The sequence below is a fragment of the Miscanthus floridulus genome, chromosome 3 (assembly GCF_019320115.1).
Source record: "Miscanthus floridulus cultivar M001 chromosome 3, ASM1932011v1, whole genome shotgun sequence".
NCBI lineage: Eukaryota > Viridiplantae > Streptophyta > Magnoliopsida > Poales > Poaceae > Miscanthus > Miscanthus floridulus.
The window spans coordinates 74859697-74931785 of record NC_089582.1 but is presented as its reverse complement, the minus strand read 5'-3'; the positions used below and the strand labels follow the sequence as shown (position 1 = coordinate 74931785).

The 72089-nt window shown below is 46.5% G+C and overlaps 1 protein-coding gene across 2 annotated transcripts; it reads right to left on the bottom strand.

Annotated features, from left to right (window-relative positions):
* Positions 1-39275: 39275 nt before the first annotated feature.
* On the bottom strand, positions 39276-68423 carry LOC136545958 (CASP-like protein 5B3). Of its 2 annotated transcripts, none has more exons than XM_066537923.1 (3): positions 68099-68423; positions 40099-40231; positions 39276-39609 (listed from the first exon to the last, which is right to left on the bottom strand). In XM_066537923.1, the coding sequence occupies exons 1-3, from the start codon at positions 68227-68229 to the stop codon at positions 39409-39411; spliced, it is 465 nt and encodes a 154-aa protein (XP_066394020.1). In that variant the 5' UTR covers positions 68230-68423; the 3' UTR covers positions 39276-39408. The 2 variants fall into 2 exon arrangements, with proteins under 2 accessions (XP_066394020.1, XP_066394022.1); XM_066537925.1 differs by having other exon boundaries at positions 40126-40231.
* Positions 68424-72089: the final 3666 nt, after the last annotated feature.

Sequence of the window (72089 nt, the reverse complement as noted above, 5' to 3'; positions counted from 1 at the left end):
CGGCACACTTGGAACTGTCTAGGCAAGACCGGCATGTTCCTACCTTAAAATTACTGATAAACTTTCTCGTCTTGTCAATTGCAGGTCAAATTGAATGGCACACCTTCAGGAATTTGTAAGGTCGACTGGTCCTACGTTGAAGCCAAGCAGATCTATAGCCTTGCTCCATCAAGCAGATCCTTCTGGCTTGTTGTGTGCTAGACGCATTGACATGTTTTTTGCACCGACAACTTTCCTCAGATCAGATCTGCTCCTTGCAGGACTCGGGGGAGATCCACCTACCCCTGGACCCACCAGCTATCATCGACGCCTCGGATCCACATGCACCAAGTGTCCGTGGCTCCTCCTCCACTAGATCTGCTCCACGTGGCCCCAACATCCCATCTCCCTAGATGAGACAAGACTGGTGCGAGGGCGTATGTGCCCATCATAACTCCTCCACTAGGCATGGCGGCCCAGATGCCATCAACCTAATGCGTAAGGCGTCAGTAGATAGGACGCGCCCAGAAGCTACCCCCTTCACTGGCAAGGAGGCCCCACAATGGCCTCAGGGGCTTGCATCGGCTCCCCAAATGGAGCAGCTCGACCCCTCAACCAACGGGTGCTCGGATGGTGCACCCCCTGAAAACCAACCAACTCCCCAGAGTTGGGTTGGGAGCCACTGAGTGGTGGGCTCAATGAGGGCCTCCGTCCGAGCCTCAGCGCGCTCCCACTTCCCCAATCTATGGCTATAGAGTGTCAGCCCTAGAAGGCCGGCTTGAGAGGATCAGGACCAATTATCATAGCCCTTAGAAGGGTGTGGAGCTCTAGATGATCAAATGGCCCTAAGCCAGGACCAAGCGCTCTTGATCACCCGGCCCACAACAGGCTCCGATCAGAAAGGACGGCACCCCTGGGCCTGTAGTCGGCGACTCCTAGACAAGTTCGCTAAGCCCTCGCTCAAGTCAGAGACCCATGCAACACGGACTCACGAAGAGATCTGCACCATTTTTGCTCAGCTTCAACAACCAAGCACCATCCACCACACTGGAGAAGAAGGCCCCAAGTAGGGCACAACACTCTCACTAGCAGAAGCTATCCCCATCAAGGAGGGTTCAGTCACTAGAAGATCGAATTTAGCCCTTCATCGCCACCATGCCAGGTGAGGCCACGAAGGGCTCGGGAGTTTCTAATGAGATCCTAACATATAGGTATGTTAAGCCTTGGGTCCAATGGTTCTTGAATGCAGAAGACCCCCGACCAACCCCTTCGAGATAACCCAGGGGCTCGAGGGCTATGCCCATCAGGCACGCTCATGCGTGCCCTCTAGCAAAGAGACCTGGCCGAGCCTAGCTTGACCATAGCTTTCGCCTTGGGCTCAAGGGGCTCCCCTGAGCCTTGGGCTCCTGATCTATGACTTGTTCGGTCCCGACCCTTGGCTCCTGCCTGGCTAATGATGCCAGCCAAGTCCCTAGCGTCGCTCCCAAGGTGTGCCCCTACCAACTGCTCCTCCGATGGGGTCACGTCTGAGGCGTGACACAAGAAGACAAAGCTTCCCATGGCCTCCTAGGGCTTGGGGGCTTCTAGGCCCATGCATCAACTCCTAGAGCTGACCTTCTTTGCCACCAAGAAGACTCCAGAAGGTCACACCCGGGTGAGGTCAGTCCAAGCTGACACTTGCCTGACACATAGAGTGTCAGAATAGAGCAGTTGGACAACGCCCTAGCTTCTTTGGCTCCAAGACACCTCGGTAGTCCATGCCACACCGCTGCAAGACCCTCCTGTACTTCATCGCACGTAGACCAGTAGACTAGAACCTTCCGAACCGCCTTGTACCCAACCTATCTCATTATATAAGGGATAAGGTTGGACCTAGAGGGGGGAGGATCCCAATTCAATCACCAAACACTCCATTCCATTCCATTGGCCTTTGCTCTACATGAGGAGCAAGGCAACCCGAAGAGGGGCACTAAGAGCCTCTCCTCCACCGCATCATGCTGTCTCCTTCCTCTCCGACAATGGGGAGACTCCAATGGCAACGAGGCAAACCTTAGGATTAGCACTGAGCTAACCCCCTACCAAACTTGTCTTCCTTTACACTCTATTGTAACCCCTAGATTTTTGGTGCTCTTGAGTATATGGATCATCTGCTGCTAGATGTAGGGACCGAATTGGTTCAAACTAGGATAAACCGTTGCATCCTCTCTACGTGATTCTTGTGTTCCTGAGTCCACCCAAGCCACCAAAGACCTCATGCTCTAACACTAACTCAAACAACATGCTTGTCGTGGTTTTGACCCCACGACAATTGTCACTACTGATCTATGATGAAACGGAAATATTCGCCATAAAAAGCGCTCTTCTATGATAGTTTTAGGATTCAGTCATTAAGATTTTCATTATAGACGTGGATATTTCTAGTAGTGTCTTGTGTATAGCATTTTTTAACCCAAGCACATGTTCACTACACTCATGCCAAGACATATAAATCCTAGGTTTCTTCCCATTGAAAACAACATAGCAAGGGCCAATTTGCCTATGAGTGGAATTGAAGAAAATAGCCATTAATCAGGAGTAGTAGTGGCAGCAGTAGTATTAGTAGTAGGATAGCAATAGTAATAGTAGTAGTAGTACTAGTTAGTAGTAGTAGAAGTAGTACTAGTTAGTAGTAGTAGAAGTATAGGGATGAGTAGTAGGGAAGAGGAGGAGGAGTAGAAGGATAGGAAAGGATAGTTGGACAACAAGCAGTAGTAGTAGAAGGATAGGAGAGGAGTAGTAGAAGTAGTAGAGGAGTAGTTGAATGGTGAATTGGGCACGTCAAGATTCAAGAATTAGGTGAGATCACAAATTCAAATTAAAATTTCAATAGATCACAAAATGAGTAAAAGTAGAGGCCTCAGAAACATGTCAATCATCATTTGATCATGAACTTGGAGCATAAAGGCATCATAAACAGTGAGCATATATAAAAACAGTGAGCATATAGAAAATGACAATAGGGGTGGCTGGTAATGATGTCAAATTCCTCACAAGTTTATGATCATCAGCTCATATTCTAGACAATTTCTAGAGTTGGACAATTTCATCATTGGCAAAACAAAGGAGAGGAGATGAGAGTTTGCCAAAAAAAAAGCAGCTGCTTGTTCCCAAAAAGAAATAGCAGCTGCTACCAAACATAGAGGAGTAGGAGAAGTAGAAGTAGTAGTAGAGGAGAGGAGAGGAGGCCAAATAAAAACAGTGAACATATATAAACACAATAGTATTAGTAGGAGGAGTAGTAGTAGGAGTAGGAGTAGTAGTAGGAGTAGTAGGAGAGGAGAGGAGAGGAGAGTAGTAGTAGAAGTAGGAGTAGTAGGAGAGGATAGGAGAGTAGTAGTAGAAGTAGGAGTAGTAGGAGAGGAGAGTAGTAGAAGTAGTACAAGTAGGAGTAGTAGGAGTAGAAGTAGGAGTAGCAGGCCTAAAATCATGAAATTCTAGGACAAGCAATACATGGAAGTTAGCTACAACTTTTGTATACAACATATTCATAGAAAACATGATTAGCATGATGAAAAAGCCACTTAACATGAACTGCTCATGCAAGCCATTTCAGCATTCAAGTGCAATCAAGTGCTTCACTTATTCTACTAACAAGACATTGCATGAGTAGCTAATTACAAGGATGATAAACCACTATTACTTAGCTACTTATGATTAGAGTAAGCAATGGAACATTACATGACTTAAGTACATTCATCTATTACTGTTATATAAAAGTAGCATTGCAAACTAATTGAAGGACAACACTAGACACATTAGAACTATATATAAAGTTAGCCATTCCTGTTATATAAATTCCATGTGTGCAACCACAATTAGTGAGCATCACTAAGCTTAATTCCACATTCACATCAGCAAGCACCAGTGGAGCAAGAATGGAGGAGAAGGGGTGGGGGGATATCTGCAGAAGACCTAGCCAAAGAAAGGGGTGGCGAGCACTGGGGTGGTGGAGCACGTGCACGCCAGACGCACGGCCACCGGGGAAGGCCCGCTAGTGGGAGGGGGCACCGATGCTAGAGCACACCGGCGCAGGCAGCTAGGGGAGGGGGCGTGGACACCGAAGGTCACTGACCACCAGTGCAGGCCTACCGGGGTAGCACTCGCGGACACTAGAGCAGCCAAGGGAGGGAGTGCTGGACGTTAGTCGAGGTCGAAGACGGGTGGGGAGGCACGGCATTGGTCATCGAGGCCATCGTCGAAAACCCTAGCCCCATGTTGGCATGGGGAATGGTGACGCGCAGGGCATGAAGGTGGACCGAGGGAGGTAGGGCATGGCATGGTGGAGGTAGGGCATAGAGGCGGCGATAGGTTAGCCAGCTGGGGGCTTGATCTAAAACCCTAGTCACCGTGGAGATGTGTCTGTGTCGTGGTGGCCTGGGGGTGTTGAGGTGCGGCTCGAGGGTGAGGAGAGGGGGAGATGGTCAGGGAGGCGGAGGGTCGGCCGGCCAGGGGCTCTATCTAAAACCCTAGCTGCCATGGAGATGTGGCGGTGTCATGGCGGCCTAGGGGTGTCGAGGTGCGGCTCGAGGGTGTAGAGAGGGGGGTACGGCCGGGAGGTGGCGGCGGGGGTAGCGGGGCGCGGGGGTAAAATCGAGCAGCTTGACGGCGTTGGGAGGAAGAAGAGAGCGCCCAAGACTTAGTCAATTTCGGCCCCCGAGCGCCCGTGCTTATATATCCAGGACCATTTTAGGGGCAGCTTAAAACATCAGCCGCCCCTAAAAATCCATTTCTAGGGGCGGTTCCTAATTAAGCTGCCCCTACAAATATATTTCCACATATATATATTATTAAATTATTTGGATTACTCTATACATGTATATATATATATTAAAATGAATTGCTGATATGTATATATATAATTATATTTTTCTTCTTAAAAAACATATTTAAATTTTTGAAAAGTTGAAGTTCAAAATACAATTTTAGGACACTAAATGACCTCAACTAAAAATGTTGTAAGCATCAAAGTTGTATAACTCATCAAGATCTACAACTTTTATTTTGGTCATTTCTTCATCTGACAAAGTGATAGTAAACATTGTTCACTAATTCATAAATCTCTCATGTAGTCTCACACATACATAAATGTTTTCTCATAGATACACACTTACACAAACACTCCATGCTGAACAACTAGTCCGTAACAACTTTCCCCTTGAAACATTTTCGTTCCCATGGCAATATGTCTTTGGGTAGGTTCTTTTCCATAGAACTAATCTTCTTAGGAAGTCTATGAATAGTTGCATTTCAGCATAGTTATTGTACTCATCAACATCGTCCACGCCATCAACTCCGATAATGTGTTATTTCCCTGGAGGCAACCACGTGCTTTGTCTTCTTTTTTGGGAGAAGGTTAGTTTGCGGCTCAGGTAAATAGAAAACTTGTGTGACACATGAATCGAAACATGGCCACCTGTATATCCATTCCATAGTCAAGTAACCATATATCTTCAATGATGCCAAAGAATTGGATCTTTCGCCCCATTCCGTCGAGAGCTTCTATTCGAACGTCGCTGTTTTGGTTCACACATGTACTATCCTCTGCGTGGGTATAGTATGTGTCCCCATTGATCTCATAAGCCTTCCAAGACGTCACTTGTCTTGATGGCCCTACCACTAACCTACTAATGGTAATATCATCTATGGTTCTCCAAGTCTATATGTTTTGGTCCTTCAACCATGTAGTTAATCGTTGCTTGTGTTGTTTCATAACCCACTCATCTGTACCTGCCATTTCTCTCCTCACTAATGATAGCCAAGTGTTCATCATTGTATGGTTGCATCAGTTCTGGACTCTACAAGACATTGTAATGCACTCGACTCACTTCTTTGTAATCATGGTCAATGAACACTTTTCTCCGATTGGTGCCCTTCCCAGCCTAGCCTACCGTTGTGACGAGAATTGGGTTTACCAATCCCTCTCTGTACTTTGATGTACTCTTGATAGCACTCGATGACTTCTTCAATACTGTAACCCTCTATCAAGGAGCCCTATGGGTATGCTCGATTATGCACGTATCGGCTTAGAACCGACATGAACCTCTCGTAGGACCACATTTCATGCAAGTAGCAAGCGCCAAGGGCCTCTATCTGATGAACCATGTGAATCATGAGATGTGGCATTATATAAAAAAAGCAGGAGGTAAACACATCTCTAGTTGGTTTTGGGTCTCCACCACGAAAGTATATAGGCCACTTAGCTCTTTCTTGCCCATCGTCTTCTATGAGATCTTCATAAAGAAGTAGCACATGTGGGTGATGGCCATTTTCAAGAACTCTGGCTTTATAGCCCTAATTGCAATGGGTAGGAACACTGTCAGCATCACATGACAATCGTGAGCCTTGAAGTTTTTTATTAACATGTCCTTCATCGACACTAGTCTCTTCACATTCAATGAAAACCAAGTCAGAACTTTGATCCCTAGTACATGGAAAAGGAAAGTGCATATCGACCTCCTCTCTAGTGGGGTTAGGTTGAAGCTAGCCTGTGGGCAGAGTGTATTTTCCATTACCCCTAGGTACTGGGTGAAGCTCTGCCTTCATATTTAGCTTGCACCATGTCTTTTCGTGATTTCAGACCATCCTTTGTCTTGCTTTGTGTCCATCAAGGTAGCGATGAGACTCTCAAAGACATTCTTCTGCATGTACATAGCATTAATGGCATGGGGGACCTCCAAGTCTGACCAATAAGGCAGATACTGAAAGAAGATCGATTGTTTCTTGAAAGGTACGCCGGTGACATGAGGTGTGCTTCTATCTTTCTTTGTCCCATCTGGATTCTTCTTTCTGAGGACCACACGTATGTTTTTCACCATTTCGACATGCGTTGCCCGTTTTTATGTCTCTTCAGAGGGGGTTCATTCTCTGGCTTGTTGTCATAATATCTAAAGTATATCTTGATGTCGTATTTATGATTTGTCTTTAAGAAGCGTCGATACCTTAGGTAAACTATCTTCTTAGATGCATCTAGGTACACCCATATAGTACCATCCTAAGTAGCTAAGTATCCTGTCTTCCCTTTGATCTATCCAGACAAAGGAAAAGCGCGCAGGGGTAATTATTGGTAGTAACAAAGATCATGGCTCTACATATGAAGTCCTCCTTTGAAAATGCATCATACATTCGGCTCCCCATACCTCCATAGCCTCTCCATTTCTTATATCAAAGGCTCGAGGAACACATCTATATCAATGCTTGCTTGTTTCGGACCTAAAATAAGAATAGTGAGGAGAATGTACTTTCTCTTCTGATATAGCCATGTTGGGATGTTGTACATGGTTAAGATCACTGGCCATGTGCTGTGGTCATTGGTCCTGTCATTGAAGGGATTCATTCCATCGGTGCTTCAAGCCAAATCGTACATTCCTTGGGTCAGCGCTTGAATTCTTTGAGCTTGTCATCGAAGCATTGCCACTGACTACCATCGGCGGGGTGTGCAATCACATCATCAACCACCTTGCGCTCATCATCCCACCATGTCATGAGTGTGGCTTCCTTAGGGTTTAGGAAGATACACCTCAAGAGGTCGAACACTGGCAGGTACCACATTACCAAGGTAGAAATTCTTCTCTGCTTTGCATCATTGCCTAATGGAGTGTCCTCTACGGGTTGAGAATCTTGTACCACCTTTTTTCCACCCTTCTTCCACTTGTTCCCTATGGAGGCTTCATCCCCATCATAAAGGTCGTTGTTCTTGTACCGACTGGCCCCACACCTGGGACATTTATCTAATGACTTGAACAGTGTTGCCACAAAAAAGGATATAGTGGTTGGGGCATGCATAGATTTTTTTCAACCCCCATTATCAAAGGACTTATAACCTTCTTCACTTGGTATGTGTTGGTGGGAACTGAGTTTGGCTGTGGCAGGCAACTGTGACAGGAGACGCAATAGATCAATGAAACTACAGTCTGACCAGCCGTACTTAGCCTTCAGGATGACTAGCTCAAGCACAAAACGTACTACTAGTCCAGTGTGTCGGACAACCCTTGTCAACACCATACACATACTTCGATGTTTTTTCACCCTTTCTAAATTTTCTAGACCTTTCGGGCTTTTTAGTAAAATCTCTGGTACAAGGGCTCCGAATCATGTCATCTAAATCATCTTCATCCCCGACACGTGCTCCGCCATCATTATTGGCACCACCTTCATCGTTACCATCCCAACCACCAGCATCACCACCTTGTTCATTACCAAATTCGGGATCCATTCGTGCATCAATCTCTGCTGAATATTGGGATAGGGTTTCGTTGTCGTCTTCTACATCATCTTCGTCGTTAACAACAACCTGTTTCACCATGATGAATCTACACTGTGTAGTCCTTAACAATTCCTTGCATAATCAAATGTAATATGATGATATCCTGCATCTCTCCACGTTATATGGTTCTTACAATCGTGATACTGACAAATAATAGAATCCTTATTCTGTGTCAACGTCATTGAATGGTTCTTTGTGGCTTCAATAAATTTATCCACCTTCTCACGGAAACCTGGCTTCCACCTTAACGATCCATACATCCAAGACTTCCTGTACTCCATCTTTTACGACAACAATCAAAGAAAATACATTAAAGGACTAATTATTCGGATATATATAAATGTATATACATGAATCAAATTAATAATTCATTGAAATAAATAATTATTATTGTTCCTATAAGCAAATATAATGATATGATGCATATCAAACATCATGCTAGAGAATAGTTAATTAATGACCTATTTATCCATAACTAATTAAAAATATACATTTTTTTATTACAATAAACAATTTCAAAGACAACAATTAGCAACAATTAATATTTTAACTACTAACCTTCGTGCAAACTTAGTCCCATTTTGATAAACAAAAATGTACATAAATGAAAAAAATAAAAAAATAAAACCCTAGATCTAGATCTAGATGTACATGACACATCCATAAAACTTTACTAATAGTCTACTAAAATCAAATAAAGATCGACTAATCAAGGTTGTAATCTTATTCCTCTAACTAATTTACCCGAGTACCATCAAAATTAGGGTCTAATTTGCTTCATACATGGCTCAAGCACCATAGAAGAGAGAAAAGCAAAACTCTAATTACTCACTAATCAACCATTAAAACTTAAAAAAATGTTTGGAATCACATTTTCTAATCTTCTACGACCTCTCCACCAAAGGAAATAAGACCAAAATCTCTCCTCTTAGTAGAGCAATTTTTGAAAGGTGCCCAGACCTCTCTACCTTTTTTCACGGGTTGGAGTAAGTGACCCGAGGAGAAAGAAGGGGCTACAGCTATTTATACGTGGAGTATTTATAGGGGCGGCTGGTGATTGAGTCGTCTCTACAAATCAAAGTAGGGGCTGCTCGTGAGTGAGTCGCCCCAACAAATCGACCCATTTATAGGAGCGACTCGTATCACCAGTCATCCCTACTATGCTATTTATAGAGGCGGCTGGGCTCGTGGGACCCTAACGGGGGGCACTGTCGCCCCTACTAAAAAAGGTATCGTTGCTACAAACTAGCTGTAGCAGTGCTTGCATGGCTCATATATATATATATATATATATATATATATATATATATATATATATATATATATATATATATATATATATATATATATATATATACACACTACTCTGTAGCTGGCTATAAAATAACTTATTCTATAGCCACTTTGAGTTACGATAATTACTATGTTAATTTACGAGATTATAATAATTCCTTAGTAAGTAGTTTACTATAATGTTATGGTAAATATTCTCATGTGTTATAGTAACCCAACTATCGTAAATATGTATTAACATTATCATAAATTGGTATATAAAATTATCGTAAATAGAGGTGGCTACAGAATAACTTATTTTGTAGCTGGCTACTGAATATACTATATATATATATATATATATATATATATATATATATATATATATATATATATATATATATATATATATATATATATATATATATATATATAAACTGCTACCCTGTAGCTGGCTATAAAATAACTTATTATGTAGACATTTTGAATTAAGATAATTACTATATTAATTTACGAGATTATAGTAACTTCTTATTAAGTGGTTTACTATAACGTTATAGTAACTATCGTAAATATGTATTGATATTATCGTAAATTAGTATATAAAATTATTATAAATGGAGGTGACTATAGAATAACTTATTTTGTAGTTGACTACTGAATATACTATTCCTAGATGTATATATATATACGTGTGTGGGCGCGCGCGCTCTTCGTTTACTTGCCGGCGTTCGTGACTGTGATCACGAGGACTCCAGCACGCGTTTTTGGCTCCTGTTGCTGAAGTCATCGAAGCCGAACTTCTCTGCCTGCTCCGCTCCATGCTAGCTGGTCCCGAGCGACGATGATGAGGGCCGTCACGGCACGACGATGTGTCGACGCAGATGACGCGAGCCGCTACGCCGACTGGCAGCCGCCACCGGACGATGATGAAGATCCCAGACGAGGGCCGTCGTGGACGACGATGAGAGCTGCGGCGTGCTGACGATATATCGACGGCACGGTCGGACGATGACGAGAATCGCAACCGATTTCTGCCAACATAGTTATGTAGATATATGCATATATCTAGCGATACACATATTCCGTGAAATATTTAATTGAAATAATAAAAACATGACTTAGCTTTGGATTGGAGCCGTAAGCTTCCGATCATGCAAGCGGCCAGGAAATTATTCCATGCTTGGCTGATGTACGTGTAGGCGTGCATGCACGCAAGCCTTCATATCTTTATTATTTCTATAATTAGCTTCCATGCCTTTTAGATCGTACTCTTTCCTTCTTTTATCGCTGGCTGACCTCGACTCCTTGGGCACGGCGTGACGACCTAGCACTGCTCCAAGTTGGGGTTACCGCACGTACATGACACAGAGAGCTTTGGGAAGATGTCCCGGGATGCCGATGACACGGGATGACGACGAGGGCTGCCGCCGGGCGATGAAAAGGCGACGATGAGGGCCGCCGCCAGACGGCGATGTGACAACGACGTGGGTCGTGGCAGACTGTCGAGCGGTGCCGCGAGATGACGAGAGAACCAGCGAGTTCCTGTCATGATCAATAAACATATCCACAGATATGTGTGTAACGTAAAATGTTGAAACCGAAATAATGAGACTTAGCTTCGATAGGTATGCAACTGGAAGACTTAGCTTCGATAGGTATGCAACTGGAAGCGTCGTCCTGCATAGGTACATGCATATGCATCTTTGATTACTTGTTTGTCGATCACCAACTTGCGTGGCCTTGCGGATGGAACATACGTCCGGACCCATTAATTTGATGGAGGCCTGACTCTGATCCCGCTATGGTGACGCACGTGAAGGCACTGGCCGGTACCGCCGCCGCCGTGGCCTGGCTTCATGAAGGATACTAGATGCATCTGACTATAATTTAATCAATGAACTTTATCACCTGAATGTTGACGCTTGCAGCGGATGGCGTGAACGCATCCAGTCGATAATTGCAGCAGGTCGTTGAATTCCTGCAGCATGCGTCGTCGGGAGATGCAACCTGGAGAAGCCGGCTTGTGACACCGCGTCGCTGCCGATGTGAAGAAAAATCACCATCTGAAACATATTAGATCTGTACGTGAAAGGCAATACATGGAGCCAATTGCCGGATGATTTAGCTCCGGCAATACCTAGCAACTAATCCGCGTAAGATGAATCAGATGATAACACATGAGACAAACCGCGGTGCGCGCTAAACCCTACTCCGGTGGTGTTGCTGCTCTTGTATTCGCATACTCGTTGCAGGGGTTGTTGCTCCTATCTACGTAGTAGATGGGATGGAATGAGGTAGAATGAGATGCGTTCACGCCATCGCAAGGTCCCTACCCTTCTTTAAATAGGCTGAGGGTAAGGTTATAATGAGAGCGATAGGCGAACAAACTGGTTTCCTATTTTGTTACAAGGAAATCTATTAGACAGAATCGGCTTCTAGATGTTTCTTGCTACGCCTTGTCCTCCAAGCTGGTGGATTCGCCTAGGCTTCGTGGGCTTCAACCATCGTGGTCTCTAGCCCGATGGATAGAAGTAGTCGAGTATACGAGCGGTGCAGGTACCCGTGGCCTATATATCCGACAGGTAGGCATTGAATAATGAAAAGGTCGTCATCTGCTCCGCCTGCTCGATAGGCAAGGCGGAAGTCTTTCAGCCATACGGCGGCGTTGGTGTCGCCGGAGTATGGTGATGTTCGGCGGCGCGCGGAACCGCACCGGGAACGGGATTTGCCAGATCTTCTTCGCGAACGCTTGCGAGCCGCAAGTGTTCGGGCTCGGACTGCGCCGTGCGTCTCGGATCTTGGGGTGTCGACCGTGGTTATCCGGGTCGCTAGCGCTGTAGTGTGGTTGATCCCCGTTTGCCAAGTCCGGCTCACGACGTTTGGCACCTTGAGTCGAGCGGGCGTTGTGGTTTCCGACAAAGCGGCTGCGTGCCGGGGAGTGTTACCGTCTGCGCGCCGCTCCGTCCTCATCAGGCCGTAGCATGGTCGGCGCGCATGGAGGAGATGGGTACGACACTGGCCTCGGGGTGTCATCTCTCCATAGAGCTTTGAGCCCGCTGTACCGCTGCAGCTTCCAGCAAGTCTCGTAGCTCCTTGTGAATGTGCTTTCCCTCGTCGCTCGAGGGTTCAGGAGCCGTTCGCAAGATCATGGCCGCCGCAGCGACATTTTGGCTGGCTCAGGGGAAGGCGAGCGTCTCCCCCTTGCCATGTTGGATCTGCTCGTACACGCGGCATGCCCGTGCCCGTGCACCCTCGGCATCGAGGTGCTGTGGACTAGGACATCTGCCGTTGTGACACTCCTGCTCGTACTCCGACTGCTCCCCGGGGGTGCGCAGAATTGGGTACACGTCGTCCTCCTCGCCTCCCGCTGCAGCAGCCCCGTTTTCCGAGAGGTGCAACATGTTGCACACCTGCACCAAGTGATAGCTCCCTTCGGAACCGGACTCGGAGTCCGTGTTGCCTAGGGTAGATAGCAGGAGGTCGTAGACGAACTCTAGGTCCCGTTCCATCATCCCCACAGATCTAGAGAAGCTAGGCACCGACAAGCGATGATTGTGTCTGGCCACCTCTTGTTCGAAGAGCATGACAACGTCCCTCATTCCAAAGGGCAGCATGGTGCGGGGGTCCTAGAATTCTGTCTCTAGTGGCATGAGCCCACCCCTGATAGCTGAGCGAAGGCATTGGCTAGCACGTAGAACATGTGTCGGCTTTCTTCTGGCTCGGGATCTGTCTCGAGGTAGGCGTCGATCCTGCATGCTAGCGCATCAGCGTCGACCATCGCGGGGCCAGCATAGGCCGGCACAAGGTTTCATGATGGGGTGTACGGCGGTGCCGTATCCCCATCATGGAGGTGTAGCTGTCCACCGAGTGAGGCATAGGTCAGCTATGAAGTATAGATCCCCGAAGCGAAGAGCTTGACCGGAAGAAGGCTGAAAGTGAGGCATTGGCCCGTTGGCAGTCGATGAACTCGAGGCTTCCGAAGCGGATGCGGCCACCGAGGGCCACGCCAAGAGCAAGTCCTATGTAGGTGCAGGGAGCCATCTCTTCCTTCTCAATAAGGAGAGTGCGCGACTGTCCCCTACCTAGCGCGCCAACTGTCGGTGTTTTGTCAACCAACGAGTGAATTTATATGTATGTCACGCTGCTCTAGGAAGATGATGGTAGCATCCAAAGACACTAAGAAATTATACTAGTTTAGACCAGAGCCCTACGTCCAGTCTCAGAGAGAGTTCAAGTGTGTGTTCCTTGGTTGAATGCTCTGAAGTTCTTACAATGGGGTGTGTAAGAAGAGGGAAAGAGGTAGGAAGTGAGGTGAGGGACTGCCCGAATGAAGTCTCGAGTGTCCGTCCTGTTGGAAGGGAGCCCTAGCCGCCCTTACATAGAGTCTGGGGGCTAGGTTACATACAGAGAGAGAAGTTTCCCTGACCGAGTGGTCGTGAGCCTAAGGGAGGGGAAACTAGAAAACTTGCCTTGCAAGGAAGGCCGTCTTGTCTTGGTGTCAGCATATGCCCAGGTATGGTTGTCATCGTGGTCTTGTGCCCACATCGTAGCATGGCATGGCGTGGTGCTACAATGCCGATCATGACGGCACTGTTGGCATGGTGGTGGTTCGCTAACTGTCCTGTGCGGCGTGAGCTTGCGATTGCCTTTGTCATTGTCTCCTGTTCTCCCGGTGGTGTCATGGCAATAGTGAGGGAGTAGGTAGCCACCCCTAGGTCATTGATCGCCTTGCTGGTCGTGGAGTCAGTGACCTCGATCCTGATCTACGGGGTCGAGTTCCTCATTGGCTTGGTCGGTCTTGAAAGTCAAGGTCGTGGTCGTGCGCTCCATCCCATAGTGGGTGGGGTCGTACGCCTATCTCGTCGGGCTATATTTGGACGGTGGGTTACCGTACCATAGTGGGTGTTGTCTTATCTGCGCTGCGTGGCGTAGGGGCAGCGTCTGTCCTGACTGAGGGGATAGATGTCCCCTCAGTCCTAATGGAATGAGAGTGGGGCGTGCCTGCCCCTGTTAGGGCTGGCGTACCCAATGGGGCTCGACCCCTCCTCGTCCCTTCTCGGGGGTTAGGACAGAGGAGAGGTCATGCAGTGCTGTGTAGCGTGCAGTGGAAGGAGGAGGAAGAGGTCGTGATGGACCTCATGACTTGGCGTTTAGCCCAGGGCCTTTGTAGCTTAGGCGAGCTACGATTGTTGGGTTCTGCTAGTTGGGCCAGTGTGGACCGCCTGAGCGACTAACTAATATGTGTCCTGAGATACCCTGGGGTATCATAACCCCGACAAGTTCCATCAAAATAAATGCTCCAAGTTCTTGCTAATATCTCTCAAAATTTTGTTGCAAAAAGAGGCATGGGGCTATTATTATAAAAAGAGAGAAGAAGAAAAGAAAAATGGAATAATGAGAAAAAGAAAAGAAAAAGAAAGATGGGAATAAGATAGCCCATGTCCTCGCAAAAATATTCCAATAGAGAGATATGTTTGCAGGAGCATAATAAGTTTTATTTATCCATCATATATGTCCACCATATATCCACACACATGCACATCTTAATCTAAGAGTATGACACTTCTCTCCTTGGATCCGGGATTTGGCTTTACAGTATATGTGTTTGCGGTCCTTAATGACCATAACCGACCACCAATTAATATCCAAAATAGGAGAAATAAACAAACTTTTGACACATATGCTTTTACTTTTGACATAGTTCCACTTGTATTGGAAGGAATATATTTTGTAGGACATACATTTGAATACAAGTGGAAAACAAGATAAAAGGCGCAAAATAGAAAGCGTAAAGCAAAAAATGCGCAAGAGAAATAAATGGAGAAGCCCAGCTTCATGCCAAAGCTAGGCCAAGCACCGACGTAGGAGGGGCCTAGGCCCAGCCACCAGCCCACCTGGCAAAGGCCGTGTCCAAGCGAGCCAGCCAGGGTGCGGTCGCACCCTAGGTGCACCCGCACCCCAGGCGGCGTGGCCCGGGCCTAGCTTCCTACAGCGGTTGCATGACGGCATGCATAGGCGGTTCACGGTGGTTTCCTAATTTATCTACACTAAACCGACCTGGAGCTAGTATAAGAAGGGGGTGGAGCTCTCTCCTCCAATACACCTCATTTGGAGCCTCTACCTCACTACCACATCTTGTACTCTTTTTACACTTTTTAGTAGTATTTTGTGAGCAAGGCAAAGCTATCAAGGAGAGCTTGGCTCCTTGGAAGAAAGGATCTTTGGTATGAATACTATGAAGAGTTCTTCCAAAGTCTTGCTCTCATATTATCAATATAGATGTGCTCTTGAATTAGAGTATAGTTTACTTGTTATAATCATGACATAGGAACTAGAATATAGTTTGAGTGTTATAATCTTAACATGTATAACTTTATGCTTAATCATTCATACAACTTGTATGATTAGAGGTAGAGCTAAGTTGAGGTGGCGGTTCGTCGTTCCTTCGAGTTTGCCCATGTCCTATGCTTGTCGATCCATAGGGTCAGAGTTCCGGGGGGATATGGGTAGTTTCTTTGTACACGGACGTGGTGCCCGGGTGCATGGAAACCTTCGGATATGACGGTACTCCCCGATTGAGGGGTAGGTGGTAGGTGGTGACAGCCCTGTCCGTCCCTTGTAATCCCCCATGTTTGGGTATTGTGTAGGAGTTTTAAAGTCTCTCGCGCTTGCTGGCAGACCAGTGCTCCGAGATCTCCTCGTCCATCTTACACTTGGTTTTAGCTCTAACCATGTAATTTGTATGATCATCAACTGTTCTTTTCATGGCTATATTAGAACATGCCTGCTCCGCTTAGGAATATTCTTTCATTCTTTGTTCCTCATTTATCCTTGAGGTTGGCCCAGATGTGTGTTCACTATCCTTGAAATAATGTTTTACCCCTGTCATAGACTATTGGATCACTATGCAAGTATGTAGTCTTGTTCATATCCTTGCTAGACTCTTACACCTTGCCCTCCTTTGGGAAAATATAAATAACGACACCCTGAATACTTCCGGGTGAAATGCTACAACGATAGATTCGTGCGCTTGCGGATATTTTTCTGTAATCATTAAGAACTATCGTGGTTGTTGTTTCTTCGTGGCATCGCTAAGGTTTACTAAATCTTAGTGATGGTGCTAAGAAATACCAACTGGTGTTTCTGGTGCCACTGCTAGGGATGGATTCTATATCCAAACTTTGTAGTGACGCTAAGAAACGCCAACAAGCATTTCTAGCATCGTTGCCGGGGATAGACTTAAAACTCCATATTCGGTAATGTCGCATAGAAATGCCAACAATATGAAAGATAAGTATGCTACATATTTTATCCCTACCTAAGCTCCATATAAGCCTTATAGAAGTAGGATGAGAAGGCAACTTCAAAAATATGCCTTGGTGAGGAATCATACACCATTTGAGCGACATGAGAGTGCCATTTGAGGAACATTAAGTTTTATTTTAAAAAATATTAGAAAACCTCTGATATGAAACTTGTGCGGAATGAAAAAAATGGTGATGTTCTGTCTTTCAACCACCCAAGACAAAGGGTCATACGCCCTATAAAGGACTAAGGTAATATGGGTGAATTTTCAATATTGCCAATTTTTCTATTTAACAGAGAAGTATGTTTGTTGTACATTTGGTACTCTTGAAATGTGAAACATTGTAGCAACTCCTGATCCACTGTTTAAAGATTAAGCTTTACTTAGGGACGAGCAAAGGTTAAGCTTGGGTGAGCTTGTTGTCGGTCGTTAATGACAATCATAAATTGTTAATATAACCTGCATTTATCCTTAAGTCAATCACCAACATAGGTGTAGTGGTTTGAACTAAGTATTTCCACAAGTTTTGGTGATTCTATAAATGTAGGAGGATTTATCCAAAAAACAGACCAAGTGGGCCATACTATCTCAACAAATCAGGTTTATCCGCAGTGAAACCGGCTCCACTAGGCTCTACTCCACCATCCAAGAGTTACTGATGAAGATCAATGAAGAAGCCAGAGGTGGGGTTGACCGACCCCACATGTAGGTTGGTCGACCCCCCTTGTCCCACTAGTCAGCTTCCGGGATCCTCCACTGCCTCTAAGGATTAACCTCAGCCATGTATTCAAGTTGGTTCGAGGGTGGAGAGTCGAGATGAAGCCATGCCATGGATTGATGGGCTCACAGTGCGCCGGGTGCCCCTATAAAAGGACCCTGAGACCCCCTCCACAAAGGTATCTCATTCCAGAAGAAAAGAGAAGATCTCTAATTACTTAGAATTCTAGTATAGTCTAGTGTTGCACCCAATTTTTGCATAGCAAAATCAAGTACTCATATATGTGCGCCCAGGATGTCCAAACACACACATATATCACAAATTGTAATAATATCAAAGTAAAGTACTTATTACATCGCATATCTCATCATAATGTTAATACATAGTTTTGCTCAATGACAACATTATTACACACACAGCGGAATAACTAGACCCAATCTGCCACAGGGACTCCAACTGGTGAACATCATCCTAGTAGTCCTAGATATCTTCCGAAAACTCTTCATACCCATTATCTATTACCCATCCGGGATTTTCATTGAATGTAAAGAAAATGTAGGCTCACCATGCTTAGCAAGTATATCAAAGGGATCTATGAGGCTCAAAGGCTTAGACATGGTTTGACTACGGTTCGCAATTTTAGTTGATCAAGTTTTAGCATCCTAAATCACTACTTTAGTGAACAATCCCAATTCCCAAGTGATAATAATGTATAATCAAGTTTAGATCAATTCCCAATCCATCCATACTAACCACTAATCATGAAGGATCTAGATCGCTCGTATTCATGAGCACGGCTGTTATAACATGTCACATATTTCTGCAAAAATTATACAACTTTACCCACCGAGCCATCATTCCCAATGCCGGGGTTTGCAAACCCCATAACACCTCTACCCAGGAAGTGTGGTAGGGTTTCACTACGTAACCCTTCGCTAGTCGCACTAACAAGTCGTAGCTACTATGGTTTCAGCCGTCTAACCGTATGTGGCCCTCCTTTAGGAGTGGCACGCGTGGTCGTGGCACGGTACACACACCCTAGCAGGAAAGGAAACATACCAACTAGTGCCCCCCCTCTTGCCCTTACAGAAAGTTACAAACGAGCTAATACAATCTAGTTAACAAATTAAAGTTAGAGCCATATGACACTCAGGGTTGTACGAAACCTCCTGGGTGGCCGCTTCAGGATTAAGTCCTTATAGAGAGGCAATAGAGTACTCAACCCCGTACTCTAGCCCCCTAATTGTTGCTAAAAAGCTCTATTTTATCACATTGCATAATGCCTTTAGTCATGTTTAATAATTATTTTATGTTAAGCGCTGCAGCATCTATCCAAAATGCATACCCAAATCCTAGGTAACAAGGATATGTGGTACAAGTAATAATCTAGGTAAAGTCCTTAAGGTATTTCAATTAGACACATGCATGAATATAAATTGTAAAGTTCATAGGTACAAGGGGCCTTTGCTACACTTGCCTTCCTCAAAGTTATCCTCTGGGTACTACTGATCCTCCTGCTGGTCCTCAGTTACCAGCTAACTGCTCACCCTCTAAACGTGTTCCAATTCACCAATCAAGCATCCAGTCCAATCATTACATGCATACAAAGACTTCTATTAGAATAGTACACCAAATAGTAGAAACATAGATTGAAAAGCTTATAAATCTATTCTACAGTACTACTACGAACACTTGAGTAAAAGAATCACTCAAATCGGACTTAAAACACAAAGTTATGCATGAAATAAGGTTTCAATGGCATTTCTGTAAATAAACCAAACTCATTTTTGAATTAAAAAAATTAATATCTGAATTTACATGGTTTATGGACTACGTGTACTATTTATAAGAACTACAGGGTCCAAAATGAATAAAAATAGGACTGAAATGTATTTCTTTTGAAATAAACTGGACTTCGGGTTGATTTACTAGAAACCGAGGGGCTAATCACAAAACGTGCGAGGCTGACCATGGGTTGACTGCGGCTGCTGACTGGGCGGACACGTGTCAGCGTGCGAGTGGTGTGGTAGCACCATGCGTGTGTGGGCGTACACTTGGCGCGGCACCATGGGCTGAGTCCACAGCACGCAGGTGGACCGGTTACACACCCAATCGGTACTGGGCTAATCATGGCCGTCCACAGCGAATCCGACAGCGCAGGTGTGATCGGGAGATCCCCCGCATGCTGCAAAAGCACCTCCGGTGAGCCTACCATGGCCGGCAGTGAGCCGTGCGCTACGGTGAACGCCGGTATGGCGTTCCGGTCCATCCCGATTGAAACCAAACACACCTACGCGTAGCGCGAGATCTCGCGGACTCAATGAAGTGAAAATCTAGGGCGGGGAACACATCGAGGCAACGATTCCCAAGGCAGCGCCATGGCCGGACTCGTCGGTATGGCGTTCCAAGGGCTCAACTACCAAAACAAGGGCACGGGGAGGTGGAGAAGCTCACCGTGAGTTGGATGGATGGGATCGCGGCGTCCGAGAAGGCTCCGAAGGGGCGGGTTGATGGCGGTGGTGACTAGAGAGAGAAGACAAGGCGTAGGTTAGGGAAATCCGAGCAATTCAAGACCAAATCGAAGAATTGAGGATACCTACGACACCAGTGGGTCACAGCAGAGCTCATGGGAGCGTCGGCGTCGTCGATTGGGCACCAGAGCAGTGGGCTACGGGGCGGTGGTGAGTGAGCTTGAGCGGCGAACGGAAGGGAGAGGGAGGGGCTCAGCTCAGTGCTTTATAGGCCAGACAGGTGCTACGGTAGATGGAAGGGGAGCGCGCGGGGCTGCGGAGTCATGAGATTGCGAGCCTTCCATGCGAGCACGGTGGCCCGGTGGCTTGTCGTGCATGGTGTGCGCCATCACCGGGGCGAAGGAAGGAAGGGAGCGTGGGGAAGGAAAGGAAGGAGCGTTCGATAGGTGGGACCCGCATCACACCAAGAGGAAGGGAGAGAGCGGGCGTGTGGGCATGGGCGCTGAGGTGATGCTGAGGCTAGGCCATGGCGCTGAGCTGGGCTACGTGGTGAGCAACAGGCACGCGCGTGGAGCAGGCCGCAAGCTGGGCTGGTGCAGAGCGGGTTGCATGCGCGAGGATGGGTGTAGAGCGACGCACGAGCTGGGCCACCGAGCAGGCCAGGCCAAGAAGGGGAGGAAGAAGAGGCTGGGCCGCACCTGGGTTGGGCTGAAAAGAGAGAGAGAAAGAGTTTTTCAAAATTAAATCCTTTTCTATTTCTAGTTTCCAAATCCAAGACAAATTCAAATGGAATTTGAATTCAACTTCAACCATTCTAGCCCTACACTCAACCAAAAATAGTATGCTTCAGCATGAATGCAACAAACATATTTTTAAACCTTATAGTTAATTTTATTTAACCAAAATTTATTATTTAGCCTTGGTTAAAAATACATGGAAAGTTAAATAAATGCTCAAAATTAATTACTAATTTGCAAATGATATTTTAGGGTGTTACAAACCTACCCCCCTTAAGATGAATCTTGTCCTCGAGATTCAGATGGTTTGAAAAGATTGGGATAGTTAGATTTCAGATCATCTTCTCTTTCCCAATTTGCCTCATCCATAGAGTGTCTGTTCCACTGAACCTTACATATTCTTATTATCCTGCTTCTTGTGATTCTCTCTGTTGTTTCCAAGATTCTTACTGGATATTCTTTATATGATAGATCCTCTTGGATATCTGGTTCATCCAAGGGTAACTGTTCCTCAAGTACTCTCAAACATTTCTTAAGTTGCGATACATGGAAGACATCATGAACACCTGAGAGCTGTTCTGGTAAATCTAGCTGGTAAGCAACTTCTCCTCTTCTATTGATGATCTTGAAGGGTCCCACATACCTGGGTGACAACTTTCCCTTAGTATGAAATCTCTTAACTCCTCTCATAGGTGAAACTTTGAGATAAACAAAATCACCAATCTCAAACACCAAATCTCTTCTTCTCGTGTCAGCATAGCTTTTCTATCGAGACTATGCAACCTTCAAGTTTTGCCTTATTGTTTGTACTTGTTTCTCCGCCAGTTGTAAAACTTCTGGTCCAAAGACTTGACTTTCCCCCGTCTGATTCCAAAACTAGTGGTGTCCTGCACTTTCTGCCAAACAACGCCTCAAATGGTGCCATCTTAAGACTTTTCTGGTAGCTATTGTTATAAGAGAATTCGGCATAGGGCAAACTTTTATCCCAACTTGTTCCGTACTATAGAGCACAAGCTCTCAGCATATCCTCTAAAATCCGATTTGTCCTCTCTGTCTACCCATCTATCCAAGGATGATAGCTAAGCTAAAGTTCAACTTCGTATCCATGGACTCATGCAATTTCTACCAGAAATGGGATGTGAACTGTGTATCCCTATCTGAGACAATCTTCTTTGGTACTCTATGTAAACATACAATCCTTTCCATGTATAGCTCTGCCAACTTTGCACCAGAATAAGTTGTCTTAACAGGAATAAAATGTGCTACTTTTGTTAGATGGTCTACAATTACCCAGATAGAGTCATATCCTCTCTGTGTATGGGGTAATCCCATTATGAAATCCATTCCAACTTCTTCCCATTTCCACTCGGGTATCTTCATAGGTTGTAATAAACTTGCTGGCCTCTGATGTTCTGCCTTTACTCTTTGGCACGTTTCACATATGGCCACATGTTCCGCTACATCTCTTTTCAGCCCATACCACCAATATCTCTCTTTAAGATCAAGATACATTTTAGTACTCCCCGAGTGTATGGAATAGGCCAAGTCATGAGCTTCCCTCAAAATAGACTCTCTAATAGACTTCACTTCTAGCACACAAATCCTTTTACCAAACCACACTATTCCTTGATCATCCATGTGGAATCCTAGGGCTTTACCAATCACTATACGTTCAGCAATATCTTTAATCCTTTCATCATTCAACTGTCCCTTACAAATCTCATTCTAGAGTAGGTTCCACCTCTAGCTCCATAGTGTTAGCCATAATACCCAGATTCAGGTACTTAAATTCCTCACACAACTCTTTAGGTAGTTGTGTTGTATAGGCCATGTTCATATAACTCCTCCTACTCAAAGCATCTGCTATAACGTTAGCCTTTCCCGGGTGATAGTGTATCTCCAAATCATAATCCTTGATTAACTCTAACCATCTATGCTGCCTCAAATTCAGATCTGACTGTGTGAATATATACTTCAGACTCTTATGATCTGTATAAATCTCACACTTATGACCAATCAAGTAATGCCTCCAAATCTTGAGAGCATGTACCACTGGCTGCTAACTCCAGATCATGAGTTGGATAATTTAACTCATGTTTTCTTAGTTGTCTGGATGCATAGGCAACAACTTGACCCTCTTGCATAAGAACATAGCCTAGACCTTGACGTGAGGCATCACAATAGATAGAGAAGCTTTTGGTAAGATCAGGTAAGATAAGCACTGGGGCAGAAGTCAGACTCTTCTTCAACTCCTCAAAACTATCCTGACATTGCTTAGACCATACGAATTTGGCATTCTTTTCTAACAGAGCAGTCATAGGTTTGGCTAACTTAGAAAATCCCTCGATGAATCTCCTATAGTACTCAGCTACACCAAGGAAACTCCAAATCTCACTGACATCCTGAGGTGGCTTCCAACTCAAAACATCTCTAACCTTCTTAGGATCTACTGCTACTCCTCCATTAGAGATTATGTGACCAAGGAAAGAGACTTCTTTTAGCTAGAACTCATATTTGCTAAACTTAGCATAGAGCTGATGTTCTCTAAGCTTTTGCAATACTAACCTCAGATGTCCCTCATGTTCTTCATTCTTAGAGTAGACTAATATATCATCAATGAACACAACGACAAACTTATCAAGGTACTCCATGAATACTTTGTTCAATAAGTACATGAAGTAGGCAGGTGCATTTGTCAAACCAAAGGACATGACTGTGAACTCATATAGTCCATATAGATCACAAAAGTAGTTTTAGGAATGTTAGAATGTCTTATTCTCAACTGATGGTATCCAGATCGAAGGTCGATCTTGGAAAACACACAAGCTCCTTTCAACTAGGTCAAATAGGTCATCGATTCTAGGCAGTGGATACTTGTTCTTAATCGTGACCTCATTAAGTGATCTGTAATCTATGCACATTCTTTGTGTACCATCTTTCTTCTCTACAAACAATACTAGTGCACCCCAAGGTGAAGAACTAGGTTGGACATAACCCTTATCTAGCAATTCCCTTATTTGTTTCTTAAGTTATGCTAATTCATTCACTCCCATTCTATAGGGTCTCTTAGCTATGGGTGTAGTTCTAGGTAAAAGTTCAATTATAAACTCAATATCTCATTCAGGTGCAGCATACCTAGGTAACTCCTCAGGGAAGACATCTAGGATACTCATTTACTATCCGTATATCCTCTATAGTTGTGCCCTCCAATCGATTAACCCGATAGATTTTCGCAGCTGACTGTGTTGCCACATACTCAACTTTATCTCCGGATGGAGTGGTAAGATTCACGAAACTATTCCCACAATTAATAACTACCTTCTGGGACCTTCAACCAATCCATACCCAAGATAACATCAATACCATATGAGTCTATGACTACCAAGTTGGCTTGAAATTCTACCACCTTATGTTGAGACAAGCAGCTAAGCATATCCAATTTGCTTTCATTTTCCCTCTAGGTGAGTTTACTAACATGGGTTTCTTTATAACACATATAGGAATACCATGCTTCTTTATGAAAGTATATGCTATGAAGGAATGCGAAGCACCAGAATCAAAAAGTATTGTAGCTGAGTTTGAGTTGACCAAAAATGTACCGATAACCACATCAGGTGCCTCCTGAGTTGTTTCTGCAGTCACATGGTTGACTTTTCCCCGAACATAGTTCTGTTGCATGTTAGCCGTCCTCTTGGGGCATCTGTTGGAGTAATGTCCTGGTTCTCCACAATTGAAGCATCTGTTATCATTAACTACATTTGGCGCCTTTAGTGTGCCATTCTTCTATGGAGCATTGGGGACATTATTCCTCACAGGAACATTGTTGACTTGCTGCTAGGCACTGAGCTGGTGCCTTATACTACTGCTATTGCTGCTATGCACGCTGTGGTTGCTGGTTGCGATTGACTAGACTAGACTGACCTTGATAGCGTTGCTACGGGTAAGCTTGCTGAGGAGCTATGTGGACACGAGAGTTACTCCCTTGTTGTTGCCCCTGGAACTTTCTCTTCTTGTCCTCCATTTGGTGGCACTTGTTTTCTATCACCAAGGCCTTATCCACCAGCTACTGAAAACTAGCAAAGGTATGGGACAACAGTTGGTACTGGAGACCATCATTCAAACCTTCCATGAATAGCTCTTGTCTCTTCTCATCCTCATCCACCTCAGTAGGTGCGTACCATGACAATTGTATGAACTTGTCATGATATTCTACCACAGACATGCTCCCCTGCTTGAGAGCCAAGAATTCCTTCTTCTTCAGCTTCATCAATCCCATAGGCACATGATGAGAGCTGAAGGCACCGCGAAACTCTTACCAGGTGATGGGATTAGCTTTGGTATAGGCCAAAGCAGAAGGAGTCCCACCTAATCAAGTGCAGCTCCTTGCAGCTATCTAGAAGCATACAAGACTTTCTCTCTGTCATCGCACTGGACAATCTCAAGTTGCCTCTCAATAGCACATAGCCAATCAGTCAGCCTAGAGTGTGTTAGTGGAGTGCTTGAAGATAGGTGGATGTCCTTTCAAAAACTATCCCCTCTTGTCTCTGACTTGAGGGGGTGCATTCCCATTCCCATGCCCCATATTTTGCATGTTATGAGCCATCTACTAAAGCAACTGAGTTTGCATCATCATCAGCTGCTCCATAGTGACAGGAGGTGGTGGTGGTAGGTCCTCGCCTCCCTGGTTATTCCTCCTAGTGTTCACCATCTGTAGATGCATCATATAAGTCTCATATGTCCAAGTATATAACCTTTAAAAGATAATGGTCTAATAAGAGTAGGTGTCACAAGATCAAAACAAGAGATGTATACGGGGTATACAAGAAGATAATTGTTCTGAACTTTTTCGGCGAGTTGGACAAATAGCAGTGCAGTAAAATGAGCATATCTCACTCTCTGCTTATCATCTGAATGTAAAATTTTACCTTTATGGAAATCTTATGAAATTCCATACAACTTTCATTTAGAACACTTTTTTAGATTCTGAGATTTAATTTTGCAAAAACAGACGACAAGCAGTACTGTTCTAGAATTCTGACAGCATAGGAACCTCAACTTACAACAGCTAGTATCTCACAATTTATAATAGGTATTGAGATGATTCTAGAGCCAAAAGAAATATATAGAAGTCTACTTATCTCCATAAAATTTTCATGACCATTAGATATCTAGAACATGAGATATGAACTGATAAAGGTGGACTGCTCAGAATGATACAGAATGGACAGCAAGATAAAAAGAAATCCAACTATTTATTCATATTATCCTTAAGCCTTAACTTATACTAAATGACCGTGGACATGCCCACAAGTCATCACAATCATGCCAAAAATCCAAATCAAACATTATTCATCATGACAATCATCCAACCATTCAATGACAATTGTTCAACCATTGAAAGAAAAAGAAACTAACACTCTCTCGCGCATCTACGCGTGTTTATTACATATTTTGGGAAATCCTCCTAGGGGTCGATGTTGGTGCTGGTGTTAGGGATCTCCAAATTCTTCTCTATTCCTTGGGGGCGACTGAGCAAGAACACCTAGGCGTTCCACATTAGGACCTCCTTGATGTTGCATCAATGTAGCATTCTCATGGGCAAGCTGTAGGTAAGCCTTCCCCATGACATCTAGCTCGTCCAAGGCTTGATCCAAGTCAGTGTTGGTCTATGCCAAGCTCATCAAGGTAGCACCTCCCCAAGTGGTGCAGCGATGTTGTAAGTAGACTAGCCGCTCCGATGGCGGGGAAGATAACGGTCCTCCTCCCAAGCGATGTCGTCGAAGTGGCGGTCGCGGTTGACCACCATTGCCTATCAAGCAGCTCCTGGATGGCAGGCTGCACGTGTGAGCCATGCAGTGGTGGTGCGGTGGATGTAGCACACCCGAGTCCCTTCACGGATGTACACTTCTGTCTCCCAGAAGCCTGATGTAGTTGGGGTGGGTCCAATGTTCCATCCTGTACTGAACAGTGCACCTGGTGTGGTAGTGGCGTATGAATGAGAAGCTTGGGGTAGTAGTAAGCATCACCCTCTAAATCATAGTGGATCTCCGCAGTCCACCCTTGAGCTAGCAAGTGCATCATGGTCATCATCTCCATCGTTTCCACTAGTCTCCTCCATCCCCGTCACCATCACCACCATCATCTCTATTACCATCTCCACCATCACCACCATCTCCATCATCACCACCATTCAGAATCAAAACCATCAGAATCATCTCCATCATCAGGATCACCAGCTCCCTCCTAGCCACCCTGACCATTTTTTCCATAGGCTCCTAATGAGGACATCACTTCTTCAGAGGTACCCTGCTGATCCTCCAACCGTCATGCAAGGTCCAATGACCCAGGCTCGAAAGCGACAACTCAATTTAGAGGTTAGCTCGTTCTTAAGCGATACTTTTCATACTTTTGAGAATAGACTACTACCTAATGATGTTATCTTGCTTAGGAACATCGGAGAGGGTCATGAAGAACTTAGAGGAAGTGGTGGAGGTGATGATGACTAGCAAGGACATCCAATACAAGCTGGAGGCCCAATCCAACAAGAATTCAAGTCTGTCCTTGGCCTTTAGGACCAGTCTGCCTTAAACTAGTCACCTAGGACGTATCCAGACTCCATTTTCGATGATCCATATATGGATGGAAATCTAATTTGATAAGGAAGCCAATCCAAGTGGTTTCACATCAAAAACTCTTCGGAATCAATGAGAATCATCAAAACAAGTCAGCGTCCAAATCTACCAGGGTGCTATGACACCTTTTGGTCCGTTGGACCATGTATCATGTTTGGGCCCATTAGGGGGCGCATCTAGGGTAGGCAATGACCCTAAGACCTTTATAATCATATGCCACTGCCGTCATTAGTTTTTGGGTTTTGCTTAGATTATTCTATCAAGAACAGTTTCGCCGTTCATCGGTTTGTGAGACCCCAACTTTGTGAGATAATCTTTCATCTGCAATTTGGTTGTGTTCTTTCTTGTTCTTGCTTGTGTTCTTCGTTGCGTAGGCAAGGATTAGCCTTCTTGGTGAGGTCAACCTGGTCCATGACTTGGTTGATAACCAGAGGAGCTGTGGTGCTAAGATTGTAGGGTTCGATCTTTCAATCTGAAGCCAGATCAGTGTGTCATTCTCCGCCACAACGATAGTTACCATCACCTGACGGAAGATCGGGATCCCTGTCTCTATTAAGTGGTATCAGAGCTAAGGTATACCGTTAGGTTCACTTTTATTCTCTAGTTTTGAGTGTTTCGCATTCGTCCCATAGTCCAGTGCCATACTCGTTTTTCCTGTCCTAGAACCTTCCGCGCCATAGCCTTTGCATATTTCAGTTTCAGAGTCCAACGTGTTGAGTTTGTGTCCTGGTCGAGGTCTTGTTGCTGGTTAGGTCATGTTAGAGTCTAGTTCGTGTGTTTTTCCCTATTGTTTCTATCAAATCTTTGCTGTTGTGACCAGTTTTGCACACATTGTTCCCGTTTTGTCCTCTAATTCGGAGCCAATTTTTAAAACCGGTCTAGTTTTCACATACGAACTCCGATTTCAACGTTTCATATATCAAAATCGATCAGAAAAAAATTTTAGATCCGTCCATCCCTGCGTTGTCAGGGTTCAAAAATTTTAATTAGTCAAAAAGTGGTCACAAGATCCTCTTTTCGTGGTCACAAGGTTTGTGTCGATTTTGAGCAAGTTTTCTAAAATTTCCACAGGCCATGTCTTTCACTTGTTTATGCTCATATTTTTTGTGGTTACTTCTTTTGTGCTCCTAAGTAAAGGAAAAATATCAAAAAAATAAAATAAAAAAGTCAAAATTTCCCAAAAAAACAACGACAACCCAAAAATAGAAAAAAAGAGAGGGGCAAAAGAGGAACAATATCTAGAGGAGCACATAGAGAAGACCAAAGTGAGCTGTGTTTGTGTGTGCTGTCTGGTTCCTTGTTTATGTTGTTATTTCCATCCACCATACTTGTTTTTCATACACCTGTCACCTTGCTATCCACCATACTTTTGTCACACACCTGGTACTTGGAACATTTTAGACCAGCAACGAGAACAAGTACTTTGGACTATAATTCAGCATTACTTTCTGTTACTAACTTGTGTGCCAGATATACATATTACTCTTTGTGTGCCTTCCAAGCTCCACAAACTCTTCAGATCAGTACAGACAAAGGGCCTTGCAATCTCGGTACCACTGCCTCACAGGTATCACGAACCTAGCTATCGGTTGTACCGCCCACTGCTTGTGTTGGTAAGAACTTTGTAAGAGCTTGGTAAGACGCTTCCATTTGCTATGAAAAGTGACACCACTACAACCACGTAGTCATTTGGTAGGGATAACTTTCACCTGTTTGTTCCTGTTTTTGTGTTTTCAATGGCAGGAGGTGAACAGACTGGAGATAACAATCCTAAGGGTTTCAGCGAGTGTGTCAGCCAAGAGCAACTACAAGCTGTTGTAGAGGATGCCCAAAAAAGGATGAATGAGGCCGTCAGGAAGGCCGTCACTTATGCACTCATTGAACTCAACATTGGCAATAGCATGGAGAGATTGGACAAGCGAATTTCCACGCTAACCGACAAGGTTACTGAGTTGGAAACCTTTGTGGCGGGCAACAACGACGTCTCCGGCAGCAACACCGATGGTCAAGACATGGTGTATGATGCCAATGGGAACATAGGTCGAGCAGCTTTCTGACAGAGAGAGATTACGACAACGTCTTCGCCACAACACGACAGGTATGGGTGGTGTCCACCACCACCACCGTCAAGGTAATAATCACCGTGTGCCCGATGATCCTTATGCTAAAATTAAGTTCACAATACCATCTTTTTCGGGTCATTATGATGCTGAGGGATATCTTGATTGGGAGATGATAGTAGAACAAAAGTTTAGTGCCCACCTTGTACCTGAGCAGCATAGAGTTAGACAAGCTACTAGTGAGTTTAAGGATTTTGCCATTATTTGGTGGAATGGGCTAGCTGCACAGAATGCTTTACCTGGTACGTGGGAAGAACTTAAGGTAGCTATGCATGATTGTTTTGTTCCTCCTTCTTATCATAGAGACTTGCGTAAGAAATTGATGCGTTTAGAACAAGGAGATAAATCTGTACAGGATTACTATGGTGAGCTCCAAAAGGGATTGATGCGCTGTAGTGTTGTGGAGGGAAACGAAGATGCCATTTGTCGTTTTTATTCGGGTTTGAGGCGTGAGATTCAGGACATTGTTGATTATAAAGAATTTAACACTGTCAACCAGTTGTTTTAGTTTGCTATGCTTGCAGAAAAGGAATTGCAGGGGCATGAACAGCAGGGCAAGAGCAAGGTCAGCACCAGCACATACATGCCATGCTCGGCACCATCTTCGGGGCTGACCAAGCCAACCACTTTTTGGGTGCCTCCACCAGCGAGCAAGCGACCAGCAGCCTCTGGAGTTTCCGCTACACCTAAGGCACCTCCCGCACGACCTTCAGATTCAGGTAAAAATTCTTTGCAGGTGCCTACCAAGAGTTCCTCATCCGTTGCATCGATAGGACGCACTTCGGGTATTCAGTGCCACCGCTGCCATGGCATTGGCCATGTGCAGAAGGACTGCCCAAGTCAGCGGGCATATATTGCTACAGAAGATGGTTACATCAGCACCTCTGACATTGAGGATGAAGAAGACCAAGATGCAGATGAGGACGACGGCGAAGTCCTTGGTGACGAGGCCACAGCGTCCTATAGGAGCATCATTGTATAGCGGGTGCTCAGCTCACAAGTCCAGCAACCTGAGAAGCTACAACGCCATAACTTGTTCCAGATTTTCTTCGTCATCAGCGACCAGTCGAGCACGTGTCATTATTGATGGAGGTAGCTACAACAATTTGGTGAGTTCTGATTTGGTCAAGAAGCTTGGCTTGACCACATGCCCACACCCACATCCATACCATATCCAGTGGCTAAATGATTCTGGTAAAGCAAAGGTAACACAAACTTGCTAGAGTTTCATTTTCCATTGGTTCTTATGCTGATTCTGTTGATTGTGATGTGGTACCTATGCAAGCTTGTTCACTCTTATTGGGTCGTCCTTGGGAACATGATAATGATGCTACACACCATGGTAGAAGTAATAAATACACTTTTGTGCATAAAGGAAAGAAAATTACTTTGGTACCTTTGACCCCTGCTCAAATTGTACAAGCTGATAGAGAACGCGCTGCTAGTTTAAATGATGTTCAATCTAAAAATCAGCAAGTTGCTAATTCTATTTTCCCACCTAAAAAGGATAAGTCTACATCTATTTCTAAGCCTGAGGGGATTAAATTGAAGGGTGGTGTTATGCTTGCAACAAAATATGACTTTGCTGAAATTTCTGATGATGATATTTGCTATGCTTTGGTATGCAAACGAGCTATGTTTTCGCTTGATGATATTGTTAGCTCGGTACCTCCTGCTGTCACTAACCTTTTGTAGGAGTATGAAGATATTTTTCCAGCTGAGATACCCCCGGGGCTACCACCTATGAGAGGAATAGAGCATCAAATTGATTTGATTCCGGGAGCAACCTTGCCCAACCGTGCTGTCCTATCGAACCAATCCTGAGGAGACTAAGGAAATTCAGCGACAAGTCCTAAGACCTTTTGGACCGCGGGTATGTACATGAAAGCCTTAGTCCTTGTGACATTCCTATACTTTTGGTTCCTAAGAAAGATGGAACTTGGCGTATGTGTGTTGATTGTAGAGCCATCAATAATATTACTATTCGGTATCATCATCCTATTCCTAGGCTAGACGACATGCTTGATGAGTTGTGTGGTTCTATAATTTTCACTAAGATTGACTTGCGAAGTGGCTACCACCAGATTAGAATGAAACTTGGAGATGAATGGAAAACTGCGTTTAAAACCAAATTCGGGTTGTATGAGTGGTTAGTTATGCCTTTTGGTTTGACAAATGCACCTAGCACTTTCATGCGCTTAATGAATGAGGTTTTAAGAGTTTTTATTGGTCATTTTGTGGTAGTTTACTTTGATGATATATTGATTTACAGCAAGTCTTTTGATGAACATATGGATCACTTACGTGCTGTTTTTAATGCTTTACGTGATGCACTGTTTATTTGGTAACCTTGAGAAGTGCATCTTTTGCACAGATCGAGTTTCTTTTCTTGGCTATGTTGTAACTCCATAGGGAATTGAGGTGGACGAGATGAAAATTGAAGCCATAAAGAGCTGGCTGGTTCCCCAAACCGTCACACAGGTGAGGAGTTTTCTTGGTCTTGCAGGATTCTACCGCCGCTTCGTCAAAGATTTCAGCACCATTGCTGCCCCGTTGCATGAGTTGACTGAAGAAAGGAGTGGTGTTCCATTGGGGAAAGGCACATGAGGAGTCCTTTGACACTTTGAAGGACAAGCTTACACACGCACCATTGCTGCAACTTCCAAACTTTGGTAAGACTTTTGAGCTAGAATGTGATGCTAGTGGAGTTGGCATTGGAGGTGTTTTGATGCAAGATGGTAAACCCATTGCTTACTTTAGTGAAAAATTGCATGGCCCTGTTCTTAATTATTCCACGTATGATAAAGAATTATATGCACTTGTTCAGTTCTTTAGAGACGTGGCGTCATTATTTGTGGCCTAAAGAATTTGTTATTCATTCTGATCATGAATCGCTTAAGTATCTTCGCTCTCAAAATAATCTGAATCGTAGGCATGCTAAATGGGTTGAATTTATTGAATCTTTTCCTTATATTATCAAACACAAGAAAGGGAAGGATAATGTGATTGCTGATGCTTTGTCTAGAAGATATACATTGCTGTCCCAACTTGATTGTCGGATTTTTTGTCTTCAATCAATAAAAGAACAATATGTGCTTGATCCTGATTTTAAGGACGTGTTGCTTAATTGTAGAGAGGGGCGTGCATGGAATAAGTTTATGATCAATGATGGGTTTTTGTTTAGAGCTAACCGCCTATGCATTCCAGTTGGTTCCGTTCATCTTTTGTTGTTGCAGGAGGCACATGGAGACGGATTGATGGGACATTTTGGTGCCAAGAAGACAGGAGGAGGTGCTGTCCACACACTTCTTTTGGCCAAGGATGAGGCGAGATGTATAGTGGTACGTGGCTCGGTGTGCCACATGTCAAAAAGCTAAGTCGCGGTTGAACCCACATGGTTTGTATATGCCTCTTCCTGTTCCTTCTACTCCTTGGGCTGATATATCTATGGATTTTGTGTTGGGTTTGCCAAGGACTAAGAGGGGGAAGGGATAGTATTTTTGTGGTGGTTGATCTTTTTTCTAAGATGGCACATTTTATTCCTTGTCATAAGAGCGACGATGTTGTTCATATTGCTGACATTTTCTTTCAAGAAATCGTTCGCTTGCATGTATGCCTTCTACTATTGTTTCAGATCGCGACGCAAAATTCTTGAGTCATTTTTGGCGACGTTGTGGAATAAATTGGGGACCAAGCTGCTGTTTTCTACAATATGTCATCCCCAAACTGATGGGCAAACTGAGGTTGTGAATCGAACATTGTCCACCATGTTGAGAGCCATTTTGAAGCGCAATTTGAAGATGTGGGAAGAGTGTTTGCCGCATGTGGAGTTTGCATATAACAGGGCGGAACATTCCACCGCCAAGGTAAGTCCTTTTAGGTAGTGTATGGTTTTAACCCCTAGTGCTCCTATTGATCTTTTGCCTTTACCTACCACTGAGAGAATACATAGTGATGCTAGAGAGCGTGCTGATTTTATTCGTAAGTTGCATGAAACAACTAAAGCAAATATTGAAAGCATGAATGAAAAGTATAGAATTGCTAGGTAGTAAAGGTAGAAAAGAGATTAAACTTGAACCGGGTGATTTGGTTTGGTTACATTTAAGAAAAGATAGATTTCCTGAGCTGCGTAAGTCTAAATTAATGCTAAGAGCAGCTGGTCCTTATAAGATCATTGAGAAAATAAATGATAATGCCTACAAACTTGAATTGCCACCCGAGTTCGGGGTTAGTCCCACCTTTAACATTGCAGATTTGAAACCTTATTTGGGAGAAGAAGATGAGCTTGAGTCAAGGATGACTCCAATTCAAGAGGGGGAGGATGATGAGGACATCATTTCTTTAGAGGTACCCGCTGATCCTCCAACCGTCATGCAAGGTCCAATGACCCGGGCTCGAAAGCGACAACTCAATTTAGAGGTTAGCTCGTTCTTAAGCGATACTTTTCATACTTTTGAGAATAGACTACTACCTAATGATGTTATCTTGCTTAGGAACATTGGAGAGGGTCATGAAGGACTTAGAGGAAGTGGTGGAGGTGATGATGACCAGCAAGGACGTCCAACACAAGCCGGAGGCCTAGTCCAATAAGAATTCGAGTCTGCCTCGGCCTCCAGGACCAGTCTACCTTACACTGGTCACCTAGGACATATCCGAACTCTGTTTTCGATGATCCACATATGGATGGAAAGCTAATTTGATAAGGAAGTCAATCCAAGTGGTTTCACATCAAAACCTCTTCGGAATCAACAGGAATCGTCGAAACAAGTCAGTGTCCAGAATCTGCCAGGGTGCTACGACACCTTCTTTTGGTCCGTTGGACCGTGTATCGTGTTTGGGCCCATTAGGGGGCGCGTCCAGGGTAGGTGACGACCCTAAGACCTTTATAATCATACGCCGCCACCGTCATTAGGTTTTGGGTTTTGCTTAGATTATTCTGTCAAGAACAGTTTCGCCGTTCATCGGTTTGTGAGACCCCAACTTCGTGAGATAATTTTCATCTGCAATTTGGTTGTGTTCTTTCTTGTTCTTGCTTGTGTTGTTCGTTGCGCAGGCAAGGATTAGCCTTCTTGGCGAGGTCAACCTGGTCCGTGACTTGGTTGATAACCAGAGGAGCTGTGGTGCTAAGATTGCAGGGTTCGATCTTTCGATCTGAAGCCAGATCAGTGTGTCATTCTCCGCCACAACGATAGTTACCATCACCTAATAGAAGATCGGGATCCCCGTCTCCATTAGCTCCTCCCCAGATTCTTCTATCTCTATGGGCTCCTCAAACATGGGCCCCTCTTTCATCTCTTCGTCCATGGCCTCATCTTCCATCACATCCTCTAGAGGTTCCTCCATAGGCACCTCCACAGACGGTTCCTCTTCCATGCTCCTCAGAGCCTCCACCAGATGTGCAGGAACACGCTTTCCAAACATGAACCTTGTCCTCCTGGTGGGCATCACAATGGTCCTCTTGCAGGGTGTCAGCTTGGTGTGGGCCATCTATAAAATTAAAAAGGTTGAGTATTAGAATAAGATAATTTTTGCAACAGATAAAGGACATAATATAAGCAAAAAATTTATAGCAAATTAAAGGTAGCAAAATAAAGATAATGTGATCCTAAAAACGTCCATTTCTATCTAGGTTGATCGTCCTACAGTCAGTTATAGCTCTGATACCAATTTATCGCACTCAATTTTTGCATAGCAAAATCAAGTACTCATATATGTGCGCCCAGGATGTCCAAATACACAAATATATCACAAATTATAATAATATCAAAGTAAAGTACTTATTACATCGCATATCTCATCATAATGTTAATACATAGTTTTGCTCAATGGCAACATTATTACACACACAGCAGAATAACTAGACCCAATCTGCCATAGGGACTCCAACTAGTGAACAACATCCTAGTAGTCCTAGACATCCTCCGGAAACTCTTCATACCCATTATCTGTTACCCATCTAGGATTTTCATTGAATGTAAAGCAAGTGTAAGCTCACCATGCTTAGCAAGTATATCAAAGGGATCTATGAGGCTGAAAGGCCTAGACACGGTTTGACTGTGGTTCACAATTTTAGTTGATCAAGTTTTAGCATCCTTAATCACTACTTTAGTGAACAATCCCAATTCCCAAGTGATAATAATGTATAATCAAGTTTATATCAATTCCCAATCCATCTATAGTAACAACTAATCATGAAGGATCTAGATCGCTCGTATCCGTGAGCACGGCTATTATAATAGGTCAAATATTTCTGTAGAAATTGTATAACTTTACCCACCGAGCCGTGATTCCCAATGCCGAGGTTTGCAAAGCCCACAACACCTCTACCTAGAAAGTGTGGTAGGGTTTCACTACGTAATCCTTCGCTAGGCGCACTAACAAGTCGTAGCTGCTAAGGTTTCAGCCATCTAGCCATATGTGGCCCTCCTCTAGGAGTGGCACACGTGGTCGTGGCACGGTACACACACCCTAGCAGGAAAAGAAAACATACCAACTAGTGCCCCCCTCTTGCCCTTACAAAATGCTACAGACAAGCTAGTACAATCTAGTTAACAGGTCAAAGTCAGAACCATATGACACTCGGGGTTGTACGAAACCTCCTGGGTGGCCGCTTTAGGATTAAGTCCTTATGGAGAGGCACTAGAGTACTCAACCCCCGTACTCTAGCCCCCTAATTGTTGCTAAAAAGCTTCATTTTATCACATTCAATAATGCCTTTAGTCATGTTTAATAATTATTTTATGTTAAGCGCTGCAACATCTATCCAAAATGCATACCCAAACCTTAGGTAACAAAGATATGTGGTACAAGTAATAATCTAGGTAAAGTCCTTAAGGTATTTCAAATTAGACACATGCATGAATATGAATTGTAAAGTTCATAGGTACAAGGGGCGTTTGCTACACTTGCCTTCCTCAAAGTTATCCTCTAGGTACTGCTGATCCTCCTACTGGTCCTCAGTTACCACGAACTGCTCACCCTCTAAACGTGTTCCAATTCACCAATCAAGCATCCAGTCCAATCATTACATGCATACAAATAGACTTCTATTAGAACAGTACACCAAATAGTAGAAACATAGATTGAAAAGCTTATAAATCTATTCTACGTACTGCTACAAACACGTGAGCGAAAGAATCACTCAAATCAGGACTTAAAACACAAAAGTTATGCATAAAATAAGGTTCCAATGGCATTTCTGTAAATAAACCGAACTCATTTTTTAAATAAAACAATTAAAATCTGAATTTACACCGTTTATGGACTGCGCGTACTATTTTCGAGAACCATAAGGTCTAAAATGAATAAAACAAGGACCTGAAATGTATTTCTTTTGAACTAAACTGGACTGTGGGTTGATTTACTGGAAACTGAGGGGCTAATCTGCAAAACATGCGTGGTTGACCGTGGGTTGACAGCGACTGCTGACTGGGCAGGACACGTGTCAGCGTGCGAGTGGTGCGGTGCTCCATGCGTGCGTGGGCGTACGCTGACGCGGCACCGTGGCCCGAGTCCACAGCCCGCGGTGGACCGGTTACACACCCAATCGGTACAGGCTAATCATGGTCGTCCACGCGAATCCGACGGCGCAAGTGTGATCGGGAGATCCCCCGCCGGCTGCACAGCACCTTCGGCGAGCCTGCCATGGCCGCTGACGAGCCGTGCACTATGACAAACGCCGGTACAGCGTTCCGGTCCATCCTGATCGAAACCAAACACACCTATGCATAGCCCGAGATCCTGCTGGACTCAATGAAGTGAAAATCTAGGGCGGGGAACACATCGAGGCGACGATTCCCACGGCGGCGCCATGGCCGACATGCCTGGAACTCGCCGGTACGGCGTTATAGGGCGTCAACTACCGAAATAGGGGCATGGGGAGGTGGAGAAGCTCACCGCGAGTCGGATAGAAGGGGTCACGGTGTCCGGAAAGGCTCCGAAGGGGCGGGTCGATGGCGGCGGCGACTGGAGAGAGAAGACAAGGCACGGGTTAGCGAAATCCGAGAGATTCAAAACCAAATCAAAGAATTGAGGATACCTACGGCACCGGTGGGTCACAGCGGAGCTCACGGGCACGTCAGCGTCAGCGATTGGGCACCGGAGCAGCGGGCTACGGGGCGGCGATGAGTGAGCTCGAGCGACGAACGGAAGGGAGAGGGAGGGGCTCGGCTCGGTGCTTTATAGGCCAGATGGGTGCTTGCGGTAGATGGAAGGGGAGCACGCGGGGCTGTGGAATTGCGAGATTGCGAGCCTTCCATGCAGGCGCGATGGCCCGGCGACTTGCCGTGCATGGCGTGCGCCATCGCCGGGGCGAAGGAAGGAAGGGAGCGTGGGGAAGGAAAGGAAGGAGCGTCCGACAGGTGGGACCCGCGTCACAGTGAGAGGAAGGGAGAGAGCGGGCGTGCGTGCATGGGCGCTGAGGTGAAGCCGAGGCTGGGCTGTGGCGCTGAGCTGGGCTACACGGTGAGTAGCAGGTGCGCGCGGAGCAGGGTGCAAGTTGGGCTAGTGCGAGCGGGCCGCGTGCGCGAGGATGGGTGCGGAGCGACGCGCGAGTTGGGCCGTCGAGCAGGCCAAGGCCGGGAAGGGGAGGAAGAAGAGGCTGGGCCGCTGCCTGGGTTGGGCTGAAAAGAGAGAGAAAGAGTTTTTCAAAATTAAATCATTTTCTATTTCCTAGTTTCCAAATTCAAATGGAATTTGAATTCAACTTCAACCATTCTAGCCCTACACTCAACCAAAAATAGTATGCTTCGGCATGAATGCGACAAACATGTTTTTAAACCTTATAGTTAATTTTATTTAACCAAAATTTATTATTTAGCCTAGGTTAAAAATACATGGAAAATTAAATAAATGCTCAAAATTAATTACTAATTTGCAAATGATATTTTAGGGTGTTACATCTAGTTAGAGTAAGATTCAAGTAGAGTCAAGGCTACTGGTCAAGGTTTCGGATTCATCTCTAGAGGCTTGTGTAGCCATTGTATCTTTTATATTTCATATCTTGTTATGACTTTGATCTTAATCTATATTATATTTCTATTTATCATGTTCTTAGTTTACTTCGAGTACATGCATTATATAGTTACAGTTATCTTTAAGTTTATGCATAAGATCACATAGCGCTACTCAGTACTTGAGTGGGTTGAGTAGCCGGACTTTGCGTAAGCATGGTGCTTATACATTGTCTTTCTTGTGGATGTAGCCTCCATTCCATGAAGTGTGATAGATCGCGTGGGTGACAGCCTTGTTGACCCTCTGTGGTCCATCCCTCATCTGTAGGACCTGTATCACAATAGAGGAATTTATATTTCTATTATACTCCTCCTTAGAGATGTCCCTTATATATAGATGGAAAGTTACCTATTACTATAAAGCGTATATGCTTTTGTATTCTTTGACATGATTAATTAGAAATAACTTAGAATCTCTCTCTTGAATGTTACATAGCCTAGTTGTACTATATTTATGACTATCTATCTCTTTCTCTAGATTGCCATGCACTTATTATATAAATATCTTTTGGCTTACCCCTATTTAGAGTAAGTATTTAGTAAATGATTTCATCATAAATATCTCCACTTGCTATCGCTCCTTCCTGTGGTAAAATATAAATATTGATACTTAGAATACTCCCGGTGAAATACTACAATGGTATATTGTGCACTTGCATAATTCCTATCTTCTAAACTCAATTAATAAATACAAACACACACAGCCAAACACTTAGGCAGATTGGTCATTGTTTAGACGGACTCGACAGGTACTTAGCACACAACACAGCGCGACGGCAAGCACACACGGCATCAACCAGTTGGTCAAGCAAACGGATCTAAACAGGACAACGACGGCAGGCTCCTTGCGTGCCACCTCAGAGCGACGGCAGCAACCAGAACATGGAGACAGCAGAAGTTGCGATGAAGGACCAGGTGATGAAAGCCAGGACCACCGAGAGCGCGTACCGTCCGCACGACAACTGCGGGTACATCCTGCAGAAGTGGACGTCCCTCTCGAACAGGATGGTAACGCCCGCGGACGCCGAAGCGGCAGCAAACGACAGAATTGCAGTGACCTTGCAAAGGCAGGCACACCAAAATGTTCCGTTAAAGTTTTCTTTAGCTAAATCTTAATAGTGGAATTGAAATAAAATGTAATGGCACCCCAATATATATTCATTAACAACTATAGGTGCTCCTTTCACAAAAGAAAACTTGGTTCGGTAACTTTTGTACACTTGTTCTGAATTCTCTAGAAAAGAGAATTCAGCAAAACAAAGGACTCAAGAAACATTGAACACCCAGGATAACAAAGTGGCCTAATACTTATGCATTTTTTATCAAGTTGATTTTGAATCTTCTCAGCAAGCATCAATAGTTGCATACAAGGAACATTCCATACCTACAGACTGCATCTGATGGTTAAAATTCATTGTTTTGTATCTAAAAAAAACTCAACCCCTGGGGGATTGACATCCCCCGAGGTATATCACATAAGGAAGAAATTTCCTCGAACTGCAGGGTTGTAAGCACTTGAGCTAACAAACACAAAAATAATCACTTACCCAGTCCCCAACAACAAAAAGGCTTACAAGCACAGGGTTGTGAAGATCTCTTTTAGTCTTCAAAGAGTAGATATCAAGACAAGCAAGGCCAAAACTCCAAAGAAGCTGCAGGGCCATTGAAGCAATCAAGTAGCTGGAAACGACAAAATAGATCAGAATAAATAACCAGAAGCAATGTAAATGAGACCAAGAATGCATATTTGAGCATTGAGCTCATGCTCAAGGCCAAGCCATTTTGAACATTACAACTTTCAGATGAGATTCAGCTAATACAAAAGCTGAGCAGGAGCAATAAAATCATTTATGCATCAATGCAATAGTGAAGAGATGTAACACATTGAAATACAAGTCCTAACACATTCCAACTATCAAAAGCTCAGCAGGAGCAATAAAACCATTTGTGCATCAATGTGTGGATGAATAGCACTGAGCCTCTCAGACAGTACATATAGATTACAAAGACATGGGGGCAAGAAACTTCCCTGGATAAATACTGCATTACAATCCTAACTACCAAATGTACTCTAACAATCTGCCCCCTTTTGCTACTTTTGCTTCTTGGCTCAGGCTGCCTCCATGCCCCTCACTGGAGGACAAGATGTACAAAAAGAGAGGGGCAAAGACTTTGGGTTCACTTACCTGTCAGCTTGGCAAGGGTTGCATGTGGCAGTCACCATGGAGCAGCATGGGTGTTGCACTGTTGCAATAGTCAGCAATGCACGGATAGGGTTGGCTTCAATCAGGGCTATTCTGATAGGGCTAAACTATGTAAAGGGGAGATTTTTTTTTTAAAAAAAAATAGCAGCAGCATATTTGTAACTTCCTTGCATCTCTTTTGAGAAACAACTGACAAAGATTAAAAGAAAAGTCATATGGAAAGAGAAGAGTTACAGGGATGGTGCAAGTCTAAAACCAATGCCATGGTTGTATTGTAGTATCAAACTGAACAGTGAAATATTCTCAGTGCTTAATTTGTCAAAGAAAAATCTATATGACAAATTTTGCAAACATGAGACATAATAATGCAAACATAAAAGTATAAGGGCAAAAATAAATCTTGCTGAGCAAGTTAGTCATAGGAGACCCTTTTTCTAACCTCATGGTTAAATTGGAACCAAGGTGAACAAATAGAAGAAAAAAAATCAACTAGTTACTCCCTGGCTGTCTTAAGATGAGGAGCACCAAACCCTGGTTGGCCAGGAAACTCGCTGAACCCACAGTTTGTGAGCACCCAGGTTCGAGCATGAGTTGGTGGGCTCCTTGACCGGAAACTACAACGAGTGATCTCAACCAAGGTAAACAAATGACAGGAAAAAAATACTCATAATATAGGTAGAAATGATTTATCATACAATTCACACTCCATTTCCAACAGAATTATTTAATTTGTTAAATGTTGCAACTTAATTTGAGAGGATGCCAAGAGGGGTGGTCAGGTGGAAGATGGAAAAGGCTGTTCTCTTATCACATTTGAATTCAATACTCTTTCATAGAACGATTTAAACACATAGTCCCACAACATTTTATCCAACACTACTTGAAGTAATAGGTCTTCTGCACTGGGAAAAAAAACAGTAAAGGTTAGGGAAGCATTTGAGTTCAAGTGAATACCCTTTATAGGCACCTAAAATAAGAACACATGCAACATTGAACTTGTAGGGCAACAAATAGGCTTAGACTGTTAAACTCTTTAATGCATCTAAATCTATGCCATATGTGCCTTCTGTTCATTTAAGTCACAAAAAGCCTACTGCTTCCGACCCAGATGGTGATGCAATTTGGTGATAGACCAAGTCCATAAGTCTTATGCTTGTCCTAAGTAGTAGTTGGTGCATATGTCAGCACCCTTATCATCTATCTTATCTATATTAGCATCTACTTTAGGACATGCTGCATGCTTTAGCATCTACCGTAGAATATGCTGTGCTGCATGTGTTCTCTGCAGTGCCTCGGAAATTTTTGAAACGGTCGGTGGCTGAAGCTTTTCAAGAGCAACGTTGGCCAAGGGATGTGGAAGGAGGTCTGTCGATGATTGGACTGTTTGAGTATTTTCAATTGTGGGACATCATACAAGATTTCATGCTGACCACAACCGAAGACTTACACAGTTGGAGGTTTGAGAGCTCTGGGTTTTTCTCATCCAGATCAGCGTATCAGGCTTTCTTTAATGGGGTCGATCACTTTTGAGCCATGGAGGCGCATCTGGAAATCTTGGGCCCCGGCCAAGTGTAAAGTTTTTCTTTGGTTGGCTGTTCGAAACAGATGTTGGACAGCGGATCAATTGGCCAAACGAAATTTGCCGCATCTGAGTCTTTGCCCGTTGTGTGATCAAGCAGAAGAAACCATTCAGCACCAATTAACCTCCTGTGTCTTCGCACGTGAATTCTGGTTCAGAATTTTGTCACCAGTAGGTTTCCAAAGGTGCGTGCCAGACAACAGGGATCAAGACTTCGCAGGCTGGTGGAGAAAAGCAGCTAAGCAGGTACCCAAAGAAAAGAAGAAAGGTTTCAACACTTTGGTCATCCTGGGTGCATGGCTTCTCTGGAAATATAGGAATGCAAGGAGCGAGCCCGAGCATGAATGATTTGTTCCGCTCCTTTGATGATGAGCACCATCTTTGGCATCTCGCAGGGGCACGAAAGCTTGGCGCTTTAGGTCAAGAGGTGGCGACAACCTAGCTGTTGTCAATAGTTCGTGTGTTGTGGGTCAAGTCCTACCCAGTGTTTGTGTTTTAGTGATCTAGGACTTGTTGTAACTTAGCACCCCCACAGCTCGGGCCGGAGTGGGGGGAGGCTTCTTGTACAGGTCCGTTTTTTCCTCTCTTAATGCAATGATACGCAGCTCTCCTGCGTATTCGAGAAAAAGAATATGCTGAAGCTTTCTTAAGTTGCAAGTTTGCTACTCTTATATGTATCCAATCCTGCCATGGTCCATGGTGTGGCTAATGAAATAGAAAATCCGCCCCAAAACATGTGTCTTGTTCCAACAAATGGTATCTAGAGCCTAGTTCTTCCGTGGGTCTCTTCTATCTTCATGTGTGGCACCATGAGCAACCGACTGCATTCACACTCCACCACCTCCCTTGGCTGGCGCAGGCAGGAGGCCGCGGTCGGCAACGGCGACGCACGCGCAACGGAGTTGGAGGCGGCGGTGCAGCGGGATGCCTGCATCACGACGGTGGAGGCTGCGGCAACATGTGCGGCCGAGACAACCCGCAAGGCTCCGTGGCGGCCGCTGCTGTTGTGCTATGCGCGGAAGCGGCACGAGACGACTACGATGCGCGTGCGGTGCGGGCCGAGCGGGAGTAGGCGGCCCGGGACACGCGGGAGCAGTACGGATGCGGCCTGGGCGGACGCGACTTGGGCGGCTGGGACCTAGGCAGACATGACGCTGGTGCATGGGGCCCTCACAGGTGGCGCGACCGTTCCCTGGCCGTCGTGGTTCTCCATCCGCCGTCCATACCGTCTTCAAGGACTCGGGCGCCGGCACGTCATGGCCCATGCTCACCATCGACCAACTACAACAAGTGAGCTTGGTGGTGAAGGTGAAGATGCAGGCATGATAGATGTGGGATGCGGTGCGGTACGGCGACGGCGACTTCCACGAGGATCAGCGAGCGCTGGAGGCCCTTCTTGCTACTGTTCTGCTGGAGATAGCGCCCACCCTTGCGGACAAGGAGACCCCCAAGGATGCCTAGGACTCCAACGCTGCGGCATGCATCGGCAACGCCCGCACCCACAGAGCCACGCAGAAGAAGATACGCCAGGAGTGGGACCGCCTCTCCCGCCTGGTGTAGCAGAAGATGCGGTACGACGACGACAACATCGACAAGGAGAAAGCCGTCGAGAAGTTCCTCCGCGTCGTCCCCAAGAAGTACACGCGGGTCGCCTTGGCGATGGAGACACTGCTGGACCTCTCTGAGCTGATGATCGAGGAGGTGATGGGTCGCCTTCAAGGATGTCGATGACCGCGAGTAGCTACCTCTCTCAGAGCCGGTCACCATTGGGGGCAAGCTTCTCTTCAACGGGGAGCAGTGGCTCGCTCGCCAAAAGGAGCGGAAGAAGGGTGAGGCTTTGGGTTCGTCGAGCAGCCACAAGAGCCAGACGCGCAAGAGGGATAAGGCTCCCTGGGTGCGTGGAGGCGGTGATGGCGGCACCGACGGCGAGCGCATGGCTACTCGGGACGACGCCTGCCTCAGCTGCGACAAGACTGGCCATTGGGCCAAGGGCTGCAAGCAAGCAAAGTGCGGTAGTTAGGCACACGTCGCGCAAGCACAGGAGGGTGACGAGCCGGCTTTGTTCCTAGTACACGGGAGCATTGAGCAGCACTCCCCTCCCGCGCCACCTGTGAGGGCTCTTCTCCACCTCGATGAGTCGCGCGCCCATGTTTTCCTCGGCAACAAGTCTAGTGACCACAAGATCGACGGCTGATACCTCGACACCTGGCGCCACCCACCACATGATCAGGCGGCTGGACTACTTCTCTAACTTGGACTCTGGCGTGCAAAGCTCCGTCAAGTTTGAGGACGCCTCCGCCGTGGAGATCAAGGGTGTCGGCTCCGTCGTCTTCACCGTCAAGACCGGCGAACACCGGCTACTCACCGGCGTCAACTACATCCCCCACGTTGAGGAACTCCATCATCAGCCTTGGCCAGCTGGATGAGAACGGCTCTCGCATGGAGATCGAGCACGGGGTGCTGCGCATCTAGGATCGCCGTCGCCGCCTTCTCACCAAGGTGAACAGAGGAAGCAATCGCCTCTATGTTCTTCATGTGCAGGTGGCGCAGATTGTCTATCTTGTAGCCCGCCACGACGACGACGCTTGGCGGTGGCACGAGCGCTTTGGGCACCTCAACTTTGAGGCCCTAAGGCAGCTCGGCAGCAAAGAGATGGTGTGGGGCATGCGTCTTGAAGGAGGTCTACGTCCGCCAGCCGCTGGGATTCGTCTTCCCCAACTAGGAGAACAAAGTTCTCCACTTGTGCAAGGCCATCTACGGCTTGCACAGGCACCACGAGCATGGAACGCCAAGTTGGACTCTACCCTCAAGAAAATATGGTTCCAGCAGAGCGCTCACGATGCTGCTGTCTACCGGCGGGGCAAGGGAGGTTGTGCCCTGCTAGTAGGTGTCTACGTCGATGACTTGGTGACAGTGTTTGCCTAAACGGCCATTTAAACAACTACTAAACGTGGCAAATTGTTTTGTTTAGGGGGTATTTGGAAATTAAACGGTTGACCATTTAAACGGTCAAAAAACGGGGGTAAACGGTCTAAACACCCTAAATGAAACGGAGGTAGATGGTTGAAAAAGGGCTAAACGATTGTTTAGGCGAACATCGGGTTACTACAGTTAAGCTTTACATGCATAAATTTGCATACTTAAGTTTATTATATTTATAAATATGTATACTCGATTTCTTACATGTATAAATATGTATATTTGATTCTTTCTACATGCATAAATATATATATATATATATACATACTAAAATAATTGATTTTTAATTGCATAAATATGTATAAAAGCTAGAATAATTGATTTTACATCAATAAATATGCACATTTTGGTAATATTGTGTAAAACGGTTTAGACCGTTTAAACTTTAAACACCGTATAAACGGACTAAACGCTAAACGATGGGCGAACGACTGCTTACCATTTAGCATTTAGGATAACACTGCTTGGTGATCACCAGCACCAAGGAAGAAGAGGAGGAGGCGTTCAAGGCCGAGATGAAGGCTGCCTTCCAGATGAGCGACCTAGGGCTATACTCTCCTACCTGGGGTTCGAGGTCCACCAGGACAGCTCCGGCATCTCTCTCCACCAAACCACCTACGCCAAGCGCAACGTCGAGCTGGATGGACTCACCGACTGCAACCCAGCCCACACTCCCATGGAGAAGAGACTGAAGCTGAGCCGTGGCAAGCACGGCAGAGGAGGTTGACACCACGCAGTACCGGTGCATTGTGGGCAGCCTTCGCTCCTCGTCGTGAAGAAAATGGAGCATCAGCGGCCGTCAAGATCCTACGCCACGTCGCGGGCACCTCCGACTACGGCTTGCACTACCTGAGGTGCCCTGACGCAGCACTTCATAGGGTACAGTGACAACGCAGGTCAGCTGGCAATCTGTCAAGCAACAGGTGGTGGCTCTATCCAGTTGCAAGGCAGAGTACATCGCCGCCACTTCTGCCTCTACTCAAGCTCTCTGGATGGCTCGGCTGCTGGGTGATCTCCTTGGCCGACGCTGAAGCAGTGGAGCTCAGGGTGGACAACAAGTCCGCCTTGGCCTTGGCAAAGAACCATGTCTACAATAAGCGCAACAAGCATATCCGGGTCAAAGTACCACTTCATCAGGAGTTGCGTGGGGACGAGGGGAGTGTCAGGGCCAACTACATCAACACCTAGAACCAGCTCGCTAATTTCCTAACCAAGTCTCTTGGGCGGATCAAGTTCCAGGGCTTCGCACTAGAATTAGGATGGCTCAAATTCCCCAGAAGGTGCCACACAAGACTTAGGGGGAGAATAATAGACCAAGTCTATAAGTCTTGTGCTTATCCTAAGTAGTAGTTGGTGCATATGTCAGCACCCTTATCATCTATCTTATCTAGATTAGTATCTACTGTAGAATATGCTGAAGCTTTCTTAAGTTGCAAGTTTGCTACTCTTATATGTATCAAAATCCTGCCATGGTTTATGGTGTGGCTAATGAAATAGAAAATCTGCCCCAAAACTGTGTCTTGTTCCAACATTTGGACCTTGCTGTGGTACTCCCAAATTATTGTGGACCGCTGATTTGGATGAGAATTATCACATATTACCTCCTATAAGGGCTAATAGCACAAATATATATTACATATTTTTTATTACTATACAAATTAGGAATTAATCTTGCAATTAGATCTAAGAAAATATCTTGAAAATTAAATTTAACATGTAGGAATACTAGATGGATGATCCCAACGTGAGTTGTAGTTGCAAAGGTTTTTCTTTTCTTTATGGAATGTGACATATGTATTGATCCCAACATGAGTTTTTGTTGCAACTATTTTTTTGAAACAGTGACATATGTTTAGTGGTGTCCAAATCTCGATATGTATCATGGCCTAATGTCTTGGTATCACATGAATGGTATGTGAGCTGGCCCTTTTGTTTCATTTTTACAAGTATGTACTCAAAGTATCAAAAGACTTTGACGTTTTTACTCACAAGGAAGAGGGAACTGAATGGATTCTACCTTGTTGACATAATGAGAACAAAAACTGCTAAACAAAAAAATCTTGATAATTCATATTATATCAAAGCTTAATTGGTTTTACAACGTAGCATCTGACATGAGGACTAGTTCTCTCATTCATCCCCGAACGGAGATTAGAGGAAGTGAAAGGATCGACAATCCCTGGAGAGGGGCGGGGATAGGCGTATCTGGAAAAAATTCTCACACAAACTTGAAATGGCGTGTTAGTAGCAATCAGAAGTTCCAACCCAAATGTCGAAAGTTTGGGGAACTACAAAATTAGAGTGTTAGACTTCTCTAAATTCAGATCTACGAATTACCACGCTTCCTCAGATGTTGGTGAAGTGATTGATGGCTTCCCTCTGCAAAGAAACTTCACCGATTGATAGATCGGGTCCAAACCCTAGACACAAGCTCAAACAAGAAAGAGACAAGCAAATCACAAGTAATATGAAATCAAACACAATAACAAGCACACAAGACACAAGATTTATCCCGAGGTTCGGTCAAACTACTAACGAATGCCTACATCCCCATTGTTAAGGTGACCACAAAGGTCAGAGTCTCTTCCACCTCCTTGCCTCCCTCAAGTAACCACAAAGTTCAACTTGAGTGCTTCACTAAAAACACAAGGGTAATACAAACTTTCCGAAGATCTCCCACAGATTGGAAGCTTCCGGATGACACCTAACCGGCTAGGAGCAAAGCCCCAAGAGTAATAAGTGCAAGAACCACCGGCTTGGCGAAAATCTCAAGTGCTCAACGATGAGTCTCTTGTTTTCTAGCTATTTTCATCCCTCTTTCTCAATCTTGCTCTAGATCTAGCTTGGGAACCAAGAGGGGAGAAAGAGAGGCTTTGAATGCTCAAGAGAAGCTTTGGACAGATTTAGGTCAAGAGTGAATGCATGAGTGCCCTGTAGAGAGGATGGAAAGAGATATTTATAATCCCCGTAGAAATCTGACCGTTACAGTAAATGTCGAAAGTGTCGAAAGTTTCGACATACCGACCTCCTCCAACTTCTGAAGCTAATGTGGCGCAACCAGGAAGTTTTGCGCAAGTCAGAACTTCCGACAAGGGCTCAGAACTTCCAACATCGCAGCACACCTAAAGAACATGTAGTGCCACCTGGAAGTTTTGCGCAGGTCGGAACTTCTGACCCATGGTCGGGACTTCCGACATCCCTGAAACCTAAACAGACTCCCAAGTGTACAACGTGGTGCTTGTGTATCTCAAGTTTATTTGAGTGATTAATTGAGCACCCGAGCATCATCATGGGTGATGTTTGCACCCCTCTTGATAGTATGGTTTTCCTAAACTCAATTTCATAAAATAGCATAAAACCTCTTTGAATCCAAAGGCTTATGATTTATCTCACTTGAGGGCTCTCACTTGTATAACTCCATTAACTCATTGTTGAGACTAATAGCTGCGACAATTGCTCATAAAACTTGTTAGTCCCTAAATTGTTTGTCATTCATACACCAAAACCCACATAGGGGGCCAACTGCATTTTCAAGAAGTTACCAAATCAATCTATTGCGATTAAAGTAATCAGCCTAATGGAATAATGGACACTTTGCTTCCATAGTTTGAGAAGGATGGACGAGGAGGATTTGATCAGTGTGCTTCCCATGTGGTTCGTGCGCACCATACCAGTAAGGAGGAGGGCTTTAGATGGAAAGGACGGCATAGGATTTTCTCTTTTTTCCTGATTATCTTTTCTTCTATTGTTCCCCGTTACTTTAAATTATTCAACTAAATCAAGGGTTGTCAATCATTGGACCTCTTACCTTGTATGCAGTAATTGGAGTACCGTAGCAAATCCTGATGAAATTTACAGGCAATTTACAGAACATACTAAAATATTAACTTGTGAATTACTTGTAAAGAACCTGCAATTATCTAATGACTTAGTTAGCCTCCTTGAAATGCGCATATAACATATACAGATTAATGCTGAAATTTGGTAACATAAAAAACACGAATACAGTTGTGAAGAACATTTTTCAAGAACTCTTGACTACAAATTCCAGTTGCAGCATTGACCCAGCTGGCTGAGAAATTTGTACTCTCTCGGAAGTATAGCATGTGAGTTGGGAATTATAGGAAACACAAGGTCCCACCCCATTTGACTCACGATGCTTGCCTAATTAACAAATTTTACCCTAAATGCATAATAGAGGAATAGAGAGGAGGCAGTACCAGAAGACAGGGAATTTGATGAAGTCATTATCAGAGGCCATGGCAATGATGGAAGTACTCGCAAGGAAGGATTGTGTGATTCACAGAACAAAACTCTGCATGGTACCTGGGCTTCCCAGTACATCTCTCATCCTCAAAGAATGAAGCTCAGGAGGGGAGCAAGATTCCTTCATCAACAGAAGCAGCCACGTGTCCTCAAGTTGGATATTTCTAAAGCTTTTGACTCGGTTTCCTGGCCCTTTGTCCTTGAGGTTTTGCAATCCTTGGGCTTTGGGCAGATCTGGAGGGACATAATTAGTGGGTTACTATCTACTTCTTCTACTCAAGTGCTTCTGACAATGCTATTCATCTTGGTGATGGATGTTCTGGGACAAATGATTTCTAAAGCTGCCAATGAAGGTTTGCCGCAGCCACTTTCGACACGGCTGTTACAACACAGGATTTCACTGTATATGGATGATGTGGTTCTGTTTCTTCGACCTGAAGCCAATGATATTGCCATCATAATAGATTTGATAAATCTCTTTGGAGATGCTTCTGGTCTTAGAACCAATCTCCAAAAGAGTAATGTTCTGACCATCAGGTGCGGTGAACAGGAACTTACTGTCCTGCAGAATCTACTTCCATGTGCACTGGCTGAATTCCCTTGCAGATACTTGGGTTTGCCCCTTTCTCTAAGAAAGCTCACAAAAGCACAAGTCCAACCAATTATTGACAGAATTGCAGACCAGCTACCTGGGTGGAAGGCAAACCTAATGACTCGTGCTGGTCGAAAAGTGCAGGTTCAGTTCGTGCTAACAGCTATGCTGGTTTATCTCCTAATGGCCATTGACTTCCAGCCATGGGTCATCAAAGCTATAGACAAAATTCGGTGGGGCTTTCTTTGGCGTGGTCGAAAAGATGTACAGGGTGGGCAGAGTCTAGTTGCATGGGAGAAAGTTTGCTGCCCCCCTGAGTTGGGTGGACTGGGAATTTCAGACCTCAGGACTCTTGGATGGGCTCTGCGCATGAGGTGGATTTGGCTCCAGAAAACAGAACCCAATCGTCCCTGGGCCAAACTACCAATTCAAGTCCCTAACCACGTGCGCTCTTTTTTCTTGGTAGCCATCATCTCAGAAGTTGGTAATGGCTCGCATACCCTCTTTTGGACGGACCGGTGGCTCCATGGACAGTGCATTGCGGACCTTGCACCTCGACTCTATGCTACTGTTCCAAAGAGAAGAATTAAAAAGTGCATTGTTCAGGAAGCTCTCACTGACCGGACTTGGGTTAAAGATATACAAGGTGCCCTCACAGTTGGGGCTATAGTGGATTTTCTACAACTTTGGGACCTCCTATCTGGTTTTGAGCTGCATCCTGAAGTTGAGGACCTGCATATTTGGCGACTCTCCTCCAGTGGGCAATACTCGGCCAAATCTGCATATGAGGGTTTTTTCTTCGGCTCCACGTTTTTTGCCCCCTATGAGCAGAATGTTGTTTCTTTTTGTGGCTGGTTGCACATAATAAGTGCTGGACTGCAGATCGTCTTGCGCGGCGAGGATTGCCTCACCCTGAACAATGTCCTCTATGTGAACAGCATGATGAGACCATCAACCATATCCTAGTATCATGTGTTTTCGCAAGGCATTTCTGGTACATTCTGCTTCAGCAAGTTGGGCTCCATGTTCTAGCTCCACAACCTTCAGACGGTTCCTTTGATGGGTGGTGGGAGAAGACAAGTTCTGCTGTGAATGGTGAGACCAAGAAAGGACTAAATTCGCTAATAATTCTTGGGGCCTGGGCATTGTGGAACCACCGAAACCGTTGTGTTTTTGATGGGGTAACGCCTAGCGTCGCCAGGGCCTTGGTCGCTGCAGGGGAGGAACGCCGGTTATGGTGCATGGCAGGTGCTCGGGGGCTGTCCTTCCTGACTGCCCCACTCCCTGATGGTTAGCATGTATGGTTCGGTCGCCTCGATAGCTAGTTCACGGGCATGAATGTAATCAGTCAAACTGTGGGGTGTGGTGTGTGTTGTAAAGGGTTCTTAACCCATCCTTCTTCTTAATATAATGAAGCGCATCTCTCCTGCGTTTTTCGAGAAAAAAGGAGGGGGTGGCGGCAGCCGCCATAATTTGGAGGAGCTATGGATGGCCAGGTCAATAGAATAAAGAAAACCCTAGGTGCAGTCAGTAACATTTATTTTGGGAGATCTGAATGGGCACAAAAAATTAATGGGTCCTAAATTTTACCATCTTAGTCCAAAATTTTATAAAGTCCCATCAAAGTACGTGACCCTCATCAAGGACATGTACAACAATGTTGTGACTAGTGTTCGAACAAACGATGGTAACACAGATTACTTCCCGATTAAAATTAGACTCATCAAGGGTCAGCCTTAAGCCCGTATCTCTTTGCCTTGGTAATGGATGAGGTTACCAGGAACATACAAGGGGATATCCCCTGGTGTATGTTGTTCGCTGATGATAGTAGTGTTAGTGGACGAAAGCCAAGCGGGAGTAAATAGGAAACTAGAGTTATGGCGGATGACCCTTGGAAACATCAAAACTAGTGCATCTTCAACGGGGTTGAAGTCTGGCTGGCGCCTTGGTTCTGGGCCTAGAGGAAGTGCGACTTTGGGGTTTGGCTGATGCTAGTGGCCTAGTGGGTTGCCTCTGTGACTGCCATTGGTGCTGGTGTTTAGTCCAGTTTGTGGCCGTAGTAATTTTTTGCAACAGACATGCATGTGTTCTGTATACCAAAGGGGTTCTGTCGACGAAATATGGTCTGTAGTCTACCGAGGGGTATGTCTACGGTAGTAGATGAATCGGTGGACTAGCGACGTCTATCGAGGGGTCAAGCGACAGTGTTCCATGGGCAGTGCTCCGAGGGGTATACCATAGATGGCCGGATAAGGATTCCTATTCTAACCGACCAGGATCTTGCTTGATCTCCAAATCTGTCTTAGGTTCCTTGCGCGGGACTCCGAACAGATTGACCGCGCCGCGTGTCATCTTCTAGTGGCCAGACCCCCTGGTTCGGGCCGGTCCAAGCCTAGCCGTAAGGGTATAGGGGTTAATACCCCCACAGCTAGTCCCCGAGCACCATGTATTATGCTGCGACACGCCGTTCGATCTCCTTCGGCTAATACGATCCGTCTTCATGTCATCTCCAACTGGTTGAAACATTGACCAATCGAACGTGCCAGTATTCTGGTCAGAACAGAGAGCAGTAGACCACGATTATAGCCGAAAATTACGGTTGTCCGAAGAATGCATGATGCTCTAAAGAAAAAAGAAAAAGATTTCTTTCCTTATCAAGTGTGCCCACTTGTATTTCTGAAAAGAAATGTAAGTGACCCTTGGACAATAGTAATTCTGGCCAACAGTCAGAGCGTAGGGGTCGATAAAATAAGCACATTCACCGTAAGGTCAAGTGTGCCCACTTAGTCCCCGAGCCTGGTAGTAGGTGACATAGGCACGTGGTGCCAGGGTCTAAAAAGAATTCCCACTGAAGTTGAGAATTCCAATCGTCGTACAAGCAATACGAGATGCACCGGCAGGTGCATCGTACCGATGTAGTCCCCGAGCTTGCTGTAAGGCTAGGTATCAGCCTTGTAGCAAAGTCTAAATAAATGCCTCTCAACTGTATGTGAGTACAAATCACATGTAGCCGAGGAGAGCAGTCTCCGAGCAATGTTCGGAGAGTGGTCGGGGCAGTCCCCGAGCATGAGAGTGGTCGGAACAGTCTCTGAGCACGATAGTGGTCTGGAACAGTCCCCGAGCACGATGGTGGTCTGGACAGTCCCCGAGCACGAGAAGTGCGGCGAAAAAACCATATGCCACTTGTACTATTATTTTGCGTATATATATATATTTTTTTTTCTTGCTATATCAAGTCCAATCTGACACGTCTGGTCAAAAAAGTAGGCGGGTATAGCACGTCATACTGCCTTCTTGTCTTTTCAAGCAAACAGTTGCGTGGCACCTGTAAGTAGGTGCGTCAGCGTGGGCCCTCTCACACTAGCAACGAAGAGGCGCATACACTGGCAACGAAGAGGCGCATATAGTGGCATAGATCTCGAGGCTGTGAAAACAACCAGTCTGCGGCGCGTGCGCACGTCTCCCAAGAATCTCGGGCAGACGAAACGGTATAACTCTTGGGTTAAATACAGTATAGGATAGGTAAGTTACTTTTTACTGCATCCCATTGCCATTCACAGCCTCAGCCATCTTCTTCCTCTCGTCAACCCTAATACCAATCAATCCTCCTCCAATTCCTCGTTCATCAACAAGGCCAGATTCATGGCGAAAAGCGATGCACAGAAGAAAGCCGGAGTCATGGCGAAGGAGTGGTGGAAGTCGAGAAGCAACGAGCAGACCATTGAAGACCTCGTCACCATGGGGGCACTCCACAACAAGGAGCTCGCAGGATGGCGTGCGCCAGGAGGGCGAGGGATACCCCGATCCACAACCAGGTGAGATCGTGGTGTTCGAAGACTTCTTTAAGCGGGGATTTGGGGTTCCTCTTCATCATTTTCTTCAGGGGCTCTGTCTTTACTACGAGATTGGGATTTGCAATCAGCATCCCAACTCGATCCTCCTTGTCGCCGACTACTGCAGTGCGAAGGACAAGCGGTGGAGGGGTCGAGCACCAAGGCCCAGCGACAGTGCTGGATGTAGAGGGAGACCAGGAGTCACCCGCACAGCACGTGGAGCAAGCACGGCCGAAGAGACGTGCCTTCGCCACGTCATTTCGCACTTCCAACATGTAAGTATTTGTAACCTTGATGTAAGCTAGCAATTTGCATTGAATATGATTGCCTTCTGAACTTATCCCGGATGTACTAGCTCGGCGTCCACCGAAAATCCGGACCAGCTGGCCGGAAGCGGCGTGGCTCCGCCAGTAATTTCAGAGCAGACTGCCCAGCAGCCAACCATCGAGGAACCCATAGCAGAAGATCCGTCGGGGCCTCAGCAAACAAACAGTCAGACAACAGTCCCCGAGCAGGGGGTCGAGGGAAGAGCTGAGCCGAGCACGAGTGCTCCGAGCACTAAACCTGCTGAGGGCAACACCTCAGCATCAAGGGTAACGGAACAGACCGAGGTGCAGCGGCCGGAGGTGAGAGCACAGAGCATGTTTGTCGATTGCTGCAGCCCGTGGGAAAGCCATAGTGATCGCAGGAGCTGCTAACGCCGGACCAGCACCGAGACCCGAAGAAGAGCCCGAAGAGGACGAAGTGAAGGAGGTCCTAGGCCGTCCGCAAGACAAACGACAACATGTGTATGTGTCGCGTTGGCGGAACGACGAATGGGTTGTCCATGAGGAAATTCCGGAGGTCGAAGAGACCAAAAAAGTTGAACGGGCGACGAAACGGCTGGTGACAGAGGTCCAGGTAGGCTTTGCTTCACCACCTGATCTTGCTGTCTAGTCGAGCTTGTCTTACTTAGCTATCTGCACACAGGACTTAATGAAGACCGCAAGGTACCGCAAGAAATGCTTCGACCAGATCGAGGGGATCACTGCAAGCAACAAGGAGCTGACGGCGGAGGTGGAACGCCTGCGCCACCAACTTGAAGCCGCCAACCATGAGAAGGCGGAGCAAGAGTCCCAGAACCAGAACCTGGTCGTCCAGCTCAGTAATAAAGAGCAGGAAAGAACAAGTAGCCACTTTATCATAACGAATACTGCCAGTGTTGTTGCATTGTTGGTAGTAACAACTGTAGTGCAGGCTTAGAAGCCGAAGTGGTCCGTCTCCGAGAGGAGAACAGTCGTGCGGTCGTGGAGTGTGATCGTCTGAAAGAGGACAACAGAAAACTAGCGCAAGACCAGTCGCAGCTCCGAGACCACATGACCAAGATGATAGAGGATCTGAAAAGTAAGTTTTCGAAACCCCTTTGTTCATTTTGGTTGCTTACCGTAGTTTGGCGTAATATAGCGTCTTAACAGCATGCACGGTTTGCAGTTTTAAAAATCAATGCGAAGAAGCGTCTGGAGGCCGTGATAAAAGACCGTGACGGCTGAAAGGCGCAGTGCCAAGAGATCACCCAGGATCGTGACACCTGGAAAAACCGGTGCCAAGAGGTGGCGACGGGCATTTTGCTGGTCCTTAACCTCATCGATCCGACGCTAACAGAGGACGTGCCAAGGACGCCGCAGCTTGGATTGATCGACAGATGCCGAAAGGCATGGGGATGGTTCCAGGAGTTCGTGAAGGAGGCAGGTGAGTACACAGGCGCACATGTGCTAAGCATGATACGTGCTCACTACCCCTTGATTGATCTCAAGCGCCTAGAGGCTGGATACCCAAAGGAGGTAGATCCAGACAAAGTCGAGGAGCTACGGATGACCCAGCTGGACATGTCGGCGAAAATAATTGGCGACATTAATCCTGTGTGGAGGTGCGACGTCATCCGTACAGGGAACGCCATCAACAAGTCAGCTAGAAACGCCTTTATTTTCAAGCCAACCGGCGAAGCCTACGGTCTCGACCAGCCAGGCGTCGGCGGGGCCATCTTCTTCAGCTCGACCAGTGCAAGAGTCCCCGAGACTCGAGCACGATGTCAGGCCCAGCGAGCAGCAGGTGCCGCGTGCCCCGACCAGCCATTAGTGTAGGCTATAGCTGTAGAAGATGTAGTTGTGTTATTGTAAACTTGGACCTTTTCAGGCGAGCTTGTAATAACGTAACTGTATAACAACATAAGCTTGTTTGTTTTGTAGAAAACGTTTTTAAGCCCAGATATCGTGTTGGTGTAACTAAGTGAGAACATGTTAGCATTCTGTTTAGTTGTACTAGTTTAGTCGACACGTCATCCTGAAAGGTTTGTATGGCCCTAGGTTTGTCTTATGGACGGAGTGTGAGGTACGTAGCCTGTGCACACGTAGACACATACAAGTCAAACCAGAGAGGACCTGCCGATCACCCGTAGCATAGAGAGCGGATCCCATGCACGTGTTGGGAGGAACCGAAGACAAGGGCATACTCCGAAAACCCGAGAAGGAATGATGGTCGGTTTTAACTGGTTGAGTTAGAATAACAATAGACTTTGAAAGTGACACATTAGAGTGGTCGGAGAAATCATAATAGCTTTATTAAATCGAAAGTACAAGGAGAGTACATATCTTAGTAGTTAAGCATAGAAACGCCTAAGCTTGTCGATGTGCCATGAATTGGGTACGTCTGTACCGTCCAGGTGAGCTAACAATGTAAGACGTTGGTTGTGTAACCTCCTTGATCATGAAGGGCCCTTCCCATGGGATTGCGAGTTTGTGGACGCCAGCCTGATTCGTCTTCCACTTCAGGACCAAGTCCCCAACCACGAAGAACCGCTCCTTGACGTTCTTGTTGTAAGTATCTGCGCAAAACAATAAGGTATTTGGCTGTATATACACAAGAATCGAGCCGCTTCTCTTCTACACTATTCACTTCTAGCTCTCAGTACTTCATTGGCCTTGTCTTCGTCGAAGTTCTCTATCCGTGCTAATCTGAAGGCTATATCTGCTGGGAGCACTGCCTCAGCGCCATAAACCATAAAGTATGGTGATACGCCGCTATTGCTACTGGGCTGGGTTCTGAGACCCCAGACCACGGCTGGCAACTCTTTGAGCCATCTTCCGGGAGCTTTATCATTTTCCCTGTACATCCTCTTTTTAAGTGCGTCCAAGATCATACCATTTGCCCTGCTCGACCTATCCATTAGCTCTAGGGTGCGCCACCGAGACGTATTTTACTACTATGCTCCTTTCATCGCAGAAGTCCCAAAAAGCGTTCCCGGTGAACTGAGTACCCAGATCAGTGATGATGCTGTTGGGTATGCCGAAGCGGTGGATGACCAGGTCGATAAACATGACAGCCTTTTCTGAAGATGCCTGGACCAAAGGCATGTACTCTATCCACTTAGAAAATTTGTCGATCAGTACAAAGACACATGTAAATTTTCAGGAGCCGGTTTAAAATGCCCGATCATATCCAGTCCCCAGCATGCGAAGGGCCAAGAGGCTGATATTGTCTGAATCTCGTGTGCTGTTACGTGGATTCTCTTGGCGAAAAACTGACAACCCTCACAATGGCGGACTAGCTTCTCTGCATCGGCTACGGCTGACGGCCAATAGAACCCTACTCGGAAAGCCTTGCCAACCAGCGTTCTCGAGGCCGCGTGGTTGTCGCAGGAGCCAGAGTGGATTTGGTCCAGGAGATGTTCGCCATCCTCCTGGGTTATACACTTCATCAAGATTTCCTCCTTTGCGTTCTTGCGCCATAATTTGCCATCGACGAGCAGATACTGCTTGCTGCGACGCATCAGGCGTTCGTTTTATGTCTGATCGGTGTAACCGCTACCATCTGTCAGGTACTTGATGAAAGGTACTCTCCAGTCAGGCTCCTTAGTGGTCGGAGGTGGTTCGGTGGTGTTTGACGCCGGAACCGTAGCCACCAATAACTGGTCTGGAGGCTTGTCGACCGTGGGATCTTCCTCTTCGATGGAAGGCATGAGTAGGTCTTGAACAAATACGCCATGTGGGACTTTGGACTCGGGATGATCCTAACTTTGACAGCGCATTTGCTGCTTGATTTTTGTCACGGACCACATGTGTGTACTCGATGCCATAGAACTTGCCTTCCAGCTTTCTGATCGATTTGTAGTATGCATCCATCTTTTCGCTGGTCGTATCCCAATCCTTGTTGAGTTGGTTGATGACCAGAGCCGAGTCTCCGTAGACATAGAGACGTTTGACACCGAGCTCGACCGCAATGCGCAGACCATGTAGGCATGCTTCGTACTCGGCGGCGTTATTAGACGCCGGGAAATAAATCCTGAGGACGTATCGGAGCTGCTCCTTGGATGGTGACACGAAAAGGACTCCTGCTCCTGCGCCGTCGATGTTGAGAGAGTCGTCGAAGTACATCTTTCAATACTCGTCGGGTCCCTAAGAGGCAGGTGTGCTTAAGTCTGTCCACTCGACGATGAAATCGACAAGTGCCTGAGACTTGATTGTAGTACGGTTTACAAATTCCAAGGAAAAAGGGCATAGCTCCATTCAGCGACGAAGCCAGGGCTGGCTTCCTCTTCTTCTTCCTCCAGCCTCTCCTTGCCTTCTTCTTCCTCCTCATGGCGGTAGCCCGGGCTAAGCCCGGGCTCCATGTAAATCATGGCCGTATGGGGGGCTGGAGCACGGGTAGCCCCCCCGCTGGCTTCGTCGCTGGCTCCATTGTCCATTTGACGATGCGCCCGTTCACATCCTTGTTGCGAATGATGTCTCCCAGAGGATACTCGGTCATGACCACCACACGATATCCGTCGAAGTAATGTTTCAACTTTCGGGATGTTATCAGTATGGTGTAGATCAGTTTCTGAATCTGTGGGTACCTGGTCTTGGATTCATTGAGTACCTCACTGATGAAATAGATTGGTCGCTGTACCTTGTAGACGTGGCCGGGCTCAGTCGCGCTCGACCACCATGGCAGTGGAGACCACTCGATTAGTTGCCGCAATATAAAGCATGAGGGTTTCGTCATCTCTGGGAGCAGTGAGGACCGGAGGTGATGTAAGGAATTGTTTCAACTGTGCGAAGGCAGCGTCTGCTTCCTCCGACCACTCAAACTTCTCGGATGCTTTGAGCCGCTTGAAAAACGTTAGTCCTTTTTCGCCTAATCTTGATATGAAACGACTGAGGGCAGTCATACATCCGGTAAGCTTCTGAACATCCTTCACCTTTTTGGACGGCTTCATGTCCAAGACAGCTTTGACTTTCTCCAGGGTTAGGGCGTATGCCGTCGTGACTGACGACGTTGCCAAGCAGTATACCAGAAGGAACACCAAAGATGCACTTCTTTGGGTTTAATTTCCATTGGAATGTATTAAGGGCTGCAAAGGTGCGTTCCAGGTTGTTAACAAGGGTATATGCTTCCTTGATTTTGACAACTACATCATCAACATAAGCCTCGACGAGGTCAGTCTTTTATCTTGTCTTTGAGGCAGACCTGTATGGCACGTTGGTAGGTAGCCCCGGCGTTCTTGAGCCCGAACGACATGGTCGTGTAGCAGTAGGCGCCGAAAGGTGTGATGAAGGATGTCTTGATCTGGTCGTCCTTTTTTAGAGCGATCTGGTGATAACCAGAGTAGCAATCGAGAAAGGAAAGCAGCTCGCAACCGGCAGTTGAATCTACGACCTCGTCTATGCGAGGTAAGCCGAAGGAGTCTTTAGGACAGTGTTTGTTGATATCAGTGTAATCAACGCACATTCTCCATTCATTATTCTTTTTACGTACAAGAACCAGGTTGGCTAACCACTCCAGATGATACACTTCTTTAATAAATCCGGCTGCCAAAAGCCGTGTAACTTCTACCCTAATAGCCTCCTTTTTGTCGCGAGCGAACCGTCGTAGCTTCTACTTGATAGGTTTGGCCTTGCCGTCGACATTTAAGGAGTGCTCGATCAAGTTCTGAGGTACACCGGGCGAACACGCTCACGTTGCTCCTCAAGAACCTGACGAGCGCGTCTTCCTATTTAGGATCCAGGTTGGCCCCGATAAGGGCCATTTTGCTGAGATCACCGTCGACCAGCTGGATCGCTTTGTGCTCTTTGGACTTGACGTTCTTGCGTGGGGTCCTCGAGCTTTGGGATCTCCAGGTGGTCGGCTGGGGTCTTCTTGGCATCGAGCGTGGTCTCAGCCATGTGAATAGAGAGGTCGTGAGCCTCTGCTATTTTGAAACTGTCATCCTCGTAGGTGTAAGCTGCGTACACGTTGCCCCTGAGAGTTAGAACCCCCTTCTCAGTAGGCATCTTGAGCACCAAATACCTATAGTGAGGTATGGCCATGAACTTGGTGAGCGCTGGTCGACCAAGGATAGCATGGTAGATGCCTTCGAAGTCGGCGACCACGAAGTTGACATAGTCGGTGCGGAAGTGGTCTGGGGTACCAAATTGCACAGGTAGCGTGATCTGTCCGAGAGGTGTAGAGCTCTGTTCGGGGAGAACACCCCAGAACTGTGCCTCGTATGGCTTGAGATCAGCCTGGGTTATCTTCAGGGCTGACAAACTGTTCTTGAACAGTATATCGATGGAACTGCCGCCGTCAACCAGCACTCTGTCGAACTGAACCTTGTTGATACAAGGATCGAGAACCAGGGGAAAACGCCCTGGCTCAAGTATAGCAGCCCATTGGTCCTTTCTGCTGTAGGAGATCTCACGGTGAGACCAAGGAGGAAGCCGCGGATCGACGATGAGGTTGTCGACGTTGGCCACGTTCAAGCAAGCGCGGGCAAGTAGCTTGCGTTTTCATTTGGTCTCAATGGACACTTTGCCCCCAATGATGGTGTGGACGCGATCGGTTGGCTTGACGTACTTGTGACGGGGATCTGCATCTTTATCATCGTTGTCCTCGTTGCGCTGTTCTCCTGCGTCGTTAGGCTTGTCGGATGTATCCGGAGCCTGTTGATGTGTGTAGATAGACTTAAGAACGCGGCAATTCTCCATGGTATGGTTTAACTTGGGATGGAGCTGGCAGAGTCCTTTCAATGCTTTGGCGTAGTCTTCTTCGTAGTTGCGACGTCCGCCACCTTTTTTAACGGTGTTGACCTCGCCGTCGTCTTGCCGAGCACGCTTGCCCCTGTAATCGTCACGCGATTACGCCGCTGATTACGCTGGTCGCGGTGGTCGCGGAAATCGTTGCGCTGGTTGCGACGATCAAAATTATCGTTCCGACCACGATTGCCGCGGTAGTCGTCGCGGTGTGGGGGGTGGTCGGAGCATGGAACCCTTGCTGCTTCTTCGATAATTATCGTTTTAGCATCATCGACATCCGCATATTTTTTAGCAGTGGCTAGGAGCGCTGTGACTGATTCAGGTCTCTTGCGGAGGAGCTTGTCCCTTAGGGCATCGTGGAAGCGGAGACCAGTGATAAAAGCCTCGATTACCTCGTTGTCGGAGATTGACGGGACCTTGATGCGCATCTCCGAAAAGCGTCGGACGTACTCATGCAGTGGCTCATCTTTGCGATCTCGAATCTGCTGCAGATCATATTTGTTGCTGGGTTGCTCGCAAGTAGCAATGAAGTTGTCGATGAACGCTTGCTTGAGCTCTTGCCAAGAATCAAAGTAGTTCGCCGGCAAGCTGACCAGCCATTGGTGGCCGGCATGGCCGACGACGACTGGGAAGTAGTTAGACATGACGTGCTCGTCAGTCATGGCTGATCTGCACGCGGTTTCATAGAGCATGACCCATAATTCGGGGTTCTCCTTACCGTCGTACTTCTGAAGTTTTTCGAGCTTGAAGTTCTTGGGCCATATGACTTGGCAAAGGTGTGGAGTAAACTGCTTCAAACCCGGAGTGCCGTGGGCAGTATCATATTCCATACAGCGATAGCTTTCGTGGGATGCACGATCGTTGGCTCTTTGGTTAATGCGATCGCGCAGATCGCGTTCTCCGAGGTAATGGCGGAAATCGTTATTGCCATCACGGCAATCCCGGTTGCCACCCTGGTTAACCCTACGACCGCGGTTATCACGGCGATTATCGCGGTTGTCTCAGCGTTTGTCGTCCCGGTGGTCGCGGCGGTTGTCATCCCGGTGGCGGTTGTCGTCCCGACCACCATCATGGGCACCGTTTCCGCCTTGACGGTTGTCTGATGGGTCGTTGCGCGAGCCATGTTGGTTGGGTGGCTGTGAGCGACTTAAGTACTGGCGGCTGTGGCTTGATTCGACTGAGACGGATGGAGCCCGGGCTTGATTTACAATCTCTGCGGTCTGGGCCATAGCAGTCGTCAGGTAAGCTTGTATATCATCACGACCTGCCTGAGTTTCCAGGGTATTGGGTAGTCGTTGCATTGTTGCCATAGCAACAGCTACGTTGGCGCTTGGAGTCCTGAAGACTTGCTTGTCCCCAACCCTGTCAAAGGCATTGTTAAGGTCGCGTGGCTGGACCCTTATGCGTCGGGCTTCCTCTTCTGCATCGGCTTCGATTTGTCGGCGATTAAACCGGTCAATATTGCGTGCTTCGCGTGCTAGCCTTTCTTGTTCTATTTCGCCGACTGCCGGTGGTTCGTCATTACTGACAACATTGATCAAGTCTCCTCGCCTTGGTGGGAAAGATGGAAACGTGGGAATCCCGGGGCGTGGTCTGGAATATCCAGATCGTATTCAACGCCTTCATCATCATGATGCTGGAGCTCGGTGTGGACGGAGGCATTAGATGCGATGCCGGACGAGGAGCTTGAGCCACCCTCTTGAACTGTGTGGACCGATCCTTCTTGATAATCCTCAATCCGGACCATGTTGACGAAGTTGCGCAGGCCGTAGGTCTGGGCCTGGTGGTTCTCTATTGAGGCTTCGTACTCGGAGAGCCGGAGACCCGTCGCGGGGGCTGGCCGGCGACGAACAGAGCGCCCTTCAGGAGTAGATGTGACCACGAGATCCGTACCGAGTCGTGCAGGACGACTGGCCCGAGCTGGTCAGGTAGATCTGTTGTGGATAGTGGTTACCTGCTCATTAGGTTGACTTTGAATTGAACTTACCAGAGCTAGTGTTTCAGCAAGTTTGGTGCCGACCCTAATCGATGGAGTCGAGCATGTCGGTGTTGTCGATCTGCCTCCCTTTGTAGCGAGGAAGCGGACGACGAGTTGTCGACGTGGCTGAAGACGATGCTGGCGTGGCCGGAGCCGAATCCAGCGTGGTCGGAGCCGTAGCCGATGCAGGTGAAGCAATGGTCGACGCAGATTGAATCCGCGCCTCCTCCGGGGTCATGGCGATGAAGCCGGTGGAGCCAGTGGTCCAGGTGATCTGGCCGATGGTGAACGTGAAGGCCGTTCAGTGTAGCCATGGAACCGGGGATGATGACCATCTTGTTCGCCTGGAGAGCAGTACGCACACCCCCTACCTGGCACGCCACTGTCGACGAAATATGGTCGGCAATCTACCTAGGGGTATGTCCAAGGTAGTAGATTATCGGCAGACAGATGCGCAAGCTACAAACAAGATGGTGACGCAAGATAGACACGAGGTTTTATCCAGGTTCGGCTGCCGTGAAGGCGTAACATCTACGTCCTGCGTCTGATTGTATTGCTGTATGTCAATGAGAGATGTTTTTATAGGGGTCTCCTGCCCGTCTTATATGATCCGGGGGGCAGGGTTACAGATCTGGAAATTAATCCTAACCAGTTATAATTGCCATAGATGGCCGGATAAGGATTCCTATTCTAACCAACCAGGATCTTGCTTGATCTCCAAATCTCTCTTGGTTCCTTGTGCGGGACTCCGAACAGATTTGCCGGGCCGCGCGTCGTCTTCTAGTGGGCCAGACCCCCTGGTCCGAGCCGGCCCAAGCCCAGCCGTAAGGGTATAGGGGTTAATACCCCCACAGTACGCGAGATACGAACTAGATGGTGACACGGGCACAGAGACAACGATTTATGTAGGTTCAGGCCGTCAAGTTGATGTAGTCCCCGAGCCGAGCACCTTGTATCCGCTGAGCAACGCCGTCTTGATCATGTCCGAGCAGTTTAACTTGAAGCCGACCAGGTTTAACTGGTAATCCGACCAGTTTAACTAGTAACCTGAGCGGTGAAAATGGATGCCGACCAGTTTAACTGGTTGACTGACCAATGGAAATGGATGCCGACCAATTTAATTGGTTAGCAGATCTCAGACTTAGCCAAATAAGGCTTGCCAGAAGGATGTAAGGGGCTCTTGATAAAATTTGAAAATTCTTCCCTTTAGGAGAAGTGTAGCCACTTAAACTCTGTTTGCGAGGTCAAATGATTATCATCCATGACTTAGTCAATAAGGAGGATAAATCAGAAAAAAGCACTACATTCACCGCCAGGTGAAGTGTAGCCACTTAGTCCCCGAGCCTGATGGTAGGTGAATAATTCACGCAGTGCCAGGATAAAAAAAGAGAAGACTCCAGATGCTAGCCGATCACAGCTAGTCCCCAGCTTAGCTGAAAATCATTAACAAGAAAAATTAGTACATGCACCACAAGGTATAGTGTACACACTGTAGTCCCTAAGCCTGCTAGAAGATGAAAAAATAAATCTTGTAGCAGGGTCAAAGAGTTTTAATGAAAGCTTGCCAACATCATATGTCAAGTACTTATCAAGACCCCGGACGTGCTGCCCAAGATCAGCACCCTGATTCGAACAGCATGGAACAACTTGATAGCACACCGATGAGATGTAGCAAAATCCGACCAACAAGGAAGTCCCCAGCTTAGCTGGCAACTCTTGCACAAAGAACCCGAACGCCGAGGAGTCCCCAGCTTAGCTGGCAACTCTTGCACGCAGAATCCGAACACCGAGGAGTCCCCAGCTTAGCTGGCAACTCTTATATGAAGAATCCGAACGCCAAGGAGTCTCTAGCTTAGCTGGCGAGCCCTCAGCGTAGCTGACGATGAAGCCCAAGCGACAATCAATCTGACCAACTGGTAGGCGATGAAGCGGACAACGAACAGAAGTGAGCACCGAGCAGTCCGACCAACTGGTCGGCGATGAAGTCCATGAGCCTAACGGTCCGACCAGTTGGTCAGCAGCGAAGTCCGACTGCCGAGTGGTGCGACCACCCAGACGATGATCTTCTTGTCCTTCCCGACTGATCCAGTCCCCGAGCGTAAAGAATAAGCTCGTTGATTGAACCTGGTCCCTGTTCGGCAAATAAGAAAACAAGACGAAGTAGATTAGGATAAACTTATGAAAGGATCCTATAGCTCGCCGAGCAGTTCGAGATAAACATTGTTTATTTGAAGTTTGCTCATATTTTAAATATGAGTAATTTCCTTTCAGTTGGTCCTTTATCGCATCACCAACCCCGACTAGCCCATACTCCATAGCGTAGAGTGCTTAGCACCCATTTACGCATAAGAGCACAGGTGTCGTCGAGGAGCCGCTATCGACCACCCATAACGCAGAGCGCTAGTGCCCTGTACACGTGTAGGTGTGAGATCGAGAACAGGGCCACTTCTGGATAACATGAATGAGAACGTGGCTAGTCAGCGAGTCGCTGGAGAATATCTTTAAGATATTAAGCATGGAGAACGAGTCGAGCATCTTAAAGATGTTTAAACATGGAGATTAAATGGAGTATCTTAAAGATACTAAACATGGAGATTAACTGGAGTATCTTAAAGATACTAAACATGGAGATTAACTGGAGAAAAAATCATTGGAGAAACACCGTGGCAAAAACTTTATTAAATGCAGATATAGGAAGGGTACTACCTTTAGTCAGGATGTTATCTGGTCAGCGGTGACGAAATTGCCCGGCCCTCGAGCCTTCCGGCCTGTCGTCATGGCGGCGGTCACAGTCGTCATAGCGCCGTTCTTTGCGGCGATTATTATTGCGACAGCGGCATGGCTTGCTTACGACTTGGGTGGCTCGCTTGATGGCTCGGGCGGCTCGCTTGATGGCTCGGACAGCTAGTTTAGCGGCTCGCTTGGCGATTCGGGCGGCTCACTTAGCGGCTCGGAGTAGGACCGCCACGCAATTGCGGCGTCGAGTCCTCGGCGAGTCGACGAAGTCGGAGAAGATGCCGATGAAGAGGTCCCGTGCATGCTGCTGTAGGCCGTGCATCTTCCCTTGGTGATGGCCTGGAGCGTTGCACGTTGATGCATGTACGCCCTCTTACTTGTAGTTGGTTTGCATGTAGGCGTAACTTGACTCTGTAAATTGGCGTGACTTTGATTGGATCTCAGAGACTAGGCGCTGATGCATGTTGTGGCCACCATGCAAGTCTCATCAATGTCACCAATACTGGCGATTATCTTGCGTGGCATGTAGATCGTACAGGCTTCTTGTCGATTTGCTAGTAGGGCACGACATCTTTTAATAGTAGCGTTTGCTCTTGATGACAACGCCGCCGCCGATCTAAACTTATGCAGATGCTCATCGATGCTGTCGCCTAGGACCTGGCACCCTGATGCGATCGGCGCGGGGGAACTCGATAGGGCGCCGACTTGATTGGTTGACGCGGATCTTCAACTTGTTGCGTACTGCTGCTCGTTAGTCGTGGATGTCGTGCTAGTGCGACGTCAACGAACGCCATCTCAGCATGAGCCGTCACCGACATGTGTTGTTGATCTTGAGGTTTGCCATCTGGTTCGCCACAGGATCAACACGCATACCCCCTACCTGGCGCGCCACTGTCGACGAAATATGGTCGGCAGTCTACCGATGGGTATGCCCATGGTAATAGATGAATCGGTGGAGGTGCGCGAGATACGAACTAGATGGTGACACAGGCGCAGAGACAAGCGATTTAGGTAGGTTCAAGCCATCAAGTCGACGTAATACCCTACGTCCGGTGTCTTTGATAGATTATATATTACGATGAGATCTCTAGGGATCCTATTGAGGGGGTCCTCTACCCGCCTTATATAACTGGGGGTAGGGTTACAGGTCGGTTAGATCTAAGTTTAATCAGGTAAGCGATAATCTCTACAAGGAATCTAATATACGGCATATCCTAACAGATCAATCGCTATCTTCAGGATATCGCCTACACCTCCCTGTGCCGTGAGCCGCAAGTCTTGATGTCATGGGCTGGACCGTCCCTGATGGTGCGGCACATGTCCCTTGCCATGGGTACCTGGGGTTATACCCCCGCAGGGTCTTCTTCTTTAATATAATGGTACATAGCTCTATTGTGTCTTCGAGAAAAAAAACAGTATGACATGCAGATTTCACTGTCCAGCTGGACAAGGTGGCACTATATTTACTTTTAGTGCCACCTTGTCCAGCTGGACAGTGAAACACATGGCACGTCACTTGGCTTGGGCACATCACAAGCCAAGTTGCCAACACTTTTGTACTGCCTTATATTACTAAGGTCTTCATGACAAAATATTTGGTAAATAAGGGAATCTTGGACATATATCAAGGTTCAAGTTTCAAAGTCAAAAGTAGATGTTTCCTAAATTTGTATTCCACAAGCGTCAAGTGATATGTGGATACATATATTTAGGCGGTACTTTTGTTATAACTTTTTAGGCTGTGAATGTAAATTAGTTTTAAGAGGAGACAAAAGAAATTATTTGAAAAAACAAATTTATTGCCCTTTTATCCTATTTTCAATTCACACTCATAAAAGACACAATTCATTTTTTTTAACAAAGTCATACATTTTTTTTAGCCAGCCCATCCTGACTCAATTCATGGCATAAACAAGAAAATAAAGTCGACTCTACACTCCAACCATCTAAAGCTCAATGGGAATACAATAACATAAAGTTTGCCTAAGCTTGCGGTGGCGATGATTTGTGGGTGAAACCCCCATCGAGAACTAATCCATGCTGATGAAATCTTTAAATCGCCAGGAGCAGCTCATGTCACAGATTATCATCACTTCTCTAGCTCCACGACTGCATCTTCAGCTAACAGCAATGGGCCAAGAACCACTTATTCAATGCACATGTACACTGTGCTCAATCAAAACCCCAGAATTGCGCACATTGTGAAATGCTGGCGAAATTCCAGGAAGGCTTACTAAAGCCAGAAAATCTGTACTTTTACCTAACCACCAGAGCTAGCTAATAACCAATGCAGCACACAAGAAGCAACTAACCGGAGCAGAGGAGAGCTGCAGAGAAGGTAAACGGAGTTACCAGAAAGCGGTGTAGTTGGAGAAGCCGTACGCTGTGGCCATAGCGCCCATGGATGCGCCGGCGGACACGCATTGCGACAACCTGAGCGCCATGCCACTCCAGGTCCCCGGACTCCCTACCACATCCTTCATACCCCCCAGCCGGTGACTGGGAGCGAGTGGAGAGAAGCGCGCAGGAGACCGCGGGACCAGAGAGATAGCAGCGGCCGCCAGTTGGAGGTCCGGCGAGGCCGGACACTCAAACCCGGATCTGTGTAGGTAGGCTTCAGCAGGACGGGAAGACCGGAAGAGGGAACAAGGAAGAGGCCGAGTCACAGTTTGGGGGACCTCCGTTCGTAGACCTTTAGGGGAAGAAAGAAATCGAAAACGAAAACAAAAACAGAGAAAACAGAAATGAATGTAGCGGTAAAACAATAGAAAACAAGATAAAGTAGTGTACACATGAATCCATAATATAAGAAATTATAGAAAGAAAAAACTTAAAAGACAATTAGCATTTAAAACTGATTTATTTGACATATTTATTTTTATTTACCCATGGTACTTTAATTCTATATAATATTTTATGCACAGTGAGATCTTTATTACCGTGGAAGCTGGGAGACTGCGCTAAGTGCCCATGTCAGACAGAGTCTGCATGCCTCTTATCTCTTTCTCTCTTCGCTTTGTCCCTGACTTCCGTCAAAACTTTAGCTTAGTCTAGATTAAAAAAAACTTTAGCTCAGAATGGATTTTTTAATTCCTACGTTTTGTGGACAGATGCCTTCCTTTCCTATGGAATATATAGTTGTGTTTCTTTGTTCCAAACGGATCTATAGTATTCCTTTTCATAGGAATGTCAATCATCCACAATTCCTTTAGAAATCTTCCATTTCAAACATGGCGATATTAGGGAATCTCATGACATATAGCTGCATAGATAGAACATGCAAAGCTAAATATTAAACATAAATGGAAAGAGGCATGTTAAAAATAATAACCATCAAATTACAAATTAAACATAAAGTTAACATAAATTCACATGTAGTTATTGAAATTATATTATTATATAATGAGTACATTCAATCAATAACATATGAGTACATTCAATCAATAACATCTTCACGGGTGTCGCGGGGTCGAAACTGTGGCAAGCATTGTTGTTCGTGGTAGTGTCAGAGTGCGTGTCTCATGTGGACTCAAGAACACAAGAATCATAGAGGGGGTGCAACGTTTTATCCTTGTTCGAGCAATCGGTGCTCTACGTTCAGTAGTTAATGATCCTTATACTCAAGAGCACCCAAAATCTAGTGGTTATAATAGAGTGTAAGAGATAAAGAGAGAGATTTAGTAGGGGATCGCTTGGTGCTGATCCTAGGAATGCCTCGTCGTCGGTGGAGCCTTCCCCCTCGTCAGAGAGGAGGAAGACGACGGGTGCGGTGGAGGAGCTCTCGACGCCCCTCTCTGGGTTCCTCTGCTCTCGGTGTAGAGCGTGAGCGGAACGGTGAGGAACTCGAATCATCTGTCTGGAATCATCCACCCCCCTCTTAGGATCCGACCTTCCCCTTATATCTCGAGGTAGGTCGGGTACATGGTGGTTTGGGGGAGTTGAGCATATGGTCTACATGCGCTGGAGTTCAAGAGGGTTATGCAGCAGCGCGTGTGGGCCGTGGCGATGTCGTCGAGCCAAAGAAACTCTAGGCATCGTCCGGCTGCTTTGTTCTAACACGTTGAGTGTCAAGCTATGTCGGCTTGGATCGGCCTCCACAAGGTGCACCTTTTGGAGGCTTCTTGGTGGTGAAGGAGGCTAGCTTGAGGGATGGACGCGCAGGCTCGGAAGCCCCCGAGCCACTGAAGCCAATGGGTGCGCATTTTTGTGCCCGGGCCTTGGCTGGCGCCGAAGGCTATGAGGAAGCTAAGGATCAGGTCCAGGCTTTCATCGATCAGGAGCCTATGGCTTGACCAAGCCCCTAAGTCCCGAGCAGAGGCGGCGAGGAGCTCGGCCTGATTCCTCAGCCTGAGGTTACATGCAAGTGTACCCGACAGGTATAGCCCTGTGAGCCCTCGAGCGATTTTGGAGGGGTCGATCAGGAACCTCTGATCCCGAGGCTTAACATACCCCTATGTTAGGATCTCATCAGGAGCCCCCGGGCCCTTCATGGCCTCACTTAGCTGGATTCGTGATGGCGACGAAGGGCTAAATTCGATCTTCTGTTGACCGAGCTATCCATGGTGGGGATGACTTCTGCTGACGAGAGTGTGATGCCCTTCGTGGGGCTTCTCCCAAGTGTGATGGGGACGCTCGGCTATCGAGGCTGAGCGACAGTGATGCTGACCCCTTTTTTAACCTTCGTTGCATAGGTCTGAGGCCCGAGCGAGGGCCCGGCAAACTCATCTGGGAGTTGCCGACCTGAGGCCTTGGGCACCCTCCTTTTCGATCTGGGCCTGCCATGGATCGGGTGATCAAGAGCGTCTAGGCTCTGGCTCGGGGCCACCTAGCACTGCCACGCCCTTCGGGGGGCTTTGATAGCAGCCCTAATCCTCTCGGACTGACCTTAGCAGTCATAGGTCGAGGTGCGGGGAGCACTGTAGAGCTTGGACGTGGCCCTCGTTGGGCCCATTGCTCAGTGACTCTTGACCCAACTTCGAGGAGTTGGTTGATTTTGGTGGCGTGCCACCTAGGTCGCCTATCGATCTAGGGAGTCGGCTGTAGCCCCTAAGGCTAGTCGTGGGGCCTCCTTGCTAGCGGGCGAGATAGTTTCTGGACATGCCCCTCCCTCTGACATCCCACATAGGCAGGTTGATGGCTCCTGGGCTGTTGTGCCTATCGGAGGAGTTATGGTGTGCACTCCCACGCCGTCCCACTTCGTCTCAAAGATGGGATGTTGGGCCATGTAGAGCAGATCTAGCGGAGGAGGGGCTATGGCACTTGGTACACGGGGATCCATCCATTGATGGTGGTTGGTGAGCCGAGGGGAGTCACATCCCCTCAAGTCCCGTGAGAAGGCGTGCGTGGAGTGAGCGGCGCGCTAGGCTCCTAGCTCACGTTCATTCCTGCGAGCTCGGGTTATAGAAGGGGATAGAAGGAAAGGAGAGTAGGCATACCTCTCGTTCTAGCCTTCCCATCCCATGCGTCCTTCTATCTCACAGCCGAGCTTGCTCGTCCTCATCCTCGCTCTCTCGTAATGGCGGAATGGGACTCCTCAAAGGTTGAGGGTGACATGCTAGAGATGGCCCAGGCGTGGCTGATCCTTCCCCGTCCGGGTGGGATCTATTGGACCTGGAGGCGATGGAACCTACGCCCAGTGAGTCACAGGTCATCTCCTTCACCCCGTTCCACCTCGCTTGGCTCAGGGTCCCCGTGCATCCCTTTGTGCAAAGGTTCCTCCACTACTTCGGGTTGCGGCTCCACGATCTAACACCCCATGAGGTTGCCCACCTCACAGTGTTCGTCACCCTCTATGATGTTATTTGGGGATCGAACCCCATTTTGATCTGTGGTGGAGGATCTTCTAGCGGTCCTTGAACAAGGATGGCAGTGGATCTGCACAATGGATCGATGTCACTGCCATTCAGCTATGCAACAATTTGAAGTCATGGTACCTAGAACTCTCCTTCCGCACCTTAGAGAAGGGGTGGCATTGGAAATGGTTCTATCTTTCTGACCCCTTCGGATGCTTCCTAGCCGACTCCGCCGATCGCTTAGGGCCAATGGGCACCGCCATCGTGGAACAGCATCCTAGAGGGGCCCACTCTTGAGGTCACCGAGGGCATACTGAATCAGGTCACCACCCTAAATGATGCTAGGGTGACCGACCAGATGGTACTCCACGTGTTCTTGCTCCGCCGCGTCGTTCCTCAGAATGTGAGGTTGGCCCTGATGTGGGAGTACATTGGGCTAAGGGAACAATTTGTGGTGATCGATGGCCACCTCCCTAAGGAGTCTTTGACTAGGGTGGCATGGACAGTGCTCGTGTCCATGTCAGGGAAACCATCGATCAATGACGGTCTAG

What these genes read in the sequence shown, in the direction of transcription:
- LOC136545958 (XM_066537923.1), bottom strand. Translation starts at nt 68,229, where the DNA reads ATGAAGGATGTGGTAGGGAGTCCGGGGACCTGGAGTGGCATGGCGCTC. An exon ending in TCCAACTACACCGCTTTCTG is followed by an intron (nt 40,232 to 68,098) that starts GTAACTCCGTTT and finishes TGTCGTTTCCAG; the next exon opens with CTACTTGATTGCTTCAATGG. An exon ending in TTTTTGTTGTTGGGGACTGG is followed by an intron (nt 39,610 to 40,098) that starts GTAAGTGATTAT and finishes TGCCTTTGCAAG; the next exon opens with GTCACTGCAATTCTGTCGTT.